The sequence below is a fragment of the Polistes canadensis genome, unplaced genomic scaffold (assembly GCF_001313835.1).
Source record: "Polistes canadensis isolate GaletaPanama2010 unplaced genomic scaffold, ASM131383v1 scaffold_33, whole genome shotgun sequence".
Classification (NCBI taxonomy): domain Eukaryota; kingdom Metazoa; phylum Arthropoda; class Insecta; order Hymenoptera; family Vespidae; genus Polistes; species Polistes canadensis.
Window position 1 is genome coordinate 777,777 of NW_014569580.1, and position 69,825 is coordinate 847,601.

The window sequence follows — 69,825 nt, forward strand, 5'->3', positions numbered from 1 at the left end:
GCAGACCGATTTAAAATAAGTTAAAGGAGAAAGGTTTAATACTGGACCGTCTAGATAGATAATCAAAAGGAGTGAGAGTACGACCTACAATGTATGAGTTACATCACTAATGAATTACGCGATACGTTTGGTGACTATTAAAACTAAAAACGGAATAATACACTTTGTCCAGACCAAAGAATTCTTCACTTTTATTGCATAAATACTATAGCAATTTGACGTATCTACTTTTCTCTTTAATCAAGGAAGGACGCTGCGACGTAAATCCACGTGGCATCGAACACATGTTTTCATGCACATTTATTCAAGCATTTTATTCGATAATTATCAGTATTCGTTTCGTTCTAATCACGAAAAACAATTCATCGTTCTAACGACCGGTTGTTATTCTAAATAACTAAAAAACAAAAAGAAGTAGAAAAAATAATTTGTAATCGTTCTTATATTTAAAAAAAAAAAAAAAATCAAAAGGAAAAAATATCTGTTCGAAAGAAAATAAAGAAATAGTGTGTTTTTGTGAACGAACAAAATATAAAACTTAAAACGAACAAAAAAACTGACTACAACGCAAAAATAAAAAGTTTTAAAATATGACACGACGAGGATTTGTTTCTTTTTTTTTTTTTGATTTACCACATTATTGTAATAAATAGTTACTTTCATTTCTAATGGTGAAACTTGAATCGCCGATTTTCCCGCCTCTACGTGATCTTTCTTTTTTACTCTCTCGCTCGCACTTACACCGTGTACGTATTATATTCGTGTGTAACCTACGGTGTAACTGAAAACACACAGACTTCGTAACATCTTACGTCACGGAATGCATGTTACACTTTTGATGATCGAACGTATGTACACCGTCGTGTATTACATTTCTCTTGTGCAATATTTTAAATAGTATATATTTTTTCGTGTTAGTAATAAATAATGCTCTCCTCAAGATAATAAGAATTCGCAAACAAGTTTTGTTGAGAATTTGGTCAGGGTTTTTCTTTTTTTCTTTTTTATTTTATTACACAGAGATTCATATTTTGTTATTCGACGATAATGTTCCTTGGCCTAAATCTTTATCAAAACACATAAAATATTTATTTACGGTTAATATTAATATTCAAATATGACAACATTGTAAATTTATACTTGTTCTCTTTCTTTTTTTTTTTTTTTTTTATTTTCGACACTAATCGCAAACTCGTATTTTGAAATAAGGAATAAAATATTGTAATTATATAAAACACATACGAGACAGCCAACGTAATCCTAGATCATTTCAAATGAAATACCGATTATGTAGTTCTACGTTATTTCAAAATATCCAACACAAATATTGATAAAGTAATACTCTCTCTCTCTCTATTTTCAATAAAAATATATTACAATTTGTAATTTGTTTATTCGTTAATACAATTTTGTTTGATTGTTAAATGTTCATTTTTATTATATATATATATATTTTTATTTTTCGTTAAATTTGTTAAATTGTAATGTTATTGTTTCATTTAATAATATGTTTTATATCTCGAATAATTATATTTGATATCCAGGAAAAGAATTCTTCTGAACAGTGTCTGTCGCAAATGTGTTAATAAGGCAATTGATTTTTTCTTGTATTTTTTTTTCTCATGATAAAACGACTTTAACATACCGTAGACACATACATACATATGTATTCGCAATAATATGCATATTTATAAACCTATTTTTTGTCTCATTTATTATCATTTCAGTGGTGTTCTTTTCTTTTTGTATATTTCTTAGATCATGAATCTGTCAAATGCAACATCAACAGTACCAACAGCTTCTTTGGAGTTGAAAACAAGGCGAGCACAGTTTCAAACGCAAACATCGACCTTGGATGCGAGAAGAAGACAAGCGGTATGCGTTAGAAGAGCGTGTAAGAGATATGGACCGAAAAAGAATTTTAATATTGTCCTAGATGGATTAAACATGACGGTGCCTAAAGGCACGATGTGAGTTAATATATATATATGTATATATATAACTCAAATCTATTTGAAAAGGAAACAACACATTAAAAATATAAAAAAGAAAAAGTAAAAATAAATTATTTAAATGATATTTACGTAAAGAGGTGATCTTTGAAACTTCGATGCCGTTATATACGTTATTACGTAAAACTTAGAGCATATTTATATATATGCGCGTTGTTTTAATATTCCATTAGCTGTAATATATATATTATATTTCGGAGAAAAGAAATTAAAAATTCCAAAATAAACGGGCTCATTGATTTTAAAAATTGGTCAAAATGTTTCTTCTCGTCAATTCGCATAAGATTTATTTAACCACGTCGACAATATCAAACGATATATAATATATGAGATGATTTAAGATTTCATATAAGATATTTGTTTATTTTTTCATTTTTATATAATACTGGCATGAATATAATTAAGCAAAACTATTCTCAATGGGAATATTTTCAACTGTTATTTACACGTAAGATTCCCCTTTTTATAAGATATCAGAATAATGAATAATTAATGATGAATTAAATAAAGCGAATACATTTTACAAATATTCGGCAACACTGATAAATTGGAAATAAATTTTTCTTTTTTTGTTAGTTATGGTCTACTCGGTGCCAGTGGTTGTGGGAAAACAACTTTATTATCCTGTATCGTGGGTCGAAGACGTCTGAATTCCGGAGAAATTTGGGTTCTAGGTGGTAAACCGGGATCAAAAGAATCAGGTGTACCAGGTCCACGATTAGGATACATGCCACAAGAGATAGCACTTTATAGTGAATTTTCTATAAAAGAAACGTTTATATATTTTGGCTGGGTCGCAGGTATGACGACCGAACAGATTAAAATTAAATTGGAGTTTCTTTTGAAGGTAACACTATATTCATGAATAAATCGTTATATTAACATTTAAGAGATTCCAACTGATCGATTGTTATTTTAGTTCTTGCAATTGCCATCGGAGAATCGTTTTATTAAAAATCTGTCGGGTGGACAACAGAGAAGGGTATCATTCGCTGCAACGTTATTGGGCGATCCAGAACTTTTAATTTTGGACGAACCAACCGTAGGAGTTGATCCAGTATTACGTCAAAATATTTGGGATCATTTGGTCCAGTTAACAGAGGATGGTAAAAAAACGATAATCATAACGACACATTATATCGAGGAGACAAGACAAGCGAGTATAATTGGTCTTATGAGGGGAGGTAAATTTCTTGCTGAAGAATCACCGAGCAAGTTGATGGAAATGCATAGATTGGATACTTTGGAGGATGTATTTTTAAAACTTAGTAGACGTCAGAACATGGGTCTCAGAAGAAGAAGTAGTATTCTTAGTAGCGTTACCGGTGTACCACCGGAACCGGTAAATACATTTTATTTTTATTTTTTTTCCCCGTTGATTATATAAAATTATTTATCTTTATCTCTTTATCGCGTAGGACGCCGATGACGAGATGAGTGGCGAATTTGGTGACAACGTTAGTATTTCTAGTCGAAGAAGAAGCATAGTCGTTACGGATGAAGGAAATGTAAGAGGATTTAAGATAGTCACGTTATTGGTAATGAGTTTAGAGATTGTGAAATTAATTTTTTTTTCATTGAAAATAATTTTCACATTTAGTTGCCGGAATTGCCGTCGGAGAAAAAAAATATTTCTAATTTCAACGTCTTAAATTTACAACATATGAAAGCGTTAATATGGAAAAACTTTTTATGGATGTGGAGAAATTTTGGGTAAATATCAATAAATATTTTATATTAATCTTTTCTTTAATATAAATATATATTATACATAACAGCAATATCATTGTAATCAATTATCGTAATAATAGTTCATTTATTTAGCATAATGGCGTTCATCATCGGTTTACCAGTAATACAGATCGTCTTATTTTGCCTTTCTATCGGAAAGAATCCCGTTGGTTTAACATTTGCTATTGTTAACAATGAACTTGACAACAGTACCGATGAATGTATACCATCAATTGGTTGTAATACAACATTATTGAGTTGTCGATTTTTAAATCACCTAAAGAATACATCTATGATATTTGTACCTTATGACAATCAACAAGAAGCTGAGTACGCGGTTAAAAAAGGATGGGCATGGGGTGTAATATCATTTTCAGCTAATTATTCCGAAGCTTTAATTTCGAGGCTAGAAAATGGCAAGAATACGGAACAATGGGATCTCATATATTCTGACATGGACATCGTTATGGATATGTCGAGTAATTTGAATCTGTTAACGTCTTTTACCTTTACCTTAGTAGTAATTTTAACTTTTGTTCTTTTTTTTTCATGTTATTATCATTTTAATTTCAGATCAACAAATTGGTCAGCTCTTGCAAAGAAACATCTTATATTCTTATTTAGATTTTGCTCGTGAAGTTACCGTTGCATGTAACTATAACGAAAAAGTAACCAATATACCTTTAAATGTAAGTTACAAACACAATTATATTATTTCATTTCGATTCATTATTTCCAATTAAATTATATCTCTAATCTTCGATCTTGCAAATTGATTTAGTTTCAAACACCGATCTATGGACCTTTGAATCCAAATTTTACTGATTTCGCAGCACCAGGAATCATTTTAACGTAAGTTGTCGAATTAAATGATTATCAATGTGTATAAAATAATTACAATGATTATATATAAAACATATTTTTTCTTAGTATCATCTTTTTCTTATCGGTTGCTTTAACATCGGGAGCTTTGTTACTAGAAAGGAACGAAGGTTTATTGGAAAGAAGTTTAGTGTGCGGTAAACATCATTATTCAATTCTGTGATGTAAATTTATGATTAATACATTTGAATGCGAATTATTATAATTTTTATCCCTCCCCCCCCCCCACAGGTGTTACCGGTACTGAAATATTATTCGGTCTGGTGTTAACCCAATTCGTGGTAATGATTGGACAAACTTTAATGGTAATGATATTCGGCTTCTCTGTGTTCCAAATTACTTGCGAGGGTAACATTATTTGGGTTTCAGTGTTAACTTTACTCACAGGATTAAGCGGAATGTGTTTCGGTATGAAATATCATATTTTTATATGTTAATTTTTACATTGATTCGTTTTCTCGATCTTATTTGATTTATGGTTTTCTTTTTTCTTTTTCTTTATAGGATTTGTTACAGCCATTGTTTGTGCCGATGAAAGAAGTGCTACTTACGTTGCTATGGGATCCTTTTTACCGATAGTTATGTTATGTGGAATAATTTGGCCAACCGAAGGAATGCATCCTATTCTTCAAAAAATTAGTTACGTTTTACCATTAACGAAAAGTACCGAATCAATGAGGTTTATGTTAGCCAGAGGCTGGGATTTATCAAGGTCTTCGGTCTACGGTGGTTTCATTGCCACTCTTATTTGGATCACTTTCTTTCTTAGTATAGCAATATTTTTAATTAAATTTAAAAAAGGATAGGAATATATATATATTATAATGAATTGTATTAATTATATTAATCGGTAATATTGAAGAAAAAGATAGAGAGCAAAAAAATAATGAATATATGTAGATGGATTGACAAGTATAGAAACTAAACAAGTTATTCTCATTGAGGCTGAAAAGATTTTGTAATCCACCATTGTATACAGCGAATCACAGGAATATTCGTATTTGTCATCAATGTAAATTTGAAATAATTCATGTTTATTTGTAATGCAAGGTTTCGTAATTCTTATATAAAAAAATTGGATATCAATTTGAAAATTCGATAATTTTAATATTAATTCTGTTTCTCTGTGTATAAGAATTTTGAAATATTGCGTTACGAGTAAAAATGAATAGTTTCAAATTGACATTGTATAAGTGATTATCTGTATATTTATTAAAAATATTAAAAATGAATGAATATAAACCCTAGATAGGTTTTAATTGAGATGTACAGTTAAAAAAAGAGAATAGAAAAAGTATAACTTTTTCTAACGACAACGATTAATTGTAACAGTTTTATACTAAGAGACTTTTAAATACATCGTATGTATATTACTTTTATAAAATCGTTCAATGGGAAAACGATTTACTTCCACACAAAGAAATAATAGTATAGTATGTAGTATATATCTAAATAGGTATTATATAAGTTTCTATTCAAGATGATTGTATATTTATTGAATTTTATTATGTTAATTATGAATTTTAATTTTTACCATATCAAACAATTGCAACAATAATTTTTGTATTGTATAATCATTTGGAAAGATAATTATAAAAGGTGTTATTTTTATTTCTTCTTCTCAGATTTCTTTTTGTTCAGAACTATAATTAAATATTGAATTATTCAAAATGTTAGTAACGATTTTGACTTTGATTAAACAGTTATATTTTTCGAGACACGATTTTGCGAACAGTATGGATTATTGACGAATTTATATGCAACCGAAAAAAACCTTAATCTTTTTCACGAACTTCGTTAATCATCCAAGGTTTAAAAACGTGCCCATCGGCTTCCTTTGCAGGCATATAAGTAAAGAAAGCTTTTTTGTATGACAAAGATGGATATCTTCTGAACTCCATGGTACTCCACATATACCTGCTGTATAACACACGCATTTTTCTTAACTGACTGTAGAATATGGCATTTTTCATAGCGATCTGTCGAAGATAACAAAAAATTAATTAAATCATCAAAATCCTTCGTTAATTATTCATCGTTACGTACTTTGTTCTTCATTTCTTTAGCACGGTCGAACGTCAATTCATGAATTTCTTTCTTGGACATGTCTAAGGATGGTATTACAATTTTTGGTGGTGGAATCGCGTCAGCCATTCCCCAAAACATGTAAGATAATCTCAAGAATTTATCTACAAGATGAATATTGTTAGTTCGATATGAGATTTTATAAATTAATTGTAATGAAATGTGCAAGGATTATGTTGAACGTAAATAACCTGTATTTTCATCGTTGCAAACGAATCCTTTCCTATACATAATCCAATTTTGAATTTGTTGCATTCTATGACATTTTGGTAGCTTTGCAAAAAGAAATCCCTCCGTTGCCATTTTTTTCAATTCTTTCTGTAGAAAAAAGAAAACAAAAAAAAGGAAATTGTTGTCAACGCATTGAATTTAATATCGAATATTTGATTATTCATCATATTAATAATTATTCGTACTTTTATCAAATTCTCCAAACTAACATTTACAATATTAACATCTTTATCTTGACGATCTTCGTGTTCTATTGAATTTCTTTTTATCGATACTACAACTTTATTATCTTTCTTCGTTTCTTCGTGCATCTTTTTCTCTGTAATCATCGTTCTATCTTGATTTAAATTTGCATTATCATTTGTTCCTTCTTCTACTTTTTTTACAACCTTTTTATCATAACTTGAAGCTTTCTGTGCATCTAAAGACTTTCGTGTATCACGTTTTACTGAACTGATCAATTGATTATGTTCACTTTTCTCTTCCATTTCTTTAGTATTTGTTTTTCGTCTGCCAATATGCATTTTAACAGGCTCGCATTTTACTTTACAACTGCGATACCATTCCTTAGAATGATTTAATTCATCGTCTGGTCCATAAATCATTCGTGCTGCCTTTTCCAAGTACTCTTTTCTACGTTTTCTTTCTTCTATCAAGGCATGTTCTTTTTTAGGTAATGGTCCAGGTGGTATATTTGTCGGTGACCAATGACTATGCAAACAAACACATGGTATGATTTCTTTACTCGGTTCTGGTGTATGCAAAGGTGTTCCCATATTTAAACCTTCCACAACTGTTGTTGTTGGACCCATAGTATAATTTTCTGCTACACCTGATATACAATATTGTATATCATCTATGTATTCGTTATCCCTAGGGATTCTTTTAACGTCAGATATAATCAATTTCGTGTCAGCTTTCATGGGTCCTGAAATATTTTGTACGTTCGTGTAAACCTTCTTTTTAAAGCTTTTTAATTTTTTTTCACGTTCCTTCCACTTTATCCTTTCTTCCTTACGTTCAATTATCTTTCTCTCGTATTTACACTCGCAAACAGGCTTTTTCACGCTTAATCTTCGTGGTTTCAGAGGACAGGTATATTTATTGAATTTAGCACATGTAGTCCAACATGGTACTTTATGTTTACAACCAGCGTAATAATCGATCAAACCCTTATCCTTCAAAGCTAGAGCCCATCGTTCCCTTGGTGATTTAGATTCCATCAATCTTTCTCTTTCCTTCAGTAATCTTTTAGATTCTTCTATTTCTGCATGTTCACCTATTACACCGTAAGTATCCAAGTAATTACTACAATCGCAAGGTTTGATATTATCTCGTATCTTTGACATAACGTCTCGAGGTGTCGTGTATTTTTCTAAGAGATTAATAAAACTATCCTTGCGTAGATCAACACATTTTTCATAAGGTGACTCATAAAGATCGTATTCGGGAACGTACTCGTCGCTTCTTCTTCGACTTGCTGGTGGTGTATAATAAATAACACCGTCTATTACTTTAATGTCGTCACGTTCCTCCTTATTTTCCTTTTTTTTCGTAACAATCTTATCGAGTTTCGTCGATTCAATTTTCTTTTTTCCAATTGATCCACCAATCTGATACTTTAAAATCTTTTTCTTGTTCCTATTTTCTCGACAAATACAAGCTTTCCCATTTTTTTTCACAGGAATCATTTCAATAGGTGGATCCGGATCGACCAAATAAGCTAAAGTCTTTTTAACAGGCAATTCCTGTTCTGATTTGGTCCTCCAACCGCAGGGACCTTTTTTTGATATCTTCACTTCGCTGACAATTTCTTCACAAGCTGGATCTTTCGATTCATTTTCCAAATAATCTCTGTATTCGTGTTTACAATAAGATGGCGGTTCTGAAGGAAGAACAACTGGTTCTATATTATGAGGATATGTGTCAGGTGACATCATCATGGTCTTCAATCTTTTCATTTCTTGCTTAATATCTTCCGGTTTAAGGATAACTTTGTCATCTTTTATCGATTTTTTTGTATGGTATCTTTTTACCACGCTAAATTTCGAGGCTTTACGTAATTTCGATGAACTCATTGTTTTATTTTTCATTTCCAAATTAAACGGAGATATATTTTTTCTTATGTTCAAATTTTTCTCACCTTTTTTTCCTTTTTTCGGTTTTTCATCGTGAGATCTGTTTATTGAATTGTTTTTCAAGGAAGTTTTGAATTCGGTGGTAGAATCGTTCGGATAAGATTCTTGTTCGGTTTTCAATTTCTTTTTATTGTCATTATTTATCTTATTATGCAATTTTAAATTACCATCATTTGTAATCAATACTTTAGACATTTTCGGCAACCTTTCGTTCTTCTCTTTCTTTTTTACAATTGCTATCGTATTTTGTGCACTTTGGTCAGTATTAATAATACTTTTAGTTTTATCTTTTGTTCGTAAAAGTCCTCTCCTCGAAGAGAAATTTGTTTTACTTCTTCTTCTTGTGCTTCTTCTTCTACTTCCTTTTGACGAAGAACTTACCGTTCTCTTCCTTCGCAAATTTTTCTTTGACGTTGCTGGAACCGTTTGTTTCTTTTTAAGATCTTTAATCTGTTTTATATTTTTCTTTTCTTTCTTAATTTTATCCGAAGGTACTTTTGTAAATGTAATATGTTGTTCGTCGTCAATAGTTTTCGATGAAATTTCTGTAGGAAATGTTGACAAAGATTTGAAACTTTCGAATTCTTTGTTAGTACTACTTTTCCTCTTCCTTCTCTTCTTCAAAACTTCAAGAATCGGTTGAGATGGATCCGATCGTGGTTTAGGTGTCGAAAGTTTCAAAGTTTGTTCATATTCCGTAATAGTTTCTTTAATTGACGGTGCAGTACGAAAAATGTTCCATGGATCATCGTAACCATGATAATCCGGATCGGGTATAAATTTGGTAACTTTTTCTTTAACAATCTTTTTCTCGGTTGCCATGGTCTTTGGACTAGCATGGCAAAGTTTATCACGTTTAAGGATTTTCTCTTTTTTCATTGGAACAGGTTGCTGTTTTATTACTTCTTTTTCTTCCTCTTCTTCTTCTTCTTCTTCCTCGTCCTCTTCATCCTCTTCTTCGGCACTTCTTATTTTGTCTTTTTTTGGCTGTGGTATTCTTTCACCGAATGGTCCTTCGCAAACAGCACGCCCTGGTCTTATTCCACAGGGTGGGCCCTAAAAAAGAATGACCGTCGATTCCATTGTATATTAAATTACATCAACAATAATCTATATATTATATTTTGATTATTTTCACGAGAAGAGAAAAATCTACCATTAAGATTTCTTTTCGTTGTCTTTCCAATTCTTCCAATTCTTTAGGAGATAAAATATTACGAGTACCCCATGGACCACCGCAAACGCTCATACCTTGCTCATCGCCGCAAGGTTGAAAATCAGCGATGCTGTACATCCTTTTTTTTTTCTTCTTCTTAGTATAATCATCTTCTTCAATACTTTTATTTCTTTTCTTTTTCATTTCTAATCTAACAATTTCCTTTAGGAAAGGATTCAATCTACATGACTTGTCGCCAGGATATGCTTTACAAGAATAAGCTGCTGCTATATCGGGTCTATACTTTTTTCCAAAACATAAACCCTCGTCCTTTGTCCATGGTATGTTATCGGTACTCAATCTTGGTGTCACACCTTGATTGAACATTTGTTGAATAGCGCAAGAACACGGTGGAATATTTTTCAATGGCAATGGAGGTGGTGGTTCGACTCTTCTTGAAGGAATATGAATTGTCTCATTCTTCATACCAGTTATGTAATATTTTTTCTCCCCTTTATCGGTAGTGACACCATTTATAACAACGTTCGTAGTTATCTTGTCCTCCGAAGCAATGATCTCAATCAAATTCACCGTTGATTGATGAGGTGTAGGAGTTGGCGAATGTAACGCCATAGATCCAACGATGTATCTGTCATTAATAATTCATAAATTACTTTAATAATAAATTTAATCCTCTTTGCGTATTTCAAATAATTTTAAAATGATTAAAATGCAGGGGGGGGGTTAAATAATTCTTAATTATTTGAATAATCACTTTGAATATTAATTTAAAAATATACGCTGGTTCTCTTAAATTATTTAATTCAAATTATTCTAACTTGTTTCATTAAATCGAATTAGAAGAAACCAAAGATTTCGTTTCAATTACTTTTGTTTTCGTTCATCTTCGGTTAAAGCATCAATTACCATGAAGGGTGCCTTTGTTTCTTTTTGCATGATACCAGTTTTTCTGGTTTGCCTGCAAGAGCAACAACTATCACAAATCGGTCCTGGAAATACGAGTCTCATGGTGGCTTCGACGCTTTTTAATATCTTATTTGCTTCCCTTTCAACTTGAATAAATTCTTCGTCCGCATTTTGTAACCATTCTTGCCAATTTTTCGAAAGATTTGTTCTACCACTTGGATATATCTTATTAGGTCCATTACCAAGCTTCAACACTGTGTAAAATCTTTCATCGCTGTTTATTGGCGTGACATTAGCAACTCCTGTCATTTCATAAGAAACAGGACACTTTGGTGGATCGTCCGAGACACCGCTGATAACAAAATGTGCATCCTTTTCTCCCAGCCATGATTTTTTATTATCTCTAGGTGGATTAAGTGTCCCTTTAATTGGATACAACAAAAAAAAAAGAATTAAAGACAAAAAGAAGATAATCCTGGAAGTTTTTCTAAAAATGTTCATCGTATTTGTTCTAACGTTATTGTACCGCAAATCTTGTATTTCACTGGACCAGTTTGATTTTCGCTCAATCCGGAAAGCGTGAAATCAAAAATTTGATTATCGTCCGGTAATTTGGTGATATCACTGCTACGCTGTTTTTTATTACTTTCTTGAAATGTCAAATTTTCGTTAACTTTTGTTAATTTTTCATCACGTTTCGATGTACCTAGAAAAATTTAATAAAATATAACTCGACGTAATTATCTTCGAACGAATTTATAATTGTATTGATATATATGTGTACTTTTCTCTTTTTTTAAATCAACTTTGGAATCCTCGAAAGCCATCGATAAATCTTTGTCAACAATGACATTATTTATATGAAAATTTTGTAAATTTTCTTTATAAGTAAATATCGGACAATTTTCATTCGGTAAGATAACTTTTGGTATCGGTAACGATTTACGATTATTTCGCCAACATTGTAAACGAGTCATATAATTTACCCAATCAGGACGCGTAAAGAGTTCTTCCTTGTACGGTGAGCTTGCTTTTTTTCTTGGCAGAATCATCATTGGTTTAGCTAGAAAATTAAATGAAATTGTGATAGAAAGAAAAGAAAAAAAAAATAAATAAAATCGTTACGTTTTGGTGGAAATTTGGGCATAATAATGGCAGGCAATCTTTTATCTAATTCGATAATGGTTTCTGGTAATGTCAAAAAAGCAATGCTTGATAAAATGATTCTCTCATTGCAATCGTAATTTTTTTCTGCGAAAACAAAAAAGAAAATTTAATTATTCCTACCTCCCCCCCCCAAAAAAAATATATATATATAAATTGTTGAACAGACTATAGCCTTCCTGTTCGAAATAATTTCCGGTAAGTAATCTGTAAGTTTCTCTAAGAAAATCTATAGCCTTGAAATCGCACGATCGTTGCATTCTTCTAATTGTTTTAGGATCAATTTGAAAAAAGGTCGATACAATCCCCATGGCCATGAGAATTTTCCGCGTACGACCAGTTTCCATTTGCTTGTAATCAGCCGTTATCACATTCTCCAACGACATCAGATTTCTCATCTGAAATAATATTACGATAGTTCATCACACATTTTTTCTAATGAATAATTATTCTTACGTTACACATTTTTAATCCTGTATTACCTGATCGATAGAAAAATCTTGATACCATCGTGGTCCAACATTACCCTTCATTTGTTTCAACTCAGCTTTCACTAATATATTTATGTAAAAATAATTATATCTATGAAGAAGAAAAAAATAATCATTCGTAACTTTCGTACCATTTGCTTTTCCAATACGAACATTTTCTCTCGTATCTTCTTCGTTTTTTCGTAACCTATCTTCCCATAAAATATCTTTGGCTAATTCAAATTCGTCTTCTATGTACCACTGTATTGCTCCATTTATCGAAGAAATAAACAAATCTTCGGAATTTATTCCAACGTATTGCGTATCTTTGCCCTTGGTTATTAGTTTTTTTATATCCAAATGATTGATGTATTGCGTGCGTAATTTTATTGCTGGAGATTCATGCAAGGAACCTATTGCGGTCAACGATGACGTATAAGGTGGTTTACGTTGATCATATCTCATCAGAGGATCGATGTCTTCTACTGAACAGCAAAAATCGACGGGTTTCATGTTTTTAATCTTCTCCATTTTTTTTCTTTAATATTAAACATTATTAGTATTATTATTATTATTATTCACGATGCTGCTACGTAATATTTCTATTTTTTTTAATTTAATTTGCATTTATATATTTACTTTTTTCGGCGTGTCAACGATCGAACACTTGATTCCCTGGATTTTAAAGAAATTCGAGACATTTTGGAGAAACCGGTTGGTACGTTTTTTAATTTATTTTGTTTACTTGTTAATTTGAAATTTCCATTTTTAGATTCCTTTTTTTGCCCTTTTTCTTTTTTTTGTTTGGTTATATTATTTTTATTCGATGCTGTAAAATGTTGAAAATTATGAAACGATTAATTAATCGATGTTCAGATTTATCGTTCGATTTTGTTACATTATCTAATTTCAGCCAATTGCTTGAAAAATTGACGATCAATAGCTTTAATTAGATATCTGTGTAATTTTTATATTATAATATTTTTCTCCAGTTTCTAACGTTTGAATTTAGAAGGAAGACTCTTTAGTCAGTAGTTAGTTCATTAAAATTCTATCTCACTTAATAACGTTCATTATTTATTCCTTGAATTTATTCAATATTCTTGGTTTCCAACTTAATTATTTATACGCTTATTAGTTCATTTTATATTTGTATTTTTAACATCATGTTTCATTTATGTGAGTTTTATTATAAGAAATTATAAGAAAATAATCTTGTCTTTTTTATTATGTGATAAATAATTTTTTTATTGTAATGATAATATCTTCTTAATCATCGCAATAAGAATAGCATTTTATTTTACTTAGTTCTTTTTTTTTTTTCTTTTAATAGTTTCACAGTAGATACATTAGTCATCGATGTTATGTATAATACGAAATAAAATGAATGATTAACGTTACCTAATGCGATCTATCAATCACATATGCATATGATGCTTTATCAATGCGATAAAAAACATTTTCTATATCCCGTTGGTCTAGCAAGTAGTTTGATTCTAGGTGAACAAATGGCTTTCAAAGCGGACGGATTTACTTTGAAAGGATCTCGTAAATCTTTTGTTACTTTTTTCAAAGAAGTTAAAGTCTTTGGTAACGCCAATTCCATAACTCTTTTTGATGCTAGAAAAAATTCAATTCGTTTATTTAAATTTTAATTATAAGCGAATAATTTTATTCGCATGAAAGTATATAAAAGAAAATATCGAATAAAGGGAAACCTTTCGAAGGTAAAGTTTGTTTTTTCATTTTCCTATTTATTTTTCCAGACACGGTAGAGTCCCAATTTTGTTTGAAAAATTTTGTTTCTTTAATTTTAGGTCGAGTCAATTTTCGAATTTGTCTCGTATCCTTTACTACTTCCTTTACTTCATTATTATGTTTCTATAATAGTTCGGAAAACAATTTCATATTTGATACGATCACGCTAATGTAATAATGAATGAAATTTTATATAACAGTGTAATTTTTCTTTTTTTTTTATTTCATATATTCATAAAATAAAACAAATGTGCAACGAAAATAGAAATGTCATCGGTAATTGTAATTACTGTTAAAAGGGAAGACTTGAATTTCCTTTTCTTTTTTCTTTTTACTAGTTTTTCAATCGGTAATTTATTTTCCGCATAAATGTTAACAACTTTTCTAGGTAGACACCACCAGCACGATTTGAGAGATCCTTTTTGTTTCCACATTTTATAATAATTTTAACCTATCAAAATCAATGTTTAAGATATAATTAAGATGAAATAGTAGTCAATGTAAATGATTTGTATAATTTAATTATTTTTCAACATGACGTATAGCACAAATGCGGTTTGTAAATTCAAAGATAACAATTCCAAAGATTATACGCCATGATTCACGAAGTACTGTACTATGGGAATAACTAAATGAATTTTTTGTTATCCGAGTGAACGCGTCGTTTCGAGAAAAACGATATTAATTTGTTTCGATCAAATCTGTCTGACCACTTTCACTCTCAACATTCTAAATTTAACCCTAACGCAAATTTCAAAATTTACAAGTCTTTAATATCAACCTCCCTTTAAATCAAAAATAAAAATACTAATTATTTTTGGAACTTGTGTTAGAAGCTTATTACAAAAAATTAAATCAAATTAGACATGAGTACTAATGATTCCTCCCGAAAAACATCGAGATACGATAAATTAGCAAAACCGAAAATAAAAATAGAAAAGACAAGCAACATTAATCCGTACAAGGTATGTACATTTGTTTGTTTTCGTATTCTTATAAATTTATGCGTTACACGTGTGTTTATATAAAAAAAAAAATAAAAAAAACAAAACGGAATGAGAAAAAGATTCGAAAAAAAAGGGGGCACATGAAGAAAAAATTACGACGTTTCAGATAAAACCTTCGGCTTTGTCTTATCAGATAACAGATACATTGAACAAACTTGCACAACCTAAACGAAAATCTGATGTTTGCGATTATCCTAGTTCATCAGCACGAACGAGTAATTCATCAAACCCAGGTTTATTTTTTTCGTAGTATTTATTTATCATCTTTTTAAATAATTTTTCTTTAATAATTTTAACAAGAATCGTATCGTTTCGCTTTTATTAGAAAAATCGATGAAAAGAAAATTGATAAACAGTAGCGAAGAATCGAGAAAATTCAATGATCTTGGAAGGAAGCAAAATCTTTTGGATTCTTACGCTCGTATAACTGCAATGAGAAACAAACGGTGTCCTAAACGTTTGCGTGAATTAGCTAAATCCAAGAACAATTCTATAGACAACGATAACCTTTATGGAAATTTCGATAAAAATTATTATCATTCTGTGAAGAACTTAACGCCAAAAACTAATCTTACCTATGGGAATCAACAGAAAAAATAAATAATAATATTCTTTAAAAAGAAGAAGAAAAAATTTTGATTTTTCTTTTTTTCTTCGAAAAGGTTAATCAATAATTTTCGAAAAATCTATCAAATGTATGAAACAAAAAGATATAATGTAGACAAAAAATAATGCAATAAATTGTTAACCTATTTTAATGTTTTTATTCTTTACGATATTATAATTTGAAATGTTAATTGAGAATATTATCAATTAGAAATAAATTTGAAATCAACTTTGACCGCGTTGTTCAAGGATTGAATTTAACGCGAAGATCGGAACAATCGACAACCATAAAATTATGGTGTGGTAGACAAAATGAATCGTAGATTTCGATCATATCCTTTTTCGGAACAGAATCGTTCAAAATTTGTATCAATAAAATTTTTCAATCGATAATTAAATGAAAATTAAATCATGTCTAATATAAAATATAACCTTTTAATCGAACCAACAAAAAATATCATCAGGATGAAACCATTAACCTAAATTTGATCATCGATATTACACGGTAATTAATTTGTTGAAAGAATTAGAAATATTCAAAGAAATGCCTTCGAGAATACAAACCAGACCGGAAATGGGACGCACGCGTAATGTAGTCACCCCTAAAAGTGGTGTAGTTCAATTTAGAACTGGTGCAGTTGATTCTAAAAGGGTTGCAAGTACCAATAAGAAAGATACTCGAGTTGCTAAACATCCTGGTATTTCTAAAACTTCTAGAAGGAATAAAATAATAGAAAAAAAACAAATTAGTGCAAGGTGAGTCGAGAAATAAATTATCATTCTTATTAATAAAAATATGCTAATACATATTTATATAATTTAATAATCAAATAATGTTATTTATTATATTTAATATTATTTTGTCCCACGTTTAAAAAGTGTATAATAAATGAACAATATTATATTTGTATATTGTGATGTGTATTGCGTTTAAAATTTATCAAACAGAGATAAAGTGCATTAATAGAATTTTATTAGAATATTACAACTTTTTTAATATCACCTTAGTCATTATTTTCTTGAAAATTGTGACTTTTTTTTTTTTCTTGTTTTACAAATTGTGTTTATGCGCATTTTTCCTGATATCTTTTCAATTTGGCAAAACATGACTTTTAGGAAAAATTCTATTCTACGAAATATCCTTATCTTTGCATTATGATAATAAAATATTTTCTGTTACTATGTATATACACTACGATTACAATTCGTTTTCCTATCACGCGATACTCAATATAATTTATATAATATAATAATAAAATATAAAAAATAAAAGACGATTCAATTTATTATATATAACAATTTATTCTCTCTCTCATATTGATATTAAATGAAATATTAAATATGTTCAATCGCGAATTCGCATAATTTTAGAAATAGAAAGCAAGATAAGTTTCGCGTAAAGACATGGTTGGAAACACCAGCTGATTGGGCTCGGTTCGATGCTTGGGCAAAAATGAATGCACAACCACGAAAATATCCAGAACCAGAACCTATAGTAAATTATTTATTAGTAACAATATTTTGTATAATAAGAGAATAATAACAATATATAATTATTTCCTATGTTCTCAATCGTCAGATACGACCATCAAAATCGTTGCATTTATTGAAAAAAAGGATCAACCTATTAAGCAAATTTTCAAAACGTGGCGATATGAGTAAACACTGTAAACCGAGTGAAACGAAAGTATCAAGAGCAGCTTTGCTAGCAATAATAACAAATCGACTTTTGAAATTGTCCATACCGAATTTACGCATGTGCGATTATGGTCGTGAATTGCCCATTAAAATACGCAAAGCCACACTATACTATATTCCAACTGAAAGGATAAATCGTCTGAGTCAGCCTAGAATTGTCGAACGTGAAGAATGTAAATCTGTGGATGTACCAACAGATACGAAAGATAAACGTTCCGAGAAAAAAAGATTATTGGAGTTAACGAAAAAATTGGCGGATTGTCCCGAAGGTTTGACTGATCAAGAAAGAAATGAATTGTTCACTGCTACTGGGATTAAAAGAAGTGCATTAGAGTACAAGGTGATATTTTCTTTGTTAATTTTATCGATTAACGTTTTATACAACATTTCATTGATCGTCAATAATTTATATAAAAGTTTATTGATTTTATTACGTTGAAATTTTTATATTGAACATTTTTGTTTATAAAATCTTATTATTACAAGATAGTAAATATTTCATTCGCAAATGTTAATGTGTCAAATTGAAATTAAATTTTGGTACTTTTATATAAAAGAAATAAAACAAAAATAAAATAATATGAAATTATAATTAACCTCTGTGTGTGTTTCTTTTTTTATTTTTTATTTTCTAAATACATCAGATTACTGCATGGACGAAAATTCTGGCTTTGCCAGCGTACACGATGTTAAAACCTAGATACGATAAAAATGCTAAGAAATGGAAGAAAATATTATTAGAAAATTTCGAGATAAGAGGTAAAAAGGCTTTAGAGGAACAACAAAGAAGAATGAAAGGAAGGAAAAGGAAGAAAAAAGATACACAGGCAGAAAAAGGTGAAGGAGACGAGATAAAAACACTCGACGAGGAAGGAAAAACTTTAGAAGATGAAAAGAAGAAAAAGGAAAAGAAAAATGAAATTGAAAAAAAGCTGAGAGAACGAGCTAAACACGCTTGGAGATACGCACCTTTGCCCTATAAAACATATAGGGATGCATTTGATGTTAAACAATCTGCCTTAAATGTTGAAGGTATCTGAAAATAACAACAAAATTAACGAAACATTCTATTCCATATATATATAATGACAGTGGATTAACAATACATGAAAAATATTGAGAATGAATTTATGAGTTTTTTTCGGATAATAAATTTATTTATATTTCAATTTTTTGTTTCCAATCGTTCGATTTAATCTATTGTCATAATTACTAGAGCATTAATTTATTCCTTTTGATAAATTAAAATCGTTTGTATTCGTTCAATACTCGTAGCTTCACCGAGAACAATTGAGTTAGCCAAATCGAAAATTCGCAAAGATTTAACGATGAAAAAGGAACCATTTGCAGTAAAAAAGAGTGCACTGAGTGCTACCAGTACAGGTAGAATCAACGAATTAGCTTTACCGAATCAACCTAAGGATCCTGTCGAAAAACCACCCCCTCGTAAGAAAAATAAATACGGTCAACCGATTTATCCAAAACCGGTAATTCTTAGATCTTATTGATATCGATATACACGAATTTTGATTCTAAAATAAAAAGGACGGATTGAAAAGTTTTGAGTCCCAAGGCAAAAAGAAAAATCGATAGGTTTTTTTTCTAGTTTCGAATAAAATTAAATTTGACTGGAAAGAAAAATAAAAGGGTCAAGACTTTGAAGTCCTACCACTGCGTACATTGATATTTTTTTCAATGATAAATCAATAATTTTGTTCTTTTTTCTTAAATAGAAATACGGTAAAATTTTGCCGAAAACGAAACCGTATAAAATGGGAGAGTGTCCAAAAGAAGAGAATAAAAAGGAAACGAAAAAGAAAAAAGAAAAGCCAATCGATCCTATCGTTTATCAACCAACTATTGATCCCTGCATCGATCTTAAAATGGCGAGAAAACAAACGAGAGAGAGAAAGAGGGCTGAAGAAATATTTAAAATGAAACGTCAGCAAAGAATAACCGAGCAAGAAGAAGAGAACAAAGTTGAAAATGAAGAAGTTGAAAAGGAAGAGAATTAAATATCTATTTTGAAGATAATTCTATTTATGTCCTATTTTACAACGGTTCCGAACCAGAAAAATTCCACTGATCCGAACGATCAATTGCAATTTGGATAAATTTCATGCAAACTAGTGAATCAATTCCGAGAACAATGATAAATAGTTAAACATCAATTTAAATTCTATTATGAAGCAGAGTGTTTTTTCCTGAAATAATGGTATTCGTCAGCATAATTTTGTTTCATTGGTTTAATAGTGTATGTAAATGAATATACATATATTATATTTCAACTCATAGTAATACGCGTTCTACATAAACGATTATTTTCCTTATTTTCTTAGAAACCGTTCCGAGAAATTCAATGTTGTGGCGGTCTACTTTATTTTAATAAGTTGGAAAAACCCAGGAAAAGAAATGAATATACCCACGAGATGTTCTACATAATTAAAAATATGAATTCAATATAATGATTTCATATGTTTACGTCGGTAGAAACCGTTTTATCATTTTAACGTGTCACGTTGTAATATTAAATTTAAAATAAAATAACAGTAGAGAGATAAAACATATTTATCGATTAAACTTTATTATTCGAGACTTATTATTTATCGAAACTAATGATGTTTTCAAACTCTAACATATGGACACTATTAATATCAGCGATTATATAATACGAAAGAGGTCAAGTATGCATAAATGATAATAACCACGACGAAAAAACACATTAAGTAATGTTATCATCGATTATTAAAAATTCATTACTCTCTCTCTCTCTCTCTTTGCTAGATAAAATAAATAAAAAATAATGTTATTTTAACCGAAGGTTCATCTCTAAAAGGAATGTTCATGTTCTTATGTGTTTTATAATTTGAAGCATTGCTAAATCGGGAATGTATATTCACAAGAGATAAAATAAATGTTACTTATTGTTATCTTTTTTAAATGAAAAATAAAAAAAAGAAAAAAAGAAGAACAAAGAAGAAAAAGAGAGAAAAAAAAGTAAATCTCTCATAGTACGTATATAGTATATTTGAAGAATTCAAAATGAACAATAAATGAAATACGTGACCCCGTTAAAATCTTGTTTCGTCATATTTTCCACGTATTATTATGCTTTTGAAAATAAAAAAAAATAAAAAGAAACATACATTCTTATCTATAAAAGAACATATTTATAATAAGAATCAATAGATCATTATGACTAAACGTCGTACTTTCTTATCGTGAGTTAAAATAACAAAAGGCTCGTTGAGAATTGCATAAATATTCGTAATGTCAAAAAGTAATGCTATTCAAATGCAATAAATTTTAAATAAAACACAGTTAAATATTATTTGAAGATTACAAAAAAATAAGAAGTAGAACAAAGAAACATATATATTCAATAAATAACCTTCGAGTTACGGACGACCTTGAAAAGGCAAAAGTTAATTCAAATTACATGGATATTATTCTTAGTAAGATAGTCGGCATTAATCCCCTTCCCACCAGTCTATCTTTTTCCTCTTGGATGAAGAGTATATAAATTGCATTGGATTGTCCTTGAACGTCAGAGTCTTTCCTTGAGCGTTCTCAGCTCATGCGAATAAGTTCATTCACTATATATTGTCATGGTCGTATAGAACCGCTTATATAAATGCTATTTCAAGAACAAGATTAACAGAAACATTTCGTCAAACATGTCGAAAACTAGCGGAATCGTCGTTGTGGCACTGAGCACGTTTTTCGTTCTCGCAATAGCAAACGATTCTACGACAAATGAAGGAATAATTGTTAATGCACCGGTTGGAAAAATTCGTGGTACGATTTTAACATCGAGATTAGGCAAAGAAATCTATTCGTTTAGAAATGTTATATACGCCGAGCCACCAGTCGGAGAAAAAAGATTTAAGGTAATATAATTGTATAATAATACTTTTCTATACCGAAAAAAAATACGTCAATAATACGTTCGTTCTTGTTAAATACATTAATCAAATTCGATACAACAATTTATTTTTTCCAATTCATCCGTAGAATCATATAAATTGCCATAAATAATGATCAGATTAATTTATTAATCATGTGTATTTAATCGTGATAACGAAAAAATTAAATAGCAACGCCTTTTTTGAATACAATTCATTGTTAAAAGCATATAATTATGTTATGAATCATCGTGGAAAAGGCAATAACACGTATAATCGTCAGCAATGTTTAGTGCCTTTCGTTGTAACATACAGGATGAGTCAAAATTAATTGATCAATTGAATATCTCTGTTGGATTTAAAAATATGATATATGTGTATACATCAGAATTAGAATGATTCCGAAGGACGCACGAATTCTGATGTGATTCTTTCTCTTTCTTTCACATTCTCTACAGTAATTGATTTTTTTTTTTTTTTTTTGATAAATTAGATTTCTCAGTTTTATACATGCAACTGTATATCGCGATTAAAATAACAAGGATAAACTCGCATCGTTTCGAACACATCTAGCATGTGTGAAAAAATTAAATAAATATCGGATTAATATAGAAACTTATAATTAGTTTTATCTTTTTCTTTTTTAGGCTCCAATTCCGGTAAAAGATTGGGATGGTATATACGATGGTACCCAAGAAGGACCTGCTTGTAGTACCTTAAGTGATACACCCATATCCGAGGATTGTTTGCGTTTGAATGTTTACACGACTAAGGTGAATGAAAACAAAAATTATTTAACTGGACTTCACCATTGCGTCACAATTTGTCATGTAACTTTGACGCAACCCTTGACCTTAATTTTACCAACAAACGTTAAAAATAATAATCATCTCGAAAAATATTTTCATATAATAATTCTTTATAGATACCAACGAATAATGCAAAAGGCAAACATTTCAAAGGGCGCCCAGTTATCGTTTATTTCCATCCCGGTGGTTTTTACTATTTCTCTGGTCAATATCGATTCTATGGACCAGAATATATGTTGGATAAGGACGTTGTCTTGGTGACGTTGAACTTTAGACTGGGAAGTTTAGGTAAACATTTGTAAATAAATTTATAGTGACATAAATAATTGTGTTAAATTATTTTCTGTTTGTTAGGTTTCCTTGCCACAGGGGATTCCTATGCACCAGGAAATGCTGGTTATAAAGATCAAGTTGTAGCACTTCGTTGGGTCCAAAGAAACATTGCAGCATTTGGAGGTGATCCGAACTCTGTTACTATAGGTGGCACGAGTGTTGGAGCTATCAGCGTGTTGTTACACATGATATCACCGATGTCGAAGGGTCTATTCCACAGAGGAATCGCGATGAGTGGTTCCTTCGTAGGAACAGGACCTTATACACAAGATCAGAAAGACTTGGCGATAAAACAGGCAGAATTTTTAAATTGTCCAACAAGCACAACAAAATCAATGATCGATTGTCTTAGATCGAAACCAATCGAAAGTTACACTAAAACCATATCACGATTCTTCGTAAGTTTGACTAATCCTACAAATCCAAATTGATTCAAAATTATTTCAATAATTTCATTATTTCTGTTAGGAATTGTCTATTGGATATCCCGATCCCATGGGTATATGGGGAGCAGTTATTGAGCCAGAAATAGATGGTTCTGAAAGATTTTTAACTGGTCAACCTATTGACTTAATCAGAGAAGGCAAAATCAACGAAGTTCCTTTAATCATAGGTACTACTGCAGAAGAATTTGGTGGACAGGTCGTCGGTAAATAATTTCTATAACAATATTTTTCTACATTTTTCTCATACCAATTAATTAATTTGTTCGTAATCGTTTCACGATACAATTATTAGGAGAATACAATATTTTAAATACGAAAATAAACTGAAGCTATTATTAATAATAATAATAATAATATAATAATAGATTGTTATTGATTTAATTATTTAATATTTTAGTATATTCTTTCGATTGAGATTTACACAATCTTTAGTCATCGATAAATTGACAAAAATGAAAGTCAAATTGATAGAAATGATTTTTCTGTTGATTTAATCGCATTCATTTATTTTTAGCTATCGATGAAAAAGTACGAAATGGAAACAATTCAGTGTTCGATCTTTTAAATAACGATTGGGATACCGTAGCACCGATCAGTCTTATGTACGAAAGAGGTACAAGTCGTTCGAAATATATTAGTGACGAATTAAGAAAATTCTATTTCGGCAATCAACCAATCGGTCGAAATTCGTATGATAATATAGCTCACGTGAGTAAATCATCAAAATATATAATCCGATTAGAACGATATTGATTTCCTATAAATTAACGAAACTTTTTCCTATTCAGATTTATAGCGACAGGGTTATCGTATTCCCAGTACTTCGTGCAGCTAAACTTTATTCCGAAAATAGCAAACTTCCAGTCTATTTCTACAGATTTTCATTCAGTGGACGTTACAGTTTCGCCATGTGGAATAATACAACCCCATACAAAAGTAAAAGAAATTTTTTAATCCTAAAATACCAATCTTATGTAAAATAGAATCTTTTGAGTATGTAATATTTATTGCATAATCGTGGAAACAATAATTCCACGAAAAATTTAATTTAAACTAATAAGATATCCGTACTTTTTAAATATCGTACTAAATTTGTAACTTTTAGCTAAAAATATTGACAAAACGTTTGAGATTTCCAAATAACGAGCACGGTTACAAGGCAAAATCTATAAACAAAAAAAAATTAATTAAAAATTTCCGAACAAATAACTTTTCCTTTATTAATACTTCAAATTTTGGATTACATCATTAATATTGACGACTTTGATTATTTTTTTAGAACCTGTACACCACGATGATCAACAATATTTATTTACTATGAATGCCATTTTTCCTTTTTACAATGGTTCTGATCCAGAAGTTCCAATGATCGAACGTAGTACTGCAATATGGTCAAATTTCGCACATACTGGTGAACCCATTCCAAGGAATAACGAATTGTTTAAAAATGTCGTGTGGGACAGATTCGAAACGTCGAAGGATAATTATTTAGACATCAATCTAAATCCCACGATGAAACAGGGTATCTTTCCTGAAAGAATGGCTTTATGGGAAAGATTGTTCCCTTTGCCACCACAAACTTGTACATCCGATATTAATGATCGAACCAAATCTTAAAATTAAAGCTATGATACAAATATTCTAATACATTTCATATACGTATATGTAATGGTTTTTCTTTTTGTTCGATTTAGAAAAATAAAAAATTCTGCTGTATGTGTATGATAAAATATTATATAATTTCTATTTTATATTTTAAACGCATGCATTGTAACATATTATGGACGTATCTACAAAAATTAAATAAATGTAATTAAATAACAAAAAACAAAATAGTGAGTATTACTGAAACTCTATGAGAAAAAAAATGTTTCAATTGGAACAATGATCAAAAATTATGGTGAAAAGATTACTTATATTTTATTAAGTTGGTCAATAAAGAAGTGAAAATCTTTAAGATATTATTTAAACTAATGAAGTTTTTTCCAACTCATTGAATCATTATAATTAGACAAAATATTTCCGTAACATCTTGTTTTGCGAGGTAAAATTATCAAGAACACGATCGATAAATGGATAAATTTTCGTAACGTCAAAAAGTAAAGCTGTACAAATAAAAATTACAAACACAGTGAAATGTTACTTTTGAAAATAAAAATTATTCTAAATATATTCTTGTTACTTGCAAAGAGTATTGGTAACCTTAAGAAGACGTGAGTTGTTGAATTTTATAATTTTTGTCCTTGGTAAGATAATCCATATCCCCTACTCTTTTCTTCTTCCCTCTCTTTGTTCCTCTACTCGTTTCTTTGTCCTCTTGTCAGATGAAGTATAAAAAGTCTTCAGCAACGTCCCTGAGCGTCTCAATCTTTCCTCTAACGCAGTCAACGCTCGTGAGGAACAAGTTATTTCAATATCGTTTTTGAATAACAACCTCACCAAAAAAGAAACAAAAGAAAACAAAATAATGTTTAAAACGTGCCAGTTGGTAATTTTATGCGCTTTGTTCGTATTTACTGTCGCGAATGAATCGACTTTGGAAAATCCAATAGTGGAAGCACCCGTTGGAAAGATTCGAGGATCTATCTTAACTTCGAGATTAGGCAGAAAAATTTATTCGTTTCGAAGTGTAAGATATGCAGAACCACCAGTCGGTGAAAGAAGATTTCAGGTAAAAAGTATTAATATATATTCATGTTTTTCTGTTGCAATTAAAATTATCATTGGACTTTATCAAAATATTATTTCTTTGAACACGAATATACATTTGACAAATTGACTTTGTTGATTATCGAAAATTTCCACTATAATTTATAAAACATTTCTAAAGAATTCATACTCTGGAAAACAACATTCTACGTCTTTCGTTTATTTTTCAAAATATTTGAATGAATGTTAAGAATATACAACATTATAATGAGTTGTTGTTTAACATAAATGCTTGTGAAGTGTTAACAATAATTTAGTGCTATTCGTTATATATTATTTTACTGTGACAATGATATTCTTACACTTTATCAAATATACGTGTATTACAGACCTAAAAACAAATGTTGGACTATCGCTGCAACCTTGCCTTATTATTTATTTTTAGGTTGCAACTCCAGCAAAAGATTGGCATCATATATTCGATGGTACCCAGGAAGGACCTGCTTGTCCTACTTTAAGTAGGACACCTATATCCGAGGATTGTTTACGATTAAATGTCTACACGACCAAAGTAATTAAGAAATTATTTAAACAGATTTGTTTGAGTTACGATTATGAGTTGTTACGTTGGTATGTTTTATCCCAGAATCTAATAAAAACAGATTAAAATAATATACTTTATAGTTACCATCGGAAAATGCAAAAGGCAAGAATTTCAAAGGTCGTCCAGTTCTTGTCTTTTTCCATCCTGGTGCATTCTATTCCTTTTCTGGTCAATCTCGATATTTTGGACCACAATATATCTTGGACAAGGACATTGTTTTAGTGACATTAAACTATCGATTGGGAACTTTGGGTAAACATTTATTTTTGTATACGTAATAAAACAGATGACCATTGATATATTTCTGTTTTCGTTAGGTTTCCTTGCCACAGGGGATTCCTATGCACCAGGAAATGCTGGTCTTAAGGATCAAGTTTTAGCACTTCGTTGGGTTCAAAGAAACATTGAAGCATTCGGAGGTGATCCGAACTGTGTTACTATTGGTGGTTATAGTGCTGGAGCTACCAGCGTACTGTTACATATGTTATCACCCATGTCAAAGGGTCTTTTTCACAAAGCAATTGTCATGAGTGGTTCACCTACGAAGTTAAAACCCTACGAAAGAGATCAGATAGGTTTGGCTAAAAGACAAGCAGAATTGTTGGGTTGCCCGACAGAGACAACGGAATCTATGTTCAACTGTTTTAAATCTCAACCAGTCGAACGTTTCAATGAAACATTATCGAAATTTTTCGTGAGTATTGTTTCTGTTGAAATTATTCTTATATATTCTAATAATGAAAATTAGTTCGAATAAATTCAGCCTAAAAAATGATTTATTTAGGAATATGGTGGTGATCCGGTGAATATATGGTTACCGGTTATTGAACCAGAAGTAAATGGGGTTGAAAGATTTTTAACTGATCAACCTGTTGATTTGATCAGAGAAGGCAAAATCAATGAAGTTCCTTTGATTATTGGTACAACTACAGAAGAATTTGGTAGAGTGGCCTTTGGTAAGTGATTGGTAAACTAGCATTTTTTCAACGTTTTTACCCCTCCCCCCCCACCACGTGGTTTAAAAATACTTATTTATAAAAATAAAACAATTTTCTTTTTCTTTTCTCTATTAAAATAAAAATAATATCTCTAAAAGTAACATTAAATTTCAAGACTTAATAAATACAAAAAATGTTTATTGAAATTTATCTCAATAGATTTTATTTTTATTTTTAGTTATCGATAAAAGAGTACAAGCGGGAAACACTACGTCATTCCGTAATCTAAACACAAAATGGAATAGCATAGCTCCAATTAGTTTTCAATACGAAAGGAATACACCTCGTTCGAATAACATTAGTCAAGAATTGAGAAAATTTTATTTCGGAAATGAACCAATTGGTACACAATCATACGACGGATTAGCTCACGTGAGTAAATAATTAAAATTCATTCGTTCGTTCCATCGATATGAATTTTTTAATGAACTTTTTTGTTTACTTTTAAGATTTACTCCGATAGCATTGAAATATTCCCAGTGCATCGTGTCACAAAACTTATGGCTGATAATAGCAAATTTCCAGTCTATGTCTACCAATTTTCATATAGAGGACGTTACAGTTTCGCTATGTGGAATGATACAACACCATACAAAGGTAAAATAATTCCCCCACCCCCCTAAAAAGAAAAGAAATATTCGTCATCGAAAAAATGTGATTTTTATAAGACTTTGTTAACGTGTAAAAATAATCGATTACTTTAGAAAAAGTAAGATTTTAGAAATGAAATCATCTGTTTAAATGTTCTAAAATTCTCATAGACGAAAATCAAATTGCATTATTATTATAGTACTTCAAATTTTATTATAACATCAACTTTATCAATTCTTATAATTTTTTTAGGACCCGTTCATCACGATGATCTGCAATACTTATTTTACATGAGTGCACTTTTTCCTTTTTACAACGGATCTGATCCGGAAATTCCAATGATCGAACGTAGTACCGCAATGTGGGTAAATTTCATGCAAACTGGTGAACCAATTCCGGAAGATAACGAATTGTTTAAGAACGTTAAATGGGATAGATTCGAAACGGTTAAGGATAACTATCTGGATATTAATTTAAATCCAACTATGAAGCAAGGTATTTTTCCTGAAAGAATGGCTGTATGGGAAAGATTATTCCCTTTGCCTCCATTGCCTCATTGTATCGATAATCAAAGTAATCAATAGAATTTCGACAATGATAAAAAAGTAATATTTATGATAGAAAAAATCAAACTACATTACACTTACTATAAAACGTTTTTTTTTTTTTTTTATTAAGTATTAAGGAAGATATAATTACTCTATTACAATTATTTTTGTATATTTATATTATGTGCATCATACACCATTTGTTTAAGCGACGTATCTACAGAAATATTGTTAACATATTTATATTTTATAAGAAAATAATTAATTAATAAATATTATTACTATTTTGCATTTTTTTTTACATAAAGAAAAAACTTCAATGCGATTTTAATAATTAACGTGTATCATATTTTGAATAATGAGAAAATTCATTGAATCGTAATTTATCGATTCAACGAATCATTTTAACGATCCATATATTCCTAAATTATTTATTATATTACCTTTTTGAGACAAAGGAGAAAGAAAATAAAACCTGAAGACGTTCACGCGATAATTACAAGAAGATCCATTATTTTGTGAGAACTCGTTAAATAATTATTATGTACTATGTGGGAATAAAAAAAATTCACGATAAAGATTCATTTAAAAAGCTTATAGCTTAAATCTTATTAGTTTATTTTCTACTTATCTCGACTAATGATATTTGACGAATTACATATGTAATACACATGTGATTCTATATAATCTCCATAAAAACAATAAGGTTAGAAATACACCGATAAGGATAACGATAAGAAATTATGAACTTTACCTTATTAGTTATTTATTAATATACCAGCAAATAAAGAAACAAAAAATACAATTCTAAACAAACTAGACGATAAAATGATATTTCCATATTTTTATTCGTCTCATCTAGTTCAAAGTTTATACAAAATATAAAATATATGTTATATCTTATCTGCTTTAAACTGAAAAAAAGAAAAAAAAAGTTAGGAAGAGAGAAGAAGAACATAATTTACATAACTATCAGATGGGATTTCCCTCGAACGTCACACAAAAATAAAAATAAAATATCAGAGACATTATTAAAATATGATCTCATCAAACATTTTTTTTTATCGTAACGATTAAGCCGTATAAATAATTTTCTCATAATCCAAAAAAAAAAGAATGCACTTCGTTGAAAAAAATATGTTTTTCTTTTTTTTTATAAACGATCTTAGACATACGGGTATTAGCTAATGTAATCAACCTTGTTCTTGATAAGGTAATTCATATCCCCTACCAGACTTTCATTGTCCTTCAACAATTATATGAAGAGTATAAATGCTTTACCAGTGACTGCGAATGTTTCAATCTTTCCTCGAGCGTACTCGAGTCAAACTATCAATAAAAAAGTAATTCCTCTACACGACAGATGTAACAAGATAGAAAAATTAAAACGATTGTTAGTTGAACAAAAAAAGAACAAGAACGAAAATATTTTCCATAAAAAAAAAAAAGGGAAAATGTTTGGAACGTACCGATTCATCATTTTGTGCGGGTTGTTCGTTTTTACGATCGCGAATGAATCGACTTTGGAAAATCCAATAGTTGAAGCACCCGTTGGAAAAATTCGTGGATCTATCTTAACTTCGAGATTAGGCAGAAAAATCTATTCGTTCCGAGGTGTAAGGTATGCAGAACCTCCAGTCGGTGAAAGAAGATTTCAGGTAAAAATTATTATTTGATTTTTCTTCTTTGGCAATAATAATGATCATTGATTTAATCGTAAATATATATCTTTATTTGCGCCCATAATGAAATTGTTTCATAGATAACAATTTTTTCATACGATAATATTTTCTGCCTTTACGTAATATTTTTGTTAACCTTGACTTTAATTTTTATTATAATTCGATAACATATTTTTAGCACTAGTTTTATTATCAGGAAATATTATATTATATTTAAATATCTTTCCTTTATATTCTTAAAAATTTGACTCATCGCAAATTCTGACGGAAAACTATTATTAATCATCGTGACAAATTGATTGATTGTTTTTATAAATCAAACGCAATTCGTTATAAGTTGGAATTACTGTACAAACAATGACCTCACATCATATTAGACACGTATAAATTTAACGAGAAAATACCTAAGTTCAATTGCTACTGCAACCTTGCCTTATTATTTATTTTTAGGTTGCAACTCCAGTAAAAGATTGGAATGATATACAAGATGGTACACAAGAAGGACCTGCTTGTACTACTTTAAGCAAGACACCTATATCCGAAGATTGTTTACGTTTAAATGTCTACACGACCAAGGTAAATCAAAAATTATTTAAATAAACTTATTTGCATAAGAATTTGGAATTTTTCTATAACCTTAAAGTTACCTAAAAATATTCATAGATACAAATATTGTTATGTTACAATAAATATATTATTATATAATATTATTATGTTTTTTTAGAAATTATTCTAAGCCTCTTTTAGCCATTGTAAATCTCTAAAATTTGGTTTACTTGCCTTCCACTTGAACTACTCATAGTCTAGTTCTAATTATTGCATAAATTTTATATAGGAAAACGTAACGGAACGTCACAATATAATACATATTATTTGAAAACAAATGAATATACAATTTTCTTTTATAGTTACCATCGGAAAATGCAAAAGGCAAGCATTTCAAAGGTCGTCCAGTTCTTGTCTTCTTCCATCCTGGTGCATTCTACATCTTTTCTGGTCAATCACGATTTTTCGGACCAGAATATATCACGGACAAAGATATTGTCTTGGTGACGTTGAACTATCGATTGGGAACTTTGGGTAAACATTTATTTTTGAATACGTAATAAAACAGATGACCATTGATATATTTTGTTGTTGTTAGGATTCATTAGTTCAGGAGATTCCCACGCGCCAGGAAATTTGGGTTTGAAGGATCAAGTCGTAGCACTTCGTTGGGTTCAAAGAAACATTGCAGCATTCGGAGGTGATCCGAACTGTGTTACTATTGGTGGTTATAGTGTTGGAAGTGTCAGTGTATTGCTACATATGTTATCACCGATGTCAAAGGATCTATTTCACAGAGCAATCGCGATGAGTGGTTCTGATGTTGGCTTGGAACCATATCCGAAAGATCAAAAACATTTAATCAAGAAACAAGCAGAATTGTTGAATTGTCCAACAGACACGATAGAATCTATGTTGACCTGTCTGAAATCAAAACCAGTAGAAAATTTCACCGAAACTATGTCGAAATTTTTCGTGAGTCTTGTTCATCCTAAAAAAAAGGTAAGCTCGTAAAAATGATTTCACTGATCATATGATTTATTTAGGAATATTATGGAGATCCGATTATGATATGGTCACCGGTAGTTGAACCAGAAATAGATGGTGTTGAAAGATTTTTATCTGCTCAACCTGCCGACTTGATAAGAGAAGGTAAAATCAACAAAGTTCCTCTCATCATTGGTTTTAACCAAGAGGAATTTGGTGGAGTGGTATATGGTAAGTAATTATTATATTAACTGTTCCATGAGATTCAATAAATCAATTTGTCATCATATCGCAATCGAAATTATTTACGATGAGTCCTGAGACTCTTATAGACCGAAATAATTTTAAATAATTCTAAAAATATATCAAAATATATTAAAATATATTAAAATAAATAAATGAGAATCCAATTTTATTGTTTTAATTTATTGTAGGTATCGATAAAAGAGTACAAGAAGGAAATACTTCGATACTCGATAATCTAAATACAAAATGGAATACCATTGCTCCCATTAGTTTCATGTATGAAAGGAATACACCTCGTTCGAATTATATTAGTCAAGAATTAAAACAATTCTATTTCGGAAATGAAACAATTGGTACACAATCATACGATGGAATAGCTCACGTGAGTAAATAATTGATGTTCATTCATGCATTCTATTGACACGAATTCTTTAATAAAACTTTTTCTTATTTAGATCTACGCTGATAGCGTTATCATATTCCCGGTGTATCGTGTAACAAAACTTATGGCTGATAATAACGTACTTCCAGTCTATTCCTACAAATTTACATATAAAGGACGTTTCAGTTTTTCAATGTGGAATGATACCACTACATACAAAGGTAAAATGATTTCTCTCCTCCCCCCCCCATCCACCTTAAAAACGAAACGAAACGAAATATTCGTGATCGAAAAATTCAAATTTGATGAAACTTTATTAGCATCATCAACCTCACTGGTCCACTGTTGAACATGATCTCCTCTAATATTGTTCATTTAAAGTGTTTTTCATTAAAGAGTTGAGTAGAAAATTATGTAGAAGGACATGATTTTTTCTGATTTTTGAAAATAGGAAAGTATCATGGCTCGCGTGGTGACAAGTGAAATTATTCATATTTTTTATCTTTTTAGGTCCTGTACACCACGATGATTTACAATACCTATTTTACATGAGTGCGATTTTCCCTTATTTCAATCAATCTGACCCAGAAGTAGCAATGGTTGAAATTTATACTACAATGTGGACTAATTTCGTGCAAACTGGTGAACCCATTCCAAGGGATAACGAATTGTTTAAAAATGTCGTGTGGGACAGATTCGAATCGTCGAAGGAAACTTATTTAGACATCAATCTATATCCCATGATGGAACAGGGTATCTTTCCTGAAAGAATGGCTTTATATGAAAGATTATTCCCTTTGCCACCACTGCCTTGTTCTATTGAAAATCAAAGTAATCAATAAAATCTTGACAGTTATAACTATGATAAAAAATAATCTTTGTTACATACTTAAATGATCAATATAACTCATATTACTGTAATTTATCTACAGAAGTATAACAAACTAAACAATAGAAATAAAACTAATACGATTCATTGACAAAAAATTTCTTATTATTGTACCAATGACCAAAATCAGCTATGTTAAATTAAAATAAAGTTAAAATTGAATCTTATAAAACGTCGATTAGTTAATTTTTTATATAATTTGTCCACAATTAAAATATACGTGATATCGAGAGCAGGAAAATTTGACGCAACGTTTCACTCTCAGAGTTTAATATAAATGTGTCAAGTTAATGTGAATACGAATTTGAATTTATTTTTGACATCAGACCGGATATACGTAAATCTTTCAATTTCATTGCACCTTCCAAATAAGCGATCTGATGATTTAAAGTACATATTAAATTATCTTTCTCACGTAATTCTTGTTTTAATTGAATACAAATTTGACGTGGCACGTGTTCGTCTTCCTGATCTACTTCAACTTTTTTATCTTCGTTTACGTTTTTCTTTATTCCTTTGATAAAATTAAACGTTGTCGAAGTATCGTTGGTAATATCGTTTAAATAAAAATAAATAATATATAATGTAAAGGAAAAAAGAAATTATTTATATTTAAATATATACGTACGGTAATTAATAAAGCAATTCCAAAAGCAAAACCAACTGAACAACCATATTGCAGCATAAAATATTGCATTTCTTACATAACTTATGGTTAAACGAGAAGGAGCAACAAATTCTTGAATATTTTTATTCTCGGATGTCAACGTTTCAATGTAATTATCATCATTTATATTCACCGGTTGTTTGACATCATCTTTGTTACCTGTTAAAATATGATTAATCGGTATTATTATCATCATATAAAAAAAAAACTACGATAAATTGGTTTATATATTTTACCTTGTTCATAATTTGGCGTTGCACTTAATGGCAATACATCTGGTTGATCGATTTTATCGACTTTACTTCTTATCTCAAAAAGTAACTTCTCGATCGATTCTTGATGACCATTAACAAGTTGACTTATAATGTCTTTATTTAATTTAATGTCTATCTTTGTTAATACCTTACGATTTAACGTATTCCAATTTTCTTTTTTCAAAAAGTAATTATTCGCTGATATATAATTATGAATATCTACGTAACGAGGATAATACACCTTGAGAATTTCAGCTAACAATACTGATCAACAAACGTAAATATAATTTATTAATTTATTTAATATCTCATATTATATATATATATATATATATATATATATGTTTATGTATTATAAATATATATCTAATATGTGTACCGCCATCCGAAAAATCTCGATATAACGAAAGAGGTGATAAATTTTTTTTAGGTTTCGAGAATGGTATACTTTCGATCCAAGCACATAATTCTCTCGAATGATCGTTTTGATCATTTCCATATTCATCATTCATATCTTTTATGTCGTTCATTTTTATATGCTTCAGAAACGTCTATTCAATAATAATGAAGTCAACACTGAATTATAAACCTTGAATAATTAACTTTGTAAGATATATCGTATAAGATTAACCGCACATCTTCGTGTTCTTCATAATCTCTCCGATTAATTTTGTCTCATTTCGAATTAATTATTAACAGACAATTGTCACGTCTCGATATATTTTAATTAACATCATCTACCAAAATGAAATCTATAATATTTACGAAATTCCTCTAATATCAGATCATTCTTTTGTTTGAATAAATGAATTTTTATCGAAATCACAGCTTATCGATATAATAATTAATTTCAAATTTCACAATTAACACACTCTCTCTCTCTCTCGAATAGAACGTTCAAATAAAACGAACTTATAGCTTTGTTCATCAGATTTCTGTATAGCGTCTTTATTATTACTCAACAAGTTTGAGAAACCTTGAAGATACTTTCTCCTATTACATTCTATCTTCTTAGAGTAAATACGATCTTTCGAAACCTTTAATCAATCACACCTGTTTATCTTTAGGCTAAAACTGGCTAATGTAAATCGAAAAAAAACAAATCTTTTCAGAAAGTCGTTGAAAAAAATTTCTGCATATGAAATCTTGATAGATGTTATACTTATATTTGCATAATAGTAGTGTACCGTGTGCATTAGATTATTTGATATAATATATAATAAATATATATATAGGATGTTCAAAAAAAACCATTTAATATTTATGATATATAGGATACATTGTACTAAATAAAATAGCTTTAATAAACATAGGTCGAACCTTTCATTTCTACACACGTTTGATACCTTCTTTTTACAGAGTCGCTAACTTTCTCGAAAATTTCACAATTTTATCGGTCCGAAAACAGGTTAAATCCGGTTACGTAATTCTTCAAAATATCCAATAAAGATCAAAGTTCGATTATCTACGAAACTGATTCGTTATGGGGAAAGTAACTGGTCTTAAAAGTGGGAACAGGAATAAATCCAGAAGAAAGATCAGCAAGTTAGTCACTTCTAATTTTTCCCTTGAATATAGTACTTCTGTGTTAATTAATAAATCTGTGTGTATTTTGTTTTAAATAATAATTCTGTATTCTGCATTTTGTGTAAAATCAGTGAATCTTTTATCAAGATTGATCGTTAACGTAGATGAATAAATTTTAAGGTAAACGAGTTTGAGAGAATATATTTTAGTAAAATTCATTATTACCTGCGATTAGAATTATTTAATTGTTGTTGATCGAAGTTTTGACAGAGACACCACAACACCATAAGCTACAACAAAAAATAAGGATCTTTCTTTAATAATAAATCATCCGTTTCCACTGTAACAGAATTTTAACCAATTATCTACTTTAACTACCCTCTTAGCCCTCTATCTATCACAAATACAAATCTCATCAATCGTCAACACACTCACAATTTTTTAGATCAGTTTTTGATAAAGAGTTCACAGCTTGAACAAAAACTGACTGCACTCTTTATTACGCAACAAGACGTAACAATATTTGATAAACAAAATTATGAATAATATTATACAACAAATCGAACAATATTAATATTTTCTCAATAGTGTAAGATAATGATACCTTAAGAAATAAATAATAAGTAACGAATGAAAAACTTTCAGATGTCTTCTAAATGAATATAACAAAGAATAATATAATTATTGGATACATTGTAGATTATATCTTAAAACATTAGTTAGTTATTATAATCCCTTTCTTTAAAGGATTTAAAAATTTGTATTGATACATTACGATACAATTGCAGTGATCTATTTGACTGGAATTTTATTATCGGCGTTGACAAAAGTAATAAGAAAATGAAAGATAAAACGGTAATTATTACTGGTTGCACGTCTGGTTTGGGCAAGGAAACGGCTAAACGTTTAGCTAAAAAAGGAGCCAAAGTGATTATGGCATGTAGAAGGGTCGATGCAGCAAATACGATTAAAGGTTATCTTCTAATTATCTTTATTATTTAATCAAATAGATAAAACATTCAATAAATGAATAAATGTTTCAATTCATTTGCTGAATCGTTTTTCAACATTATCTCATTCGTATACATTTCGCATACAAATTAATGAATTAAACTACTATGAATCATTAATTTGTAATCATTAAACTTAATTAATTATTTAATCTCATTTATCTATCTTTTTATTTACAATATAATGAACTAATAACGATAATTAACACGTTGACGCTCACTTTGAAATCGGTGATGAGTGAAAAGAACAATTTTCTTTTTTTATTAACATATATATGTGTATTCATTTAATGCGTCAAAACGTCAATGGATTGAATAAAAAGTCCAACAAAAACGGCTCGTCGTGGTGTTAAAAAAAACTTTGTATGCTTTACGCAACAAAACTAATTATATAATTGTTTCAATTCTGAGATTTTTTCCAAAATGCTTTTCCATTGATTTTTCTATGCTTACTTATTTTCATAATCCTATAAATCTCTACACAAAAATCTAAAAATCCCCGAACCTAAAGCTAAGATCGTTACAGTAAACATAACTTTATTAAGCGAGTAAATTCTTTCAATTTCAGAGGAAATAGTAAAAGAGACAGAAAATTCTAATGTCATCGTACGTAAACTAGATCTTGCTTCTTTGCAGTCGATAAGAAATTTTGCTGAGTTAATAAACAAAGAAGAAAGTAGATTGGATGTTCTCATTCACAACGCAGCTACAGTTCAGTTTTTACAAAATCAAATTACTGAAGATGATTTAGAGATAACTATGGCTACCAATCATTATGGGCCATTTCTTCTAACTCATCTTTTAATAGGTAATTAGAACAAATACAATAAAGTGAACAAAACTGAATTAGAACATATTTGACAATTTTGATAAACATATTAAAATTTAAGATAGCGAAATTCGTCTAGCTAAAACTGAATTAAATGAACGCGTACTTTAACGTTAACTTAATTGAAACACTGATGCACTGACTCATATGTTATGAATTAATTAACGTTAAGTATTATTTCAGATCTGTTAAAACAATCACAGCCGAGTCGAATAGTCATAGTTTCATCGGTAGCATATAAGTTTGGCTTACTAAACTTAAACAATCCTAATCCAACAAATTCGTTTCTTCCTGTTAGACATTACTTTACCTCGAAATATGAAAACCTAATGTTTACATTAGAATTAGCACGTCGTTTAGAAGGTACTGGCGTTGTTGCAAATTGTCTGCACCCTGGTATCATAGATACTGGAATTTGGAGAAAATCGCCAAATATTTTATATTGGATTGTTAAATATATAATAATATTTCCACTGGGAATAACACTCGAGGAAGGAACTGAACGAATTATTTATCTTGCTGAGTCCGAAGAAATCAATGGAGTATCTGGAAAATATTTTGTTAAATATTATAGACATTTTGCGGTATGTTATTGTTATTAACTAATCGTTAAATTTATAGTTTCAAAACTCAGATCTCATTTTTCAATAAGAAAAGAAATACAAAATGAAAATATTGTACCATTGATTAAAGATTTAAATTATAAAATTATAAATATTTCTTAAGCAATCGAACAAAATTAACGATAGAGGTATTTCTTTTCTTAAACAATTTGATCGTAATTGTTTTAATAGATTAATGGATTTTTTCTCTTCCATAAATTTTTTATATTTTCTTTCTTTTTATAGAAAAATAGCTTAACGACTATAATCCGGAATCCTGACCTGAGCAAAAGATTTTGGGAGATCAGTGAAAGACTAGTTAAGTTACAACCAACCGATCCTAAAATATAAAAAATATTTGTTAATAAATAAGCGTGTTTATAAAATTAAAAACAACGTACAAATCTCGCTGATAATTATTAAAAAATATAAAAACCATAAGTGAATCCCATTTACTGTATCTTATTGTCAAAAATTATTTTTTTCAATTATAAAAATTTATAAACATATAAATAAATACATAATAAGTAAATAAATGTTATTAATTACTGTTATATTTCATAAAAATGTAAAAAATAGGATAAATGAAAGTAGTACAAATTGAAAAAACAAATAAAAAGCCGGCAGAAATGCCGGTTAAAATGCATCGAAACCGGTTTGACATACATTGCATTTTCGTTGAACCTTCCTCAGTCAGTATATCTCTTAACTGTACATCAGAGTGCATTTAACAGAAATTTCAACAAGTAAGTATTAAACAAATTCTCTTTTATTTATACCTATAATTTAAATAACATAATTTTGACTAAAAGTAATAAAATGATTATAGTGAATAGAAAATCTATAACATTTTCAACATTGGAAGGCGATTCTGCTGATAAATTGGATGAAATATATAGAGTAAAACCAAGCTTTCTCAAAGTAGAACCAGGATCCTGCTTATTACCACCTAATTATGTGTTTTTTGCTAAAAAAATAAGAGATATGAAAATATATGAAGATGACGTATGGATAGTTTCTCATCCACGAACTGGTGAACTTAATTAAACTATTTCGGAGACAAATAATAAATTATAAAATTCTTTTAAACTAATATTAATTATAATATTTTTTAATTATACACACAGGCAGTCATTGGGTACAAGAAATGGTATGGTGTATCGGAAGTAATTTCGATTATGAAGCCTCAAAAACTCTTCTGATGATTCGTAATCCATTACTCGAGTAAGGATTTTTTAATAAAATGTTAATAATTTAATTACAAAAAGATTTATTAAATTATATGTTTTAGAGGATCCGCTCTTGTGGTAACAGGAAATTTTGTAGATTGGTTTTCGAAGTTAGGTGACTCAGTTGAAAATGTTATAAATGCTTCGCGACCTCGTTACATTAAAACACATTTACCATGGGATTTATTACCTACAGATATTCATTTAAAAAAGCCCAAAGTATGTGCATACACTTAATTATTTTTGTGAACTAAAATAATGCTTATACAAATTTAATATCTTTCAGATTATATACATTACTAGAAATCCTAAAGATACTTGCGTGAGTTTTTATCACTATTGTAAAGTTTTTCATAATATAAAAGGCAGCTTCGAAGATTTTGCGGAATTATTTATGAACGAGAATGGTATTAATTTTGCATTAAAGTTATCAATATTATAGAACATATATATGTATACAAAAATTGATAATAATTTTGTTGATAATTTGTGTTTAAGCTCCAATGGGGCCATTTTGGAATCACGTGCTTCCTTTTTGGAATGCTAGAAAACAAGATAATATTTTGTTTTTAAAATATGAAGATCTGAAAAAGGTTTTTATATGAAAATACTTGTAAGATTGTTTTATGTTCTTCTAACTATGATTGCACTTTTTTTTAGGATCAAGTTGAAATAATTAAAAAAACAACAAAATTTCTTGACAAAACGATAACAAATGAACAAATTATTGAGCTTAGCGAACATTTGAAATTTTCTAAAATGGCAGCAAATCCTGCTGTAAATTTAGAACAAATATTAAAACAGAAAGGTGCTGATGAAAATGATCCTAATGCAAAATTTATAAGAAAAGGCAAAGTTGGTGACTGGAAAAATTATATGTCAGAAGATTTAAGTATAAAATTCGATAATTGGATGGAGAAACATTTAGAAGGTACTGACTTAAAATTAGAGACAGAAATTTCAACGTGCGAATAGCAATGAAAATTTTGATATCATGAACATAATATATAATAGAAAATAAGAGATAGAAAAGTCTATATATTATATACCATAATTAATTAATTAATTGCATATATATGTGCAACGAATTAAGACTTCTTTTTATATATTAACTCTCTCACAGCTAAATAATATATTAAACAAACGCAGCTAATTATCTCGATAATGCTTTATATTCTTTTTTTATATTAAAATAAACAATATAGTTAAAATAAAAATAATAGTATTTTTTATTAAAAATATCAATATTACTTATTGACTGACCTAATATTAACAATAAATTATTACACCATAACCAATTCCGATCGCCTAGATTTCACCATGTAATAATTGTTCCAAATGAAGACTTACTTTTGAATATAAAATATATACAAAATTTTAACAGAGAAAAATTTCAAGAACATTGATTAATTATGTAGACGACTATGCAATTAAGAACTGCAACATAATGAAGGATACTATAATAATATAGTAATATATATTATTATATATATACTATATATTATACTATAATAATATAATGCATAATATATACAATATCTAATTAAAAAACGTGTAATTAACTACATATAACTCAGATAATTTTCTTTAAAATAAAATACAATGCAGATTCATAGAGTGCATTTGGAGAACAACAGATTTACTATATATATTACGTATATATGTTAGCTTCCTTTCTTTGTGTGTCATAGAAATGTAAACTTAGCAATTAGCATGTTTTCCTGTTCCCTCATCGTCTCTGGTCGATCGACAAAAATGTTTTATAACGACGACGGAGAAGAGAAAAAATAATCATTGTTTTCATTCGAGATCTTTCGTTGCGTGTGAAGGAACGTATAGAGTCTTCAGCCATCTATCTAATTTATGCTATCCTAATAATAACTTCGAAGACTTTCTCTGCATCTCTTGCACTCATTGAAAACTCATTTCATTCGATAAAGGCAATGATCGATAAGTACTTCTTAACTGGCTTGAAATTTTTCTCTAATTTCTTTCTAATCTTTTTTTATTTATTTTTTAACTCTCAGTTATATTTAGGTAAAAAAATTAAAAATATATGGTTAATGAAACATTAGATGAATTAAGAAAAAAATTGTTGAAATATTATTTCGATTAATCTAACTAATTGTAAGTAAGGATTAAAAGAAAATGTTTGTTTCTGTTAATCCATTATATATTTCAGTGTTTCTATTTTTGAATTAGTAAAGTGAGAAAGAGAAAGAGAGTGAGTGAAGGAGAGAGAGAGAGACAGAGATAGAGACATAGAAAGAACTATGCATGCGCCATCTGTGCGAATAAAAGGAAACTTTTTGCGGTAGGTTGTACTTGTGCACGACCTCGAGCCCGGATTTGTGTGTTCTAGAAGAAATGGACGGAGATTTTTTATAATGTACGCCATAAAAGGTATATTTTGTTAAAACTTAATCACTTTATTTATTAATGTTGTTTGATCATCGAAGATTCATTCAACAGCTTTCCCAAGTAATTTATTGTTAAGACAATCTTAAATCAAATGCGACTGTCATCAAACATTTTTGCTTGTATAATTTACAGCTTTTGATAATTCATACCATAAACTATTTGCTAGTTTGTTATACTTATTGCGAAGAATAATTCATGCATAAGAGTAATTTTGTAAACTCTAAACATATATTTATTTTGTATTTGCAAATTAGAATATATTACCAACATAATTTTATATATGTATATATATGTGTGCTTTATCATAGATTACAGTAAATAATAGAAGTATTTTTATCTTAATATCTAGAGAAAAGTATAAGAAAATCGATCAACAAGATAAGTGTTAAATTATAAATTTGAGTAAAACTGCCTTCGCAGAGCGACAGTCATAACAAGTGTAAGATCAACATGCCGTCCACTTGTGGAGATGGTATAGATATACAAGGTATTAATATAAACATATATTTTAATGTGTTCTATTAAAAAATTGTAATATTCAAAGATATTATTTATATAATCTTTTTGTAGTCAGTGTAATAGATGGTATATCGAGTACAGATAGTATTGGAACGCAGAGCGATGTCTCTGGGCATACTACGGTATCAGGAAGGCCTAGGATGGATGTAGCATGTGTATTAGATCTACAACAACCAGAACATCTTGCACAACGAAAAAGAGCCTTGGAAGAAGTTAAGCAAGCATGTCTCTTAGTTAATGCAAACATGCATCATATACAGGTACGTTTAATTAAAATAATATTATGAATTATGTAATAATTACACAATAAGTTTTACCACACTCACACAATGCAAATACAATAGACGTATTTTAAATGTTATATAATATAAGACTACTTTTTATTACAGTTTGAAAAGCTCGATTTTGGAGAAACTAATGTATTAGATACATTTTATAACGCAGATGTAGCTGTGGTTGATTTAAGTATTCAATTACAACAATCTGCATTATTCTATCATTTGGGTGTTAGGGAAAGCTTTGGTATGAAAGAAAATATCTTGCTTCACAATGATGTGGATACAGAAGCTACGATTAGACTCAAGGTATGTATGTTTTAATATCAATTATAAATTACATGACCTCTTAAAACGCAATTGATAAAAATAATGCACTAAATCAGTATGCGTTAGACAACAAAATTATTTGTATAAATGTTAATCAATGTGAAATGGAAAAAGAAGTATTTTATATTAGCCACATAAAAGAAATTATGTCTAGAAATTTTACACCCTATTTAACATAGATATGTAAATGTCGATAATAAATATAGTAATCAATACTTTATACAATATTACAATATGTATAATAACCTTGTACATTTATTAGAACTAAAATAGTCACACTGAAACCATGATCTTAATTAAAGGTCTAATAAATAACTATGTACTATGAAACCAATCCTATCTTACAATTAGTGAAGATCATATTACACACGTGTTACGAAATTTAATTAACTACATTTCTTACTAAATCATATTCTCTTAAAAATTACTTTGCCTTTTATATAAATTAATTAAGATTTTCAATTATTATTTTTTTTATATTCAATTTCTTAGTTAAAGTTATTGAATATGAATTATAAATTTATATCAATTAATCTACTAATAAAAATAGTACAAATCTTTCACACACATTTAGATAAAAATATATATTGTGATAAAAGCTATTTGAGATGATGATGATGATTTGCGCGCACGCCGCACATGTGCAATATGTCTTATTATCTTCACAAGTCTTATACTTCGTCATTCTCGTATCTACAGTTGAACGGATTATATTCAGGTCTTTATTATTTTCACGTTAAATTGTTAATAATTAAATAGTTCATATATATTATCATCATTATACGTTAATTAATAATTATCTATTACTATTACCGATATTTGAAGTAGGACTCGTAAGATTCATAGTACCACATAAAAACTTTTGAAATTATACAAATTTTGTTTAAAAATATTATCAACAAATAATCGAGTGTAAATTCTTTTTAATACAATCTGCACATTTAGACAATCTTACCACATACCTAATATGTAGTTCTACCATGTATGGAACTGAAAAACATGAGCTCATGCTCTTAATATAGCAGTTATCCATTGTGCTTGCTGGCAGTACGCGGTAATCGAAATTGCTCTATATTTTTCTTCGAAAGTGCAATTTATATTTACATGTGTAGTTAAATTATTATTAAAATTCAATTGTTTAAATTATACATTTGCAGTAGGTATAAAAAGAAATTATATCTTACAAAGGGATTAAATCAAGTTTAATTGTAGTAGTGATAAATTAAACATTAGAGAAACATGAATAAATCCAAAGTAATATTTTATTATACTTTCTTATAATATATCAATAAAATAACTATAATGTAAATTAAAATAATTGTTACAGTTGTCGTGTGGTAGTTACACTTTTGTGTCATATCGTGTAATTGAGTGTGGTTCTTGTGTTGCTACCAGTCCAGCAACTAGTAGAATTACAGGTGAAGAATCCATAGATCCAAAACAACATCTTACATTAAAATTAAAGAAATTATTTCAAGATGTTGAAGTACAATCCAAGTAAGTTTAACAATAATATTTTAAAATAAAATATGTCATATAATTTATTATATAAATTGTTGCTATCTGTGATTCAAAAGTTAATTTGCATTCATAAATAATTAGATCATAATAAAAAAAGACCTATCCATTTGTTATCCTTATCTTATCTTTCTCAGGTATATACTTATCATTTTAAAATCAATAGTCTTTGTATTATTTTGTATCATTTAAATATAAGTTTTTATACAATTAAACAAAATTGATATTTTTAACATAAATTGTCATGTCTGATATTTTTAGAGCTCACATGAAAGAAAAATTCTTAGCAGACTTACGAAAAGCACGTGAAACTTATTCAGGAGAAGAGCTCTCTAGAGCCTTGAACAACATGCGTAAACGTTTGGATGATCCCAATGTTCTCTCTGGAGAAGTGGTGCTTAATGTACTCATTTCATTTCGAGAAATCCAGGTAATTTGTATTTGTAATATAATATAATAAGAAATGATAACAAATGTAATATATTTGTTCTAGGGTTACGATGCGATGGTACAATTAGTTGACGATTTAAAAACAATACCTACGCATAAAAATTATATTAATACCCCTGCCATTCGTTACTTATATGCTTTTGCATTAAACAGACGAAATAAAGAAGGAGATAGGGAAAGAGCTTTGAAAGTTATTGAAAAAGCATTAGAAAAAAAAGAAAATCATGTACCAGACATGTTGTGTTTGTGTGGAAGGATATATAAGGATAAGTTTGTTGAAAGTAGACATACGGATCAAGAAAGTTTAAAAAATGCTATTCATTGGTATAGAAAAGGTTTTGAGGTAATATTTATATGTATATATATATGTCTACACATATGGTGTTCTTCAGCCAATGCATTGCCTTGGAATGATGGATTTTTAGGATTAAAAAATGATAAAAGTCTTTAAAAAATACTAAAAGAAATTGATAATTCCTAAGGTACATATAAATGATCAAGAAAAAACTAGTTTATAGATTATCTTTTTGAAATCTATACTGTAAAGAGCTATAATAATGCTAACTCTTTGTAGGAATCAAGCCAATATTAAATAATGCAATTATGATGAACTTGTACCATATGATTACATATGTGAATATTATCCTATTATTATAAGTTCTTAACATTTAGAAATATCGATTATATTTTTAACAAACAAGCATGAGTATGAGTTAAGGTGGGTGAAACTTAAATCATTCAAAATAATAATTATTATTATTACATGTATTATATTGGATATAATGTATTTGAGCATAGTTATTGTTTAGTAAGCTTTTTATTTATTTTCTACACTTATGTTTTGCGTATGGTATAAGTTTATTATCATTTAATTTTTCCTTGATTATATTACTTTGATTGATTACGAAAATTATTTTGTATTTGTGACTGTCTGCATCTTTATCATTTATACAAATAGACAAATCAATTATCAATTTCTTAGTTTATAGCATTCATACTTTCGTTTGTTGCTTTGATTTCAGGAATCTATTTTTCCAAGTTGATTCAAATGGCTGTTGAATATTATATGTAACAGCATAAGTAATTATAAATTACATCAAGCATCACAGTATTCAGCATGATTACAATTTTTGACCATTAGGTTCAACCAAACGAATATGCGGGTATAAATCTTGCAACACTGTTAGTTATAGCAGGAAATGAATTTTCGAAGAGCGAAGAACTACAACATATAGGAATGGTATTGAATAACTTAATCGGGAAAAAGGGCAGCCTGTCAAGTTTAAAAGACTATTGGGATGTCGCAACTTTTTTCGAGATTAGTGTGCTAGCAGAAGATTACTCTAAGGCTATTCAAGCTGCTGAATGTATGTTCAAACTGAAGCCACCCAACTGGTATGTATAACAAATATTTTTATAATTTTGTTTATCAAATAAAACTGTTATACAAAAATGATGAGTTTTCTATATGAAAGTAATTTCGTTATAGGTACCTGAAGTCAACTATTGGCAACATATCCTTGATAGATAGGTTTCGGAAAAAAAATGAAGAGGCTGAAGCTTCACCTGAGGAGCAAATATTTGGTTTCTGGATGGACTACTTTGTGGAAGCCACAAAACCGGAAGTTGGAGATAGTATACGGTTTCCAGTAAGTTGATAAATGGAATCGTTCTACAAAGGATCCAGTTTTCAATTTGGAAGACTATGGCTTATAGTATTGCATTACGAAACCAGCTTGCTTCTGTACATTTTTGGTCAAAGTAAGAATAATATAAAATGCTTTTCTGTGCAGGTCCTTAGATTAATTAATTTTTATTAATGAATTTTTTATTTTAAATTAATTCATTGAAAGGATATTGTTTTTTGTATTTTCTGTTATAGCTTCTGGTGTTAGAGCCAACGAAAATTTTAATGCCAAGTTACGTCAACGTCAATCTTGGTGCGGAAGAAAAGTCCATTCAAATCTGGAACTTATGCTTGGATAACATGAAAAATAACTGCAAGCAAGTACACGATTGGTTGTTTACTGCAAACATGATCCGAAGTGTGAGCCTATATAAAAGAGATGAGAGATGTCTCTTTTTATACGTTCATCAAAACTCTGATGATTTCCAAATGTATTTGCCATCTGTACAATGTAGGCAAAGATTTTATGATTTGATCTTAGAAATGACCAGAGATCAAGAAGGTATGGTTGCAGATTTGGATGCTTACATGACCGATGATCGTATGAAGGTCAGTGATTTTATAATTAATAGAATTAGTATTAAAAAAGTACAAAAATTATATAAAAATTTATTATGTAATATTTATATTTATATTTTCAGTTTGAATATGAACTGGATGATCAAAATAAAAGAATAATACTTGGAAAAGGGACATATGGTGTCGTGTATGCAGCTCGTGATTTAAATACTCAAGTGCGAATTGCAGTAAAAGAAATTCGGGAACGGAATCTGGGAGATGTTCAGCCTTTACACGAAGAAATTAAATTACATAGTCAGCTGAGACATAGGAACATTGTTCAATACTTGGGGTCAGTGAGCGAGGATGGATTCTTCAAAATCTTTATGGAGCAAGTCCCAGGAGGTCAGTATTAAAACATTTTTCTAATTGAAAAAAAAATGATTAATGTTTATATATTTATTTTTTTTTATTTAGGAAGTCTATCAGCCTTATTACGGTCTAAATGGGGTCCATTAAAAGAAAATGAATCAACAATATCATATTACACTAAACAGATTTTAGAAGGACTTAAATATTTACATGATCAAAAAATAGTTCACAGAGATATTAAAGGTTCATATAAAAAATTGAATTTATATGATCTCTGATAAAATTGTTAATATCTTATTTATGCATATTTCGGGTTTTAATTTTTAGGTGATAACGTGTTAGTTAATACTTATAGTGGTGTAGTGAAAATCTCAGACTTTGGTATGTCTAAACGTTTGGCTGGTCTTTGTCCAAGTGCTGAAACATTTACAGGAACTTTACAATACATGGCACCAGAAGTTATCGACAAAGGTCAACGTGGTTATGGTGCACCTGTAAGTAGAAATATATTTCTATCTAATGTAAGATATTAATATAATTATTTTACCATAAATTGTGATATTAGGCTGACATTTGGTCTCTGGGGTGTACTATAGTTGAAATGGCAACAGGAAAGCCACCATTTATCGAATTGGGTTCTCCTCAAGCGGCTGTATTCAAAGTAAGTAAAAGATATTTTTTATAAAAAATATAATAATTACCAAATACTTATTTTTATTTTCACAGGTTGGATACTATAAAATACATCCCGAAATACCGTCTGAATTATCCGAGAGAGCCAAAAGTTTTATATTAAGATGTTTTGAACCAAATCCTGATGTGAGAGCAACCGCTGCCGAGTTGTTAGAAGATCCATTCTTAAACGAGTATGCTATATTTTAAATGAATTGAATTATTATTCATAATGTACTAAAATGTTAATATTACCATACTCACTTTATATTTATTATTTACAGGAAAAAGAAAACTAGTAGATTAGCAGCACCACCGGACTTTAGTAGAAGCATATCTGTTCCTGCAGATAGAGTGGACCGTTTGGGAAAGTGCGACAAAACAAATAATAATCATATTATAACTGCTGTTCCAATGCAAACATCACAATCAGATGACAGGTACAGTTGATATTTAAAATGATTATAATATCATTTTGTTTACAGCTTGAGATCACTTTTTCCCTGAGTCATTACATTTTACATTCATTTAATGCTTGAACTCGGTATATATGAAGCTTTAATGCCAACATTATCATTGTGATATTGTTAATTGATAACTGCTTTTAAATATTATGTATAGTCCCAAAAGCTTTGAGATATAATTATCTATTTATGATACAACACAAAAATACATACACTATATATGTAATATAATCTTATAATATTATAGAATATGCGAATATTTCATATATATATAGATTCAAATTCTAAATATATGGAAGAAATATTTATCAAATTTAATTCGATAATTTTTTATTTATTTATTTTTGTAAAGTAGTAGTACAATTAACATGACTAAAAGTGATTACTTTGTTTAATAATAATATTCTCAAAGATATCAATCTTATGTTGGATATAATTTTAATTGGTATTTATATAATTAACACAAAGGTATTATTATATATAATATTTAATAATTAAGAATTGCATGTAGTGGAGGGCTAACCAAGTCAAGCCCATTGAGAGAGCGCAGTCCAGCTCATCTTCTGTCTCCCATCAGCATGCCAACTACAACTCTTTCTTTTAACAGGTATGATACCTTTATTAAATAATATTGATGCAATGTGAAACATATACATTATAAACTTCATTGATCTTTTATATTATGATGAAAATGTTTTCACATTATTTACAATTGTATGAATACACAATTATTTTTTGAAATCTTTCATTGCCTCATATCACACTTTAATTATATATGGATAATAATATTCTCCTAAACAATTCCTGCAGAAATCCATGTGATGCTTTTTATTCCTAGACTTACATGTGGTGAATGATTATTGCTTTATCAAATTATTTACATGTAAAATATTTAAACAGGGGCATATGGTACAAATAAATTATAATTATTCTTTCCATAATATTATTTTGATCTATGTGTATAATTAAGTGGAAATTATACGTAAATAGAATAGATATATGTATGCTAAAATAAATTACTCTTTATTAACAAATTATATTAATTATATGAAGTATTTTACAGTGTGTAACAGATAGATATAATATTTGTTTTCTTACAATTTCTAGCACAATAGGTAATACACCATCAATAGAAACAAATGAAAGCGATACAACCGGAGCTTCTATAACCAGAAGAAGTTCTTCTGGTGGATTATTATCACCGGAAGTTGAATTAGGAGGTGATTATGTTCACATATATAACATTTAAAATTTGTTAATAAAATAATCGAATAAATATCCGATTAATTGTAGGGCAATCAGGACATAAATCTGGAGAAGAACAAGAAGGGTTTTATCTATTGAAAAAAGATAGTCAGAGGAGAATGACACTGACAAGAGTTCTCAGTCAAGATGAAACAAAAATTTGTGAGGTTTGGATGAGAGGTATACATCAGGATGTTGGCCAAACTGTTTTACGCATGGTAATTCTACAATATACATTTTTAAATAATGATTATTATTCATTACAATTAATATATAAATTTCAAAATTACTTTTAGAATCATTTGATATTATTGATGCGCGGATTAAAGGACTACATTTCTGAACAAAATCAAGAAGTTATTATAACAGCTATACGCACATTAAAAGAAGAATTAGATTTTGATTCAACAGCGATTAATCATCTTCAACTAGCTATTTACTTGTTCCAAACAGCGGTGAATGAAGTTTTAAGAATGCACAGCATTAAACCACATTGGATGTTTGCATTAGATAATTTAGTAAGAAATGCCGTTCAAGCAGCTATTACAGTATTGTCGCCTGGTAAGCTTTTCTTTACTTTCTCATACATATGTGTTTGCTCCATTCATTTCAATTTAAATCATAAGATTAAATATTTGAAATTCAATCTTAGTATATGAAATGACTTATAAAAATATCTCGTATAAAATGTAATTGTAATTATTTCTTATTAAGACACTTCGACAAACAAATTATAAACGAACTTTTCTATATTGTATTTTATAGAACTTGGAGCAAATTTATTGGGACAAGAGCGTGTACAACCTGGTGGTCAAGGTCCTGAAGAGGGTTCTACATCTGGTGTTTCAACGGTAAATTCTATGAAATCTCAAAAAACAGCTGATTCTGTTGACAACAAATATTGGAAAGAATATCACGATCAAATGGGAACATTAAAAATGGAAAACATGAAGTTATTGCAAGAATTGTTAGATTGTCAAAAATCATATCAAGTATTATTGCAACAGGCTTTAGAAGAACAAAGAGCACAAATGAATACATTAACTCATTTATGTGAGAACATTAATAGAAAAGCCTTAAGACAAGAATCAGGGTAAGCATTCTCAAATGTAGTTTCTCTTTATTTAAAAACATTATTATAATAATTTAAGAAGAAAATTAATATTATTATTTTTGCCCAGTTATAATTCTACTATGTCTGGTTGCAAAAATGGGACTGATCAAACAGATTCATTACAAACAGTTAATTCAAACCCTATAAATTCTTCATACAGAGATGGAGCACTTATCAATTGGTTGCAAGATCTTCAAATAGATGAAGTATCAATCGATAGAGTAAATATTATATATATATCTTTTTCACATTCAAAAATTAACTGATTATAATTAAATTTAATTTTAATGATCACTATTTGTATTATAGTTTATGTATGAGCAATACACTTTGGAAGACGTTTTAAATTATTTTACGAGGGATGATATTCGAAGACTCAATTTAAGGTAATAGTATAGAAGGTATACGATCTAATTATACAAATGTTTAATATAATTTTATGTTTGTACGTACAGAGGTGGCGTTGAACTAAGGATATGGCAAGCTATATTGAAATATAGGAGGGATCAGGAAGATAAAAAATAAAGAAAAGATTAATAAGTACCTATCACTATATTTTACAAAGAGTTATTATCTGTATAAAATGTTTTCTAGCAGGGTAACGTACTTTCGTCAAGTCTGATTACTATGAAATAATCAAATGATATATTTCGTTCGGTGTGTCGCTTGACAAATAGAATACGTTGAACTTCCACTTGAGATCATGAGTGACACGATGATATTAGTAGTATATCGAGTAGTTCCTAACTATCGATTAGTTGCAGATTACTATTGTAAATACCAATAATTAATATTGCAATAATTTGTTATTTTTTCTTCGTGCAACCATTTGTTAAATTTATGTAACTCAGTATTTTTCATCGAACATACGCATCATGATGCATACGTCTTAACGATACAGAATTTGTAAGTTTTTTTATTTGTTCTATGTCACATTCAACGTGATCATGTTTTTCCCCTTCAAGCGGGAAATATTCTATTTATTTTTATCCAAGTTTTCAAATAAGTTATTTGTCATTCATCGTATACTCAGGAATCGACAATACAAGTCTGTCCATGCAAATTAGTGCATACATCTCCACTGCAGAATCAAATGATTAGAAGAATTGATAATGTTGTAGTAAAAACATAAAACAAAAATCAGTGAAATAATTATCAAAAATATTTATATTATCAATACTAACTCAACTGAGAAAGATTATATTTTAAAATGTAATATTAGATTATTCTCTAACAGGAAATGTTTCTATGTCGTCTAATGCTTCCTCGCGAACGAAATTGTTTTCAGTGCCTTGTAATACTACGGTTATAGTACAAGAAATAATATTTATTGTTTCTCGTTTTATATGTTGTCTTAAATCTGTGTATTATATTATATCTATATATTTTTAAATAACAGAACACACAAAGAAAAAGAAAAAAAGAGACAAAATAGTCTTCCGCACTTAAAATAATTGAAACGCATGAAACGATTAATCAAGTAAATTATTTTTGCTTGTTAAAAAATCATTTCTTTTTTTAAATGATATACGATCGAAAAAACAATACTTGATATTACTTTGAACGTCGATCGATTCGTTACGATGCAAGTGCCTACCTTGTCAATGAAATATTTCGAACTTTTCATGTACTCTGCGATATATTCTATATACATATATATATATATGATAATGGATAGATCAATTGTTAATATCACTTCTTGTCATATCAGACTATCGAACATTAACGAGAGTGGGTAAGTTGTTACACTGTTAAAGTATTGTTATTTCTGTCGCATAATAGAACTATCGTCGTTGATCTTAACACATTTGCAATAAAGAATTAAATGAATATTATACCGAATTTTGTAAACCGTAATAAGAGTTTATTTCAATTATCTTCCGATGTTACGAATGAAATAACCCAATTAATATGATATAATCAATCTACTGCATCTTATAGTTCTGTAACATTTGATTAGCATAAAAAAAAGGAAGAAAAAACAAAACGCAAAATAAAATAAAAGAAAATATATTCGTCTAGCGAGGTACTTCGGTTAGCTCGTGTAGCAGGAAAAACGGTAGACAATTACCGTGAAAATTGTAAAAGTTGGAGTCCGTTCTGCGAGGGGGTTTGAAGTAGAGAAAGTCGACGCATTCATTTAAAACGCATAAAAGTTTCTGTCGGCTGGTACGCGTGGTTGGCCTTATTTTTTATTTTTATTTTTATTTTTATTCTTTTTTTTCCAACCATCAAAATGCCTTTTTTATCGCTCTCCTTTTTCTTGTTCCCGCGTGTATGCGTCGGTGCGGAAAAAAGCTACGGTATGAAATATTCACAGGGGTATCCCTGAATGTTAACCGAATACCTTCGATCTCTGGTTCTTTTGTGTAGCTCACGAAAGGGGTGTATTTGCATACGCCGTCAAATCATTGCGTCTAAAAGCTAATCGAACGCGGAGATAAAACATTGCACCCACCCTTTTTACTCTTCATCATTGAATACCGCTGTTGTATTGGAAATCGTTTCTCGATCGTTTTTTAAAATTAAACCCTTTCATCAAGATCCATAAGAAATTTTTTAAACATAATATTTTTATAAACCATTTGTAAACAAAATATATATTGTTTTTGTATTCTTTTATATCTATATATATATACAATACTAAACAGAATATGTCGATTAATAAACGACAATGAATTATTCGTAATGATTAACATTATCGAGATGGAACTATAATATATATCAGCAAGTATAATTTTTACAAGTACTAGGGACAGAAAAAGAAGGAAGAACAAGAGGAAAAAATAAAAGTCGGTTCTCTTATAAGCGTTTCTTTTATGATCTCGTTGCTCTCCTGAAGAATCGATATTACTCTCGAGGAACGCAAAATGAGAGCTCTTATCGTCGTAACGCGGTTATCGAGGAATATTTTTCTTCCACGCCTATCTATCGAATTGGCAGGGAGCAGCTGTTATTGCAACACGACCCTGGCGAGCCCTTGTCATCATTAGCAATTCCATAACGAAAGTCTGGCCGTTTTAAGGGCGAGAATCTATTCCTTTTTCTCTCTCTTTCTCTTTTATATTCCCATTCTTTTTCTTTTTTTTTTTCCCCCTTTCTACCGAACGATCGCGTTTTTGCAAATATAAATGTAAATGCTTAGATTCCGAAGGGGTTTGCTTGTTGTTGCTTCTTTTCCATCTTCCTTCTCTTCTTCCTCTTCTTCTTCTTTCTTTCCCTCCGTTTCTTTTCTTTTTCTTCATCTTCGTAAGATTCGTAAAATATGAAATCGCAAATAAGGGAGTGGTAGAATAGGTGGATGGAGGTGAATCTCAGAAAAAAAGGAAAAAAAAGTGAGAGTTTTACCGTCAAGCCGTTCTCGATCGTGCTTTTCCTCGATATGGGGGGTTAGCCCGTTGCTCATCCTAGCGTATTATCAAATCAGTTTTCCTCTCTTCATTTTCTCTCTTCGAATACGCTACTCCCCTTATCCATACTTTTTCTTTTTTTTTTCTCTCTTTCCCAACAGCAATACGTCAAAAAACTTCCTTACGAATCGTTGCACATTTTCTTCCCCAAATCCCGTCACTAAAGATTATTTTTTAATATTCCCCGACGATATCCTTCCTCAAATGGATTAACAAGCAAAGATTTTACAAAGATCGCTTTACTTTTATTAATCTGAAGATATCAAATTTGATTATAAAATATCAACGGGTCTTTTTAGGAAGCTAATAAATACTAGCTCATTCACAGTTTCTATGTAAATCCGAGTCCTAGAATTGTGTATGCAGTCAGAAGCGTCCTTTACTTCGGGTTCTTTGAAATCGCAAATAAAGCGGTGCAAACGAGCGCCGAATCAGAAGCCACCCCCGAAATGATTCCGGCCGAGCGTGAAAGGGAGGTTTTACCCTGATCGAGCTACAAATCCTGCTTTCCAGCCCTCTTCCTCTCTCACTCTCACTCTTTTCGAGTGCTCTTCTTCGAACTGCTTTTACCTTTTAATTAACTAACTACGCCTGTGAGGTACCTAACTAAAGAGGATTCCCGTTCAAGAATAAAAGATTTTCGACGTCGCCCAAATAATCCATTTTCTTTCGAATGGATAAAATAGGATTGGCAAATAGAGTAGAATGTTTTTTAATCATACGTTAAATGAAATCAAAATCAGGAACTATTATTTTTTAAACACATTGTGTATTCGTTTGAGAATCATTGACGAATTTACTTCGTAGAATTTATCTATCGATTTTAATTTAAATTAATCTTCTAATTAAATCACATAAATATATATATATATATATATATATAAAAAAAATCACACACAAATGTACGATCTTAGTAATCGATAATATTAATAAAAGTTGAATAAATAATTAAAAAGAATAAAAGAGAGGAAAATCATCGATAAAGCTCATCGGTTTATTACAGAAGAGAACAATGAGGGCTCGATTCATTATCGGTTTTATCTTTTTTCCAACATTGTCACACCTTGTCGTCGGTTGGAATTAATTATTTTCGGCTTAACATCTTGAATTTGTTGCTACAGGTAGGAGGTGTAGGGGGGGAGAGGTAGGGAGGATTTGATCGAAAAGATTTGACGCAACCAGGCAATAAAATCTCTTAATAAAGTCTTTCCAATTTTGTTCTCTTCATGGTGCTTTGGTCAGCATCAATACTGACGCTATTCAAAACTTAATATCCTAAAAAATACAAGAAGAAGAAGAAGAAGATATGATCGTAAGTAATACGTGATAGGAAAAGAGATAAAAGATAAAATTGTTAGGAATTTTCAACCGTGTTAGAATTAGTTTTTGGTTGTTAGGTCTTGGGACACGTTTTGCGGTAAGGATTCAGCGACCGATATTGCACCGTTTTCAGCACACCCTTTCTCATCTCATAATACCCCAAAGGGCTACAAGGCAACAGATGTATTCGATACATATTCATATCCAGCACGTTTCTCTTTCCATTATTGTTACTGTTATTATTGTTAAGGGTTGGTAGAGTCAGGTTGGTATAACTGCCAAGAATAAAAGCGTACGAAATATTCGGTATAACTAACTCGAAAGAAAAAGAAAGAAATAGAATAGAATAGAGTATCTTGATAAATTATAAACATAAATGGTTATTCGAGATTATTTTATCGTGACGGATTTGACACCTGACCAATGTTGAAATTATTTGTCGAAAAGTTTGACACGCAACGAGACGATTGTTTTTTTTGCCGTGAGAGAGGGTAAAAAAAGTAAGGAAGCAAGAAAAAGATAATAAAAAAGAAAAAAAGAAAGCCGGATGGCTTTTAATCGTCCGTACTTAATACTTCGCACCGTGGGAGTCGAAGAAAGCTGGGGCATCTCGAGAATCCTTTAATCTCCGTGATCTATTATCTCCTCGAGAGAATAGTGGATGAGAATTAGCCTTCCCTCGTAGGACCGGCACGGCTGTAGTTGAATTATTGCCAGGCGTATCTGAAGGCGGCAACGACTACGACTACGACGACGATGACGACAACGATGCTGCCAGCACCACCATAAACTCGACCCCGAAATGTTTCGCTGATAATGCGATTCCATGGACGAAATTACTCCGCGTAACGGCGTATATCGAGAACCGTGGTGGGTGTGGGGGTGGGGAGGGGGTTACAGAAGAGAAGGTGTTTATAAGAGGGATAGAGAAAGGAGGGTGCTTCGCTGTGATTCGTTGCCACCGGTGTGAGATGTTCTTTTCAACGACAAAAAAAAAAAGGACTGAAAGAAGATTGAGAAATGAGAGGAAATCGAAAAATTTTCCCTTTAGATATTTCGAACGTGTCACATCTTGCTATCTTCGAAAAATTCTCTCTCTCTCTCTCTCTCTCTCTCTCTCTCTCTCTCTCTCAGTATCTTTCTCTCATCTTTCGAGGAATGGTAAAGCAGTGAATTATGCATGAAGACGTTCTATGAAATTTTACGGCTTATACGTACCACCTCTCCCTCTCCCCCAACTCGAATATGCTATTTATCAAACGTTTCTTTTTCAAACGATGTTTCTTTAATTATTTTTAATGAGATTGTTTAACACTTTATCTTAACGTTATAGTTAACGTTTGTTAATTATCGGCCAAGAGTTTGTAAAAATCCTGACGATGAAAATAACATTTCTATTTTTTTGAATCTTCTAACAACAATTAACGCGCGCGATGTTCCTTAATTATAATATTTTATGTATATATTGTGAAGTAAAAAAAAAAAGAAAAGAAAAAAAGGAAAGTATAAAGATAGTCAATAAGTGTAAAAAAAAATAATCGAGAAAATAATCGATGGCAATTGAAGATGAATAACAAATCTATTTGCTTTACTTACGATTTTTCTATTCGATGAAAAAATTAAAATCGAAAATACCTGTTGGATCAATAGCAAGTGGCGCCACAATATTTTTCCCACAATTACGATAAATCTCACCAGGGGTAAGAAAATCAACAAGAAGTAATAGTCGTACGATAACAAATGCACCTGCACCATAGACAATATCAAAGTTTGTTTTTGAAAGAAAAAGAAGAAGAAAACACGGTGAGTACAAAATCCTTCGAATCAAACGATAAAAGAACACGCGAATTTCTAAAATATTCATGATTTTTCTGTTTTATTATTTTCTCAATGGGAATTACTTGAAAGATCTTTTGCGATATTACTGCGGATGGTTTTATTTTTTTTACTCTCTTTATCTCTATCTCTTCAATTACTAGCGTTGAAAAGAATTTAGTCGAATTTTTCCTCACACCATGAGAAGACAAAGCTTGGAACGTGTCCAGGTAAATGCAATGACGAAGCAAGTGGTAACGCGGTCGGTCGTTGCTAGGAACTGTTTGCTTTAGACCACACCCGTACGATCCATAAACTTTAATGTTATCGATAACTTATTATCTTTTTCTACATTGTTTAAAAGAACAACAAAAATTAAAAGAAGACACGATTGGTATACGAGTGAAGTGAAACTTTTTTATGTTGAGATAATTTTATTGAATTATTAGATTATTGTTAGATTTTTCTTTTTTTCTTCTTTTTGGAAAATAAACCGAGGATAGAAAAATCTGTATAACGAGTTCTATTCTTACGTTTTCTCTCTTTTTAGTATCGTTTCATAAAATTTTGTCGTTACCGTCGCCTTATAAAATCCACTTGAAAAATGCGAGTTGGATAGGAAAATACGATGAGATACTTTCAGGACTGACTTGTTCGACGAAAAGAAAGAGAAAGAGAAAGAGAAAGAGAGAGAGAGAGAGAGAGAGTTCTTATTTTATATTATTATTATAAAGAATTTATGGAATATATTTTTAGTTCCCTCTTTTCCTTTATTTTGTGACTTTCCTGTCAACCGAAATTCTTTCGCCTACTAGGATATACATCGGATATTTCCGTTTCCTCTTTTTCTCTCTTTTTCTCTTAAACCCTCGTCAAAACTCGAACGAGCCTCGAGTATTTCCCCTCTTTTCGGCACTCTAGTGTCGCGATATGACGAAAATCCATCCTGCCATCGCGGTAAGAGGACTTGGTGAGACAAAGCGAGCTTAGGGAGAGAGTAAAAGAGAAAGTGAAGAAGAAGAAGAAGAAAGAAACAAAGAATGATAGAGAAGGATATAGAATAAAAGACGGATACCTCGACGTCAGCGAGATCGAAGATCCTTTTCCTTCTTCTTCTTCTTCTTTTTGTATCGAGAGAGAGAGAGAGAGAGAGAGAGAGAGAGAGAGAAAGCGAAAGAGAAATTGGTGGAAGAAAGGAAAAAAGAAAAGAAAAAAAGATAAAAAGTGGAATGACGCGTGCACAGTATTATCCACGGATAATATACGAATACCACTGAATAAATATATATATGTATATATATATATATATATATATATACTTATATATGTTCTCTATATATACTTTAGAGTGTGAGGCTGTCACGCTCGTGAAATAAGCTGATATGAATGCGTATGGCATCATTTTACGTGTTTTCGAGTTATAAATTGATCTGCAAATTTTCATAAAATGTCAGAGAATGCAATTCTGTAAATGGTGCATCTTTGTAATTTCTTTGAAAAGTTTTGGTATATATTTTTTATACTAAAAGTAAATAGATCTTAATGAAACTTATATTAAATTAAAGTACACTCTTTTGTCTTTTTAATTTTTCTCTTTTATTCTATTTTTGTGTTTAAGATTCAAGGGACTTTTTAGAATTTTTCCTGTCGCATCTTTTCGCGAGAGAGAGAAAGAGAGAAAAGCTGTAAAAGCAAGAATGTCGGATTACGATGATAGTACGAGCGTCAGGAGCGTTCTCGATTCTGAGAAGTCTGATGCTGAGAAGTCTGAGGAGGGTACCGAACCAATGCCAACTTGGCAGAATCATCCGTGTGAGGAGAAAATGGGGGAATTCGAGAAGCTCTTACAATCGATGATGGACTCTCGCGACTCGTCACAGGAAGAAACTGAAAAAGAAGAAGAAATCGAGATCGAAGAGAAGAAAAACGTGATAGAAGGTTTGTCTGTTGTTTTTTTTTTTCTTTTTTTTTTTATTAACAGCTAAGCTAAAAGTATCGATTTGAATGAATTATTTTCATTTTTTGACGTTGACACAAAATATATATTAACCTCGTCGATCTATATTTATGGTGATAAAAAGGATTGGAAAAAAAAATTGAGGAAGAAGCGAAAAGAAATTAAACATCGTCGCGCGAGAAAAGGTTAAAAAAGCAATTCCCCGAACGTTAGACGGGGTTTGAAAGGGGGTAGGTGGTATGGGTAGGGGTTCGAGAAGAAGAGGGGGGCGGGACGGAAGAAGGGTGCTATGAATTTACGGGAGTCATTTAGTGTCCATTTTACGCCTTATTCGTATCAACTAAGCGTCGAGTTGAAGAGAAAGAAAGAGAGAAGGTAAGATAGCGGAAAGTTTGCTTTGGGGTAAAAAAAAAACAAGAAAAGAAAGAAAAGGGGTGAGAAAAAACGAAAGAAAGAAAGAAAGTAAGAAAAAGAGAATACGGGGAGATAGAGATAGAGAGAGAGAGAGAGAGAAAGAGACTTCCGAGAACAGAGAAGAGAACCCAGGTAACCTGTTGAGAGCTTCTGGAGAGGGCGAAAATGGAGAGCTTGCTGCAGCTTAACTTGGAGAATTTCCCAGACACACGCCAAGGGCATTACGAGGGAAAGTGGTGTTGAAGTCAGTTCTGCTTCTTGCGTTCGCACGCGCGCGCACACACCTTCAACTTGAAAGAAAAGGAAATTTCTTTAGCCCCGGGTTGAATTTTGCCCATTCTTTATTTTTATTTTCACGTTATTTTTCTTCTTATTTTTCTTTTTATTCTTTTTTTTTTAAGGAACAAGGATGATGCTATTTTCGCAAGTTACTGATATTTTTACGGATAAATAAAGACTCGTGGAGATAAAACTTATTTCAAATGCCGATAGTGTATTTCTGGGTGGAGAATTAGCGACGAGTCAGAACGTGGATTCGTTGATCTCGGCAAAAATTCTTTCCCCCTTTTTAGGAAGGATCAGAGAATGAGAGAGAGAGAGAGAGAGAGAGATCGTGTTCAGACAGAGATTAACTCTATTAGGAGGATAAAAATTACCACGCGAAAGAAACCCCCTCTTTATAGGTCTTTCTTACGTTTACGGAATAACGAAAGATCGCTAGTATTGATCGAAATATTAATCGTAATTGATGGTTCGGTTAAGTTTAGACTAAAAATATTTTCTTACAAATAAGACAAATTAATCGAATTATTTTTGTTTGTTTTTTTTTGGATAGAACGAACGTATTAAAAATAAAAGTAGAAAATAAACGGTACTTATTTATAGCATTTTCAAACAGACCAATCATCGTAAAACTCGATTGTCACGAAGTAAGAGAAAATTAAGGTCATAAAATGGGAAACCACAGGGAAACGTAGCAGCAGGTAACGTTTAATAGCATCGAGAGGACCAAAGTATCGTCACGCAATTTAGTAATGTCTCCTAGTTTCTGTCTCAGAATTCTGGCTGATTCTCTCATTCTCAGAACGTAACGACGATACCAACGTTAGGTAGGTACCACCACCTTCCTACCCTGAAAATACTAGCATAATTAAAATAATAAATTCTGTTGGCGGAGTAGGACGCCCTTAGCGCTGCCTAAATTAGTAACACGTAGTGGTGCTACGTATCGCGAATTCTCTCATGCGTTTCTCTGCTAGCCGCAAAAGGCGTGTCTTGAATTATAAACGTTAGTGAGAACAACATATGTTCTCTTTTTCTCTCTCTCTTTCTAACTATTTTCTTCCTCTCCCCGTTCTCTTCCATTTTTTCTACTACTTTCTTCCTTTTTTTTTTTTAGACAGATGCCCTAATCCTGAAGATCGTAAGGAAGGTTTGCCGCGCGTGTCGAGGTCGCTCACGAAATAGGGTTCTGATTTTATTAGGGAAATGTTCGTTAGGAAACGTACCTGGCGACGAGCCAATTCGATCTCACGCTTCGTCGAATTTATTCTCTGAAATTGCGGATTCCGAAATGCCCGGACGGATCCCAGTCTCTTCCTTTCTTTCCTATTCTTTTTTGCTTTTCTTTTCCCTTCGCATTTTCATTCTTTTTCTTCTTTTACTTCTTCTACTTCTACTTGTTCTTTCGAGTGGACGGACATCAAAACTGGACGATTCGGATGGTAAGTCAAAATTCGTGAATTCTTTAGCGTAATTCTTAAAACTTTTGCCGAGATATTTTTTCCTATTTTTCTTTTTTTCTTTTTCTTTTTTTTTTTTTTTGAAACTGGGAAACGTCGAGAATACTACATCCGAGGATTATCATAATGTCGCTCGTCAGCCTGAAACGCGCATAAGCGTACGTGACGAGTGCGTACTCCCAAAGTGACAGTATTTTCTTTTCCCTTTTCCTTTTTTTTTGTTCTTTCTATTCTTTTTATAAGCCTACTCTAGAAAAGTTTCCGTGCGTTCGATTCGACAGATGTGTCTTTTTCTTTCTTTTTTTTTTTTAATCTTTCGATCACCAGAATATTCTCATTCGTTGGTAGTGTCGAGTTTACGAGACACTGTACCCAACGTCTATATCGTCGGTTCTTATTTGCTCTTGGTTTATTTCTGTCAATCAGGATTTTCCGATCGGACGAGACCGAACGAATTTTACGAGAGGGCTTGCAAGGAATGTTGAATGATTCGCGAGTTGAATATCAAACACGAAGGTCGGAATAATACTTGCGAGTGTAGGAGTTCGTAACATTCGACGGTGGTTCGATCTATTGGATGTTACAGTATCTTAAAAATAATAGAGAAACTTTGGATATAAAAAACATTCTAATCACCCCACCCACCCCCTGCATTTAAGCAACACTTTATACGCAGGAATGATTGCGGATACTAAAGGAATTTTAATAAAGTTTCTCACTGATAGATGAAATTGGCAAACAGTTCATCTATCTATTTTCTGCATAAATATAAAATTAAATCGAATTAATAATAATTGAAATGATTGACATTAAATTTCTGGTTATAAATTTGTTCATTTATATTTTAAGCAAAACATTTAATATAACACATTATCCAAATAAATGTTTTTCTTTGCGCCGAATTTTTGTTTGGTCGCATCTAAACAAAAAAATTGCGGATTTTTTTCTTTCTCCTTTCCAAAAAAAAAGAAAAAAAGAAAAAGAAAGGAGGGAGAAGGAAGAAGACATTTTAAAGGCGTCGTCGGGGGGTAGTATCGCGACGTTGGATCGACGAAGGCGTCTGTGAAAAATGACATCGGGCTGAAAAGCTCCCTAAATAAGAAATCACTTTTGAAGTTGCACGGAGAGCGCATTATTCACTCGGTAGGAAAAGTCGAAAGTAAAATGGTCCTTCGGCTCCGCGCGGGATTCTCGGTCATCAATTTTCACGTCGCGTTTTCGTCGCGACAAAAAAAAAAAAAAGAAGAAGGAAAAAAGAAAAGCGTTTTGCACCGGAGGAGAAAAAAAGGGAGAGGGGAGTGGATCTAGGATCGAATGGAACGTAGAATTATCTATTTTGGCGTGTGCAACGCCGATAATCCGAGAGCTTCCTTTGTTGTTTGTAAAAAATGGAAGGAAAATGGAAAGACCGGAGAAGCAAAGGAAGGAATGGGAGAATGAAAGATCGGAACGATAACTCGACATGTTTCTTTTTTTTTTGTTTATCCTAAAGGACATTTCACGGTGATTAATCGAATGCTCTGTAATTAAAGAAAATAAATCTAAGTAATTGCGGGTGTTGTAATTGATGAACACCGTTCGTCGTACTTATTTTTTGAAATTGGAAAAGAGAGAGAGAGAGAAGGAAAGAAAGTATAATTTGTGCAAGGAGGATTTGGCTAAAAGGTGCATTTTACTTTATACAAAATAACAAAATTGTTGGAACATTTGAACGGAATAAAATTTTGCATTAGATTATATTCAAGAAATATCGAATAGTTATTTCGTTTCAATAGATTGCAATTTTCTTTCCGTATAATAGAACGCGAAAAGAATTGACCTATCTATCTCTTAAAGCTAAACTGTTTCCGGGAATTTATGTAGGCCAGTCGATATTTAAGCTCGACCAAGTTTTTTTCTTATTACAAAAGTCACTAGTTTAATAGATTAGATTAAATGGAGAAACTAATTCCAAGAATTTATGCACGTTAATTTTTCCTACGCGTACTCGTAATTTTTTTGGTGTAAGAATTGAAAAAAAAATTTTTAAAAATACCATAAAAAAAATAATATCCCTATAATCATCTATATACGATATTTGAATAATTAATTAATAAATTATGTAAGATATACTCACTACTTTTAAATTCCCCAAATTTCTTCAAAATCCATTGATCAAAATCTTGGTGAAAATTTGCCGGAGATGTTGCTTTATCTGATGGTTCTGTAGCAACTGGAAAGGTTTCTTTGCAAATAGTAGTAGTAGAAATATGTAATGGATAAAAGACGGATCGCGTGCTATGTCAGCCGCGTTTCAGGACATTTCGTGCGTTCCGTGACAATAGGTTTGCCAATAAGCAAGCGACCCTTCTCCAGAGACACGATCATTGCCAATGGTAGTGGCAACGGTACCAGGCTCAGTCCGTACCTGGTCTTCTGACCTGCTTGCCAAGCTTTAAAGTAATATTATTAGAACTTAGACAAATTTCATCCTAACTAGTTAAGAACATTAATTATTAATAGAGGTCTCTCTTTCTCTCTTTTTTTTCTTTCTTTCTCTTTGTTCATTTTAACAGAAGACATGACTGCACCGGATGCACCAACGGATTTTCGTCTAGAATATATAGGCGGATTTATACAAAAGTCACTTAAATTGAAACCGGAAAAATGGGGAAAATTATTATTGACCGAAGAATACAGGAACGCTGTATTAGATTTTCTGAACAATCCATTACCGATGACACTATTCGTTGTATTGACACCGAACGTTCAATTGGTAGCATCAACTTCTTTTCCGATACCATGTCAGAGAATGAAAGGTAAGAGTAGATAAAGTCAAGAAACTACACAAAGTTAAACGATATCATGAATTTTCGTTAAATCGAATGAACTTCTTAATCGCAGGTCTTTATATTGTAAAAACAATCAAAGCGCCATTACCAAAAGAGAAAGGTGATTATTCGTCGTTGTTAATAATCGGTGATCTATCTCATCGCGTGGTCGACCAATTGGCAACATTGATTGATAACGTTTTCGCACCTCTTCTGAGTAATCCCAACAATCATAAGGAATTACCGGATGTTACGATTCAGGATATCTCGAAACACGTGCACTCGCTCAGAGGTACTTTGTATCAGGTGAACTTTCTGTTTATTTTTTTCGGGGGTTGGTGGGTAGGGGTGGGAAGGGGTTGTTGGGGGAAATTGTAATTCTAAGTAAAAGATTAATCGGTCGAATATCAAGGACGATTAAAAGGACCGTTTTCCTCGAGACGATCAGGTTAAAGGTCAAGTTAATGGGAGGACAGTTTTACCGATGCCAGCCGGCTTGGAGAAGGTGACGGAGGTTGAGAGATTGGTCTCGACGGTAGGACCGCAAGCGGTCGATTTGTATCTGAAGAGCGCCATCGAGGGTGTCGTGATAAAGTGGGCTTATTTGGTGAATGACGTTGTCACTCAAGAATCGAGCGCCGCTTTTGACAACGGTCAACAACCAACGCCGAACGTTGAACTTGATTATTGGTCCGTCAGACTGGCGAATTTAAGGTGATATATCACTAACTATATTAAAGGACAAACAAAAAAAAGTAATAATGATATTATCGAGATAAATCATATTCTTTGATTTGTTGTTTTTTTCTTTCTAGATATATCTACGATCAGTTGCAGGAAGATAGAGTAAAGAAAATGGCAACGATTTTAGAGAAAACCGAGAGCGCATATTTTCCTTGCTTTCGTACGCTCTCGGAAAATGTAGTGGCATCTTTGGAAGAAGCAAAAGATATATCCTTGTATTTGATGCCATTGAACAAGTGGTTTAAAGCTCTCGAAGAAACCGAATTTTCCGAGACTAAACCATTGATGGGAATTTTGATACATTCGCTAGGATTGGCTTGGGCTAATTCGCAATATTATCAGAGTTCTTCCAAACTGATAATCATGTTAAGACAAATATGCAATCTGTTGATACAAGTTGCACAAAGATTTCTCGATCCTACGTCAATTTTTCAAAGCGACGTGGACGAAGCACTTCAACGCGTGCAAATATCGCGAGGTATGAATATAATATACAAAAGCTGATATATTATAACATAAATCTTACATTTTCAGACATTCTGGAAGAATTCAAACGTCAATTCGAGACAAGAAGGAACATGCCTGGTATGAAACCTGATTCACCACCGTGGTCTTTCAATTCCGGCGTAATTTTTATGCGTCTCGATGCGTTCCTCAAACGTTTGGCTGATATCGAGTGGCTATTCAATACCGTATTAGAATTTGCCAAACTTGAGAAGATAGAAATCGGTGGTATTCTCGGTAGATCCCTCAGCGTAAGGATCATCGATATTTTCAAGGAATTTCAACACCTTTTTGTTGCATTAACGGTACAAACAAATGACGTACTCGATCCGGACGATGAAACATTTACATTAGACTGCGCCAAATTTAATTCATCCATTACCGATTTGGATAGTAAATTGGCCGTAATATTATGTCAGTCATTTGACGATTGCAGTAATCTCGAGAGTGTGTTCAAGGTATACTAATATTTTATTAGGCACAATAATTAGATAAGTAAATTATTTATCAATTAATATTGATTGAAAATAATTTTTCAGTTGATCAATATCGCAGGATCGGTGTTGGATAGGCCAATGATACGCAAGCAATTTAACAATCGTTATTCAAGGATTCTGGAGCTTCTTAACATCGAGTTGACCGTTGTTGAAGCTTTGTTCAATCGTGGGACAAAAGGTGCTCTGGCTGATCTTCCACCTCTGACAGCTTCTTTAACTTTTACCAGTATGCTTAGAAAACGAATCGAACGACCAATTCAAAATTTCAAAGCCATGCCAAATCCGTATGTAAAAGAGTCTCTCCTTTTATCGTTAAATTGAACCGATAATAATAATAATAATAATAATAATTATATTTTCAGCATCGTTAATACCGAAGAGGGTATCGCCATAATCGAACGTTATGAAAGACTCGTTAATATTATTACGAAAAAAGAAGAAAATCTTTTCGTTGAGTGGGTGGAAGCTGTTCCAAGAACAGTTGACGCCGGTTTGAATTGTAATTTAATGATCAAAGATCGACGCTCGATTTTACAATTAAATTTCGATCCCGATCTATTAGCCATTTTGAAAGAAGTCAAGTACTTGAAGCGCATGTCACGTTCGGATATTCCTCAGGAAGCACTAGAGGTTATTACTTTATTTATCTTAATCAATAATCTTTGTAGATATAAATATATAAATTGTAATAAAAATGTAACAGAAATTCAAAAAATAAATTTGATAAATCAGGTGTCGGAGAAAGCAGAGACATTTAGAAAATTTCATATGTTACTTAACGCGACTATCGATTCTTACAATGACACTCGAAGATCAACGAAAAACGTCGAACTCGATTTGATCAAATCCGAATTAGCGGAAATTGATTTGATGATACACCGAGGCGAGTCCGAACTCTGTTGGCGATCGGAAGGACTTTTGGAATACATTGTCAAATTGGAAGAACTCGTAAATGGGCTTTGGAAACGCGTGAGAGCTGCTCAAACGAACGTGAACAAGATTCAATTGATTTTGGAGCCTTTGACGAAGATGCCACTTTTCGGTAGAAAGGATTGTCGTAAGGATGCGTTGCTTTGTTTAGAGGAACGACAAGAAAGAGTATCGAAACGTTACGCTGAGGTGACAAAAATAGCCGAACAAATACACTCATTGTTGGAGGAAAATAAACATTTATTTCAAATCGATGATGATGATGATGATAAAAAAGAAGTTTGGAAAGATTATGTCAAATACGTGGACGATATAGTGATCGAGTCACTTCGCAAAGCTGTTGGATGTACGCTTGGTTATTTGGCAGACAACATGGATTCGAGTGTTCAAAACGAGCCACTTTTAGAAGCCAAATTAGAATTGAGAGAACCCGATCTTTATTATGCACCATCCTTGGAACCTGACGATCCCGATGGTCTCGAGCAACTTATTGCAGGATTATTGAACGATACCATTGGTATGGCTACTCTTATTTCACGATTGAGGTCTGATTATATTGACTATGTCGAGGAATTGGAAAACGATCCTGATATCAAGGGCATGAAAAATGAAATATTAGAAAGTTTAGCTAACGCGATAGATGAGGCTATCGATTTTTGTGGCAATTTCGAAGGTATACACGATTAGAACATATTGTTAATGAAATAATAAATTAACTCTGTTTAATTAAATCTGTTATCCGTTAATCGTTTGAAATTAGGATACGCTTTTCTTTGGCTCGAAGATAGGGATGTGGTAATGCAACAATTTCTCGAATACAGTCGACAGTTAACGATGGAGGAAATGGAGATGGTAACGGCACAGGATCCCAAGGGTCCAGTGCGGTCCGCGCCGAAGAAGGAGCAATTTCGCGAACAAATCGATCTCTACGAGGGTCTTTATCTCGAGATCGAGGAGATGGATCTTTCGAGAGTGTTTTGCGGTTGGTTCAGAGTAGACATTCGACCCTTCAGACAGTCGGTCCTGAATACTGTTTGTAAATGGTCGAATATGTTTAAAGCACACATGGTTAATCACGTTACTAGCAGTCTATCGGATCTCGGAGCTTTTATAAGGTTATAGAAAAAAATCAATAGGATGTTTTCTCCTTTATTAATAAAATACGAGCCCAATTGTAAGTACTTAAATATCGATTTAGACGGGCGGACGAAGGTTTGTTGCAACAAGTACAACCAGGAGATTATCTGGGACTCGTTAGTATTATGGGGTATTTGATGCAAGTTAAAGAGAGACAACCTACCACGGACGAGATGTTCAAACCCTTGGAAGAGACCGTAGAATTACTCAAGTTTTACGATCAAGATATTCCCGAAGAAGTGAACGTATTACTTAAAGAACTTCCAGAACAATGGGCCAATACGAAAAAATTGGCCCTCATGGTGAAACAACAGGTTGCTCCCTTACAAGCGGGTTAGTAAAACTTTTGCTAACTTTCTCTCTCTCTCTCTCTCTCTCTCTCTCTCTTCTTAGGTCTTTATTTTTCGTATTACAAAAATCATTCAAACGAAATATCACGTATCCTAGGCGAGGTCTCCAGAATTCGTAGTAGAATTTCTGCATTCGATACGACGATCATGCTTTATCGCGAAGCATTTAGGCGTAATGATTTCTTCAAATTTGACTGTCAACAACCTTACGAATTGTTGGACGAAGCCCATCAAGAAATTCACATGTTGGAATGTCAAATGAGAGACATACAGGAATCGGCCTCGTTGTTCGAAGTGATTGTACCAGAATTCAAGCAATTGAAGCAATGTAGAAAGGAATTAAAGATGCTTAAACAATTGTGGGATTACGTGAACATCGTAGTGAGCAGTATAGACGGATGGAAGACTACACCTTGGAGAAAAATCGATGTTGAGAATATGGATATCGAGTGTAAAAAGTTTGCCAAAGAAATACGAAGTTAGTTCCAATTAATACTTAAAATTGAACTGTGAGTTGCATAAACGGAATTATGCACCGATTTTAATAAAATTTAGTTATTGCTGTCATCGATTGTAAAAGCACGTGTATTACTTTGTAAACGATTAATCATACAAAATTTATAATTTATTAAAAGACCAAGCGTTTTTTTTTACTATCTTAATGATAAATGAACTAATCGTGTTAGTTGGTCTGTTAATACATAAAACGATCCACAATTCGTGTATTGTTTTTTGAATTAATAATTAAACTAAAATTAATTATTATATTTGTTTACTTGATTAGCTTTAGACAAAGAAATGCGTCAATGGGATATTTACATATCGCTCGAAGCTACTGTGAAAAATATGTTAACATCGTTGCGTGCAGTCGGTGAACTTCAAAATCCAGCGATTCGAGAAAGACATTGGCGTCAATTGATGAACAGTACGAAGGTATCGCTGTTACGTATTTGATGAAATTTTCATTATTGGGATAAGTACGATTAAGAAATCGTTTTATGAAATTTATGATATTTATTTTTTTTTAATACT

At 30.9% G+C, this 69,825-nt stretch overlaps 10 protein-coding genes across 14 annotated transcripts in view; 9 read left to right on the plus strand and 1 right to left on the minus strand.

Annotated features, from left to right (window-relative positions):
* Positions 1-5,555, plus strand: part of LOC106784359 (ABC transporter G family member 20-like) — an 8,708-nt gene extending 3,153 nt beyond the window's left edge. For 2 of the 3 annotated variants that reach the window (XM_014743802.1, XM_014743803.1), the window contains exons 3-13: positions 1,759-1,970; positions 2,589-2,859; positions 2,932-3,354; positions 3,431-3,520; positions 3,613-3,725; positions 3,837-4,222; positions 4,317-4,432; positions 4,525-4,595; positions 4,674-4,762; positions 4,857-5,033; positions 5,130-5,555. In XM_014743802.1, the coding sequence (XP_014599288.1) occupies positions 1,762-1,970; positions 2,589-2,859; positions 2,932-3,354; positions 3,431-3,520; positions 3,613-3,725; positions 3,837-4,222; positions 4,317-4,432; positions 4,525-4,595; positions 4,674-4,762; positions 4,857-5,033; positions 5,130-5,431 (2,247 nt within the window). In that variant the 5' untranslated portion in view covers positions 1,759-1,761 and the 3' untranslated portion in view covers positions 5,432-5,555. The remainder of the gene's footprint in view (positions 1-1,758; positions 1,971-2,588; positions 2,860-2,931; positions 3,355-3,430; positions 3,521-3,612; positions 3,726-3,836; positions 4,223-4,316; positions 4,433-4,524; positions 4,596-4,673; positions 4,763-4,856; positions 5,034-5,129) is intronic. The other variant, XM_014743804.1, reaches the window with a different exon arrangement.
* A 9,865-nt stretch (positions 5,556-15,420) lies between these two features.
* LOC106784258 lies at positions 15,421-16,161 on the plus strand. The gene is made up of 3 exons (XM_014743595.1): positions 15,421-15,519; positions 15,668-15,794; positions 15,887-16,161. The coding sequence occupies exons 1-3, from the start codon at positions 15,421-15,423 to the stop codon at positions 16,159-16,161; spliced, it is 501 nt and encodes a 166-aa protein (XP_014599081.1).
* A 550-nt stretch (positions 16,162-16,711) lies between these two features.
* Positions 16,712-20,085, plus strand: LOC106784259. The gene is made up of 6 exons (XM_014743596.1): positions 16,712-16,923; positions 17,539-17,662; positions 17,747-18,205; positions 18,510-18,897; positions 19,141-19,352; positions 19,599-20,085. Exons 1-6 carry the CDS (start codon positions 16,712-16,714, stop codon positions 19,878-19,880), a joined length of 1,677 nt encoding a protein of 558 aa, XP_014599082.1. The 3' UTR covers positions 19,881-20,085.
* A 1,308-nt stretch (positions 20,086-21,393) lies between these two features.
* Positions 21,394-25,083, plus strand: LOC106784310 (esterase E4-like). The gene is made up of 8 exons (XM_014743701.1): positions 21,394-21,755; positions 22,418-22,543; positions 22,696-22,867; positions 22,934-23,310; positions 23,381-23,561; positions 23,873-24,066; positions 24,147-24,294; positions 24,638-25,083. The coding sequence occupies exons 1-8, from the start codon at positions 21,543-21,545 to the stop codon at positions 24,973-24,975; spliced, it is 1,749 nt and encodes a 582-aa protein (XP_014599187.1). The 5' UTR covers positions 21,394-21,542; the 3' UTR covers positions 24,976-25,083.
* Positions 25,084-25,699: 616 nt separating this feature from the next.
* Positions 25,700-33,578, plus strand: LOC106784260. Its single transcript, XM_014743597.1, has 17 exons — positions 25,700-26,029; positions 26,453-26,578; positions 26,692-26,863; positions 26,929-27,305; positions 27,396-27,567; positions 27,788-27,981; positions 28,059-28,206; positions 28,453-28,781; positions 29,918-29,925; positions 29,983-30,406; positions 30,881-31,006; positions 31,339-31,510; positions 31,575-31,951; positions 32,023-32,194; positions 32,398-32,591; positions 32,665-32,812; positions 33,102-33,578. The coding sequence occupies exons 1-17, from the start codon at positions 25,826-25,828 to the stop codon at positions 33,431-33,433; spliced, it is 3,675 nt and encodes a 1,224-aa protein (XP_014599083.1). The 5' UTR covers positions 25,700-25,825; the 3' UTR covers positions 33,434-33,578.
* A 189-nt stretch (positions 33,579-33,767) lies between these two features.
* On the minus strand, positions 33,768-34,931 carry LOC106784261 (sperm flagellar protein 1-like). Its single transcript, XM_014743598.1, has 3 exons — positions 34,781-34,931; positions 34,492-34,665; positions 33,768-33,970 (listed from the first exon to the last, which is right to left on the minus strand). The coding sequence occupies exons 1-3, from the start codon at positions 34,929-34,931 to the stop codon at positions 33,768-33,770; spliced, it is 528 nt and encodes a 175-aa protein (XP_014599084.1).
* Positions 34,932-35,884: 953 nt separating this feature from the next.
* On the plus strand, positions 35,885-38,720 carry LOC106784262 (retinol dehydrogenase 12). The gene is made up of 5 exons (XM_014743601.1): positions 35,885-35,946; positions 36,717-36,901; positions 37,507-37,746; positions 37,951-38,351; positions 38,616-38,720. The coding sequence occupies exons 1-5, from the start codon at positions 35,885-35,887 to the stop codon at positions 38,718-38,720; spliced, it is 993 nt and encodes a 330-aa protein (XP_014599087.1).
* Positions 38,721-38,998: 278 nt separating this feature from the next.
* Positions 38,999-40,573, plus strand: LOC106784263 (sulfotransferase 1 family member D1-like). The gene is made up of 7 exons (XM_014743602.1): positions 38,999-39,080; positions 39,199-39,402; positions 39,497-39,593; positions 39,661-39,817; positions 39,885-40,005; positions 40,097-40,191; positions 40,259-40,573. Exons 1-7 carry the CDS (start codon positions 38,999-39,001, stop codon positions 40,571-40,573), a joined length of 1,071 nt encoding a protein of 356 aa, XP_014599088.1.
* A 1,319-nt stretch (positions 40,574-41,892) lies between these two features.
* Positions 41,893-53,039, plus strand: LOC106784336 (mitogen-activated protein kinase kinase kinase 15). Of its 3 annotated transcripts, none has more exons than XM_014743751.1 (24): positions 41,893-42,001; positions 42,369-42,506; positions 42,590-42,798; positions 42,928-43,122; positions 44,471-44,640; positions 44,923-45,091; positions 45,155-45,454; positions 46,253-46,506; positions 46,601-46,760; positions 46,994-47,347; positions 47,440-47,701; positions 47,774-47,911; positions 47,996-48,162; positions 48,234-48,329; positions 48,395-48,534; positions 48,625-48,780; positions 49,304-49,411; positions 49,912-50,024; positions 50,098-50,267; positions 50,346-50,610; positions 50,815-51,142; positions 51,231-51,384; positions 51,473-51,549; positions 51,619-53,039. In XM_014743751.1, the coding sequence occupies exons 2-24, from the start codon at positions 42,470-42,472 to the stop codon at positions 51,686-51,688; spliced, it is 4,092 nt and encodes a 1,363-aa protein (XP_014599237.1). In that variant the 5' UTR covers positions 41,893-42,001; positions 42,369-42,469; the 3' UTR covers positions 51,689-53,039. The 3 variants fall into 3 exon arrangements, with proteins under 3 accessions (XP_014599237.1, XP_014599238.1, XP_014599239.1); XM_014743752.1 differs by having other exon boundaries at positions 49,316-49,411; XM_014743753.1 differs by lacking the exon at positions 49,304-49,411.
* Positions 53,040-64,381: 11,342 nt separating this feature from the next.
* LOC106784279 (dynein beta chain, ciliary) overlaps positions 64,382-69,825 on the plus strand; it is a 16,731-nt gene continuing 11,287 nt past the window's right edge. The window contains exons 1-12 of the mRNA XM_014743636.1: positions 64,382-64,619; positions 64,705-64,937; positions 65,080-65,345; positions 65,447-65,853; positions 65,910-66,337; positions 66,419-66,660; positions 66,739-67,006; positions 67,109-67,979; positions 68,067-68,421; positions 68,505-68,776; positions 68,891-69,271; positions 69,578-69,726. Coding sequence (XP_014599122.1) covers positions 64,382-64,619; positions 64,705-64,937; positions 65,080-65,345; positions 65,447-65,853; positions 65,910-66,337; positions 66,419-66,660; positions 66,739-67,006; positions 67,109-67,979; positions 68,067-68,421; positions 68,505-68,776; positions 68,891-69,271; positions 69,578-69,726 — 4,110 coding nt within the window. The remainder of the gene's footprint in view (positions 64,620-64,704; positions 64,938-65,079; positions 65,346-65,446; positions 65,854-65,909; positions 66,338-66,418; positions 66,661-66,738; positions 67,007-67,108; positions 67,980-68,066; positions 68,422-68,504; positions 68,777-68,890; positions 69,272-69,577; positions 69,727-69,825) is intronic.

Excerpts from the sequence above, each read along its gene's own strand:
- LOC106784258 (XM_014743595.1), top strand. The coding sequence starts at position 15,421 with ATGAGTACTAATGATTCCTCCCGAAAAACATCGAGATACGATAAATTA. Across the intron at positions 15,520-15,667 it reads GCAACATTAATCCGTACAAG|ATAAAACCTTCGGCTTTGTC; the intron begins GTATGTACATTT and ends ACGACGTTTCAG. Across the intron at positions 15,795-15,886 it reads GAGTAATTCATCAAACCCAG|AAAAATCGATGAAAAGAAAA; the intron begins GTTTATTTTTTT and ends CGCTTTTATTAG.
- LOC106784259 (XM_014743596.1), top strand. The coding sequence starts at position 16,712 with ATGCCTTCGAGAATACAAACCAGACCGGAAATGGGACGCACGCGTAAT. Across the intron at positions 16,924-17,538 it reads AAAAAACAAATTAGTGCAAG|AAATAGAAAGCAAGATAAGT; the intron begins GTGAGTCGAGAA and ends GCATAATTTTAG. Across the intron at positions 18,206-18,509 it reads GAAGTGCATTAGAGTACAAG|ATTACTGCATGGACGAAAAT; the intron begins GTGATATTTTCT and ends TAAATACATCAG.
- LOC106784310 (XM_014743701.1), top strand. The coding sequence starts at position 21,543 with ATGTCGAAAACTAGCGGAATCGTCGTTGTGGCACTGAGCACGTTTTTC. Across the intron at positions 22,868-22,933 it reads CTTTAGACTGGGAAGTTTAG|GTTTCCTTGCCACAGGGGAT; the intron begins GTAAACATTTGT and ends TCTGTTTGTTAG. Across the intron at positions 24,067-24,146 it reads CGTATGATAATATAGCTCAC|ATTTATAGCGACAGGGTTAT; the intron begins GTGAGTAAATCA and ends TTTCCTATTCAG.
- LOC106784260 (XM_014743597.1), top strand. The coding sequence starts at position 25,826 with ATGTTTAAAACGTGCCAGTTGGTAATTTTATGCGCTTTGTTCGTATTT. Across the intron at positions 31,007-31,338 it reads TAAATGTCTACACGACCAAG|TTACCATCGGAAAATGCAAA; the intron begins GTAAATCAAAAA and ends TTTCTTTTATAG. Across the intron at positions 31,511-31,574 it reads CTATCGATTGGGAACTTTGG|GATTCATTAGTTCAGGAGAT; the intron begins GTAAACATTTAT and ends TGTTGTTGTTAG.
- LOC106784261 (XM_014743598.1), bottom strand. The coding sequence starts at position 34,931 with ATGAACGACATAAAAGATATGAATGATGAATATGGAAATGATCAAAAC. Across the intron at positions 34,666-34,780 it reads TCGAGATTTTTCGGATGGCG|TATTGTTAGCTGAAATTCTC; the intron begins GTACACATATTA and ends TTTGTTGATCAG. Across the intron at positions 33,971-34,491 it reads TATAAGTCAACTTGTTAATG|ATAAAAAAGTTGAAGTAGAT; the intron begins GTCATCAAGAAT and ends ACGTAAACGAAG.
- LOC106784262 (XM_014743601.1), top strand. The coding sequence starts at position 35,885 with ATGGGGAAAGTAACTGGTCTTAAAAGTGGGAACAGGAATAAATCCAGA. Across the intron at positions 35,947-36,716 it reads TCCAGAAGAAAGATCAGCAA|TGATCTATTTGACTGGAATT; the intron begins GTTAGTCACTTC and ends ATACAATTGCAG. Across the intron at positions 36,902-37,506 it reads TGCAGCAAATACGATTAAAG|AGGAAATAGTAAAAGAGACA; the intron begins GTTATCTTCTAA and ends TTTCAATTTCAG.
- LOC106784263 (XM_014743602.1), top strand. The coding sequence starts at position 38,999 with ATGCCGGTTAAAATGCATCGAAACCGGTTTGACATACATTGCATTTTC. Across the intron at positions 39,081-39,198 it reads AGTCAGTATATCTCTTAACT|TGAATAGAAAATCTATAACA; the intron begins GTACATCAGAGT and ends AAATGATTATAG. Across the intron at positions 39,594-39,660 it reads ATTCGTAATCCATTACTCGA|AGGATCCGCTCTTGTGGTAA; the intron begins GTAAGGATTTTT and ends TATATGTTTTAG.
- LOC106784336 (XM_014743751.1), top strand. The coding sequence starts at position 42,470 with ATGCCGTCCACTTGTGGAGATGGTATAGATATACAAG. Across the intron at positions 48,330-48,394 it reads CTCAAGCGGCTGTATTCAAA|GTTGGATACTATAAAATACA; the intron begins GTAAGTAAAAGA and ends TTATTTTCACAG. Across the intron at positions 48,781-49,303 it reads ACATCACAATCAGATGACAG|AATTGCATGTAGTGGAGGGC; the intron begins GTACAGTTGATA and ends TTAATAATTAAG.